The 56,819-nt window shown below is 38.5% G+C and overlaps 2 protein-coding genes and 4 pseudogenes across 7 annotated transcripts; 4 read left to right on the top strand and 2 right to left on the bottom strand.

Moving 5' to 3' along the window:
* Window positions 1-2,437: 2,437 nt before the first annotated feature.
* LOC114734350 (receptor-like protein kinase 7) lies at window positions 2,438-4,893 on the bottom strand (annotated as a pseudogene).
* A 16,544-nt stretch (window positions 4,894-21,437) lies between these two features.
* Window positions 21,438-30,612, top strand: LOC114734375 (sucrose transport protein SUC4). Of its 5 annotated transcripts, none has more exons than XM_028922019.1 (6): window positions 21,438-22,171; window positions 23,820-24,556; window positions 25,646-25,709; window positions 25,794-25,837; window positions 26,204-26,363; window positions 30,594-30,612. In XM_028922019.1, exons 1-5 carry the CDS (start codon window positions 21,667-21,669, stop codon window positions 26,360-26,362), a joined length of 1,509 nt encoding a protein of 502 aa, XP_028777852.1. In that variant the 5' UTR covers window positions 21,438-21,666; the 3' UTR covers window position 26,363; window positions 30,594-30,612. The 5 variants fall into 5 exon arrangements, with proteins under 5 accessions (XP_028777852.1, XP_028777853.1, XP_028777850.1 ...); XM_028922020.1 differs by lacking the exon at window positions 30,594-30,612 and adding an exon at window positions 29,019-29,430; XM_028922017.1 differs by lacking the exon at window positions 30,594-30,612 and adding an exon at window positions 27,748-27,814.
* LOC114734374 (protein DETOXIFICATION 48-like) lies at window positions 26,282-32,241 on the top strand. Of its 2 annotated transcripts, none has more exons than XM_028922015.1 (2): window positions 26,282-26,363; window positions 30,594-32,241. In XM_028922015.1, exon 2 carries the CDS (start codon window positions 30,606-30,608, stop codon window positions 32,082-32,084), a length of 1,479 nt encoding a protein of 492 aa, XP_028777848.1. In that variant the 5' UTR covers window positions 26,282-26,363; window positions 30,594-30,605; the 3' UTR covers window positions 32,085-32,241. The 2 variants fall into 2 exon arrangements, with proteins under 2 accessions (XP_028777848.1, XP_028777847.1); XM_028922014.1 differs by lacking the exon at window positions 26,282-26,363 and adding an exon at window positions 29,494-30,454.
* A 9,426-nt stretch (window positions 32,242-41,667) lies between these two features.
* Window positions 41,668-43,015, top strand: LOC114734376 (ubiquitin-fold modifier-conjugating enzyme 1-like; annotated as a pseudogene).
* A 2,531-nt stretch (window positions 43,016-45,546) lies between these two features.
* On the top strand, window positions 45,547-49,050 carry LOC114734373 (glutamyl-tRNA reductase 1, chloroplastic-like; annotated as a pseudogene).
* Window positions 49,051-50,949: 1,899 nt separating this feature from the next.
* Window positions 50,950-53,394, bottom strand: LOC114734361 (E3 ubiquitin-protein ligase WAV3-like; annotated as a pseudogene).
* Between the last annotated feature and the right edge of the window lie 3,425 nt (window positions 53,395-56,819).

The following is a 56,819-nucleotide window of genomic DNA, read 5'->3' as shown; positions in this document are numbered from 1 at the left end:
ACAACTTTTTCTTGTCAGTGCTCCGTGATATTTCACTAATAATGAAAATGGAGAATCCTACTATTTCCTCAAAACTGTTCTTGCTTGAAGCATATTGCTGTTCTTTAGATGTCATTGTGGGTAACGTTTTTCGTCTTGCTTGAATAATTCGCCCATTATTAAGTAACTTCAAAAGTAGAATTTCTTATATATATCCATTTGGTGGCAAAAAAATAAACTGAAATCATTAATCTTTGTTTTGTTTTTCCCTGGTAGCCTGGGATTACCTTAAAAGTTGTCAAGGGTAGCATGCTTTTTAAAACTTAAACACTTCTATCCCGATACGATCACTAACATTGGTCCTATGCCTTGCCAGGTTATTTTCAATTTACAAACATGCTTCAGGATAATCAGAGTATGCGAGACTGTGTTTTTATTCTTTACGATGTTAGTAAAACTATTGCTATAAATCATTTGAAATTTATACCTCAATGACGAAAATTCTTGTTGCAAATAGGCCTATTTAAAGGTGGAATGAAATTTTCCCGATATTATTTTCTGAAAGTCGATGCTTGAATTTAAAATTTCCTGGGGCCTTTCTAGTTGCATACATCGCCAGGTAATGCAATGTAAAAGTTCTTACATTAATATCGCAAGCACATTAACCGCCTTCCTCTTTTTAGGGCTCGGTTGTTTAGGAAGTGAGAGCTCTAATAAGTCCCCAGGCAAATTTTTTTTTTATTTTCCTAACTCCAACACGACTATCTTATTTTGGCATCACAAACCAATGGACCGAGCCCAACTCAATTGATTGTGAAGTTAAATACGGGCCCACATGAGCGGATGAGCCTTGAGTTGGGTTAAGGAGTTCGGCCATAATGGGTAAGGCCCAAATATGATGTCCAGATGTAGCCCATATTGATATGGACATGTGTCGCTCAAGGCAACTCATGTCAGGCCCGTAGTGAGATTTATTTGGGTACGCTAAATGAAGTCAGGCCCATATTGAAAGGCCACAGATATTGCTGTTCTTTAGATGTCATTGTGGGTAACGTTTTTCGTCTTGCTTGAATAATTCGCCCATTATTAAGTAACTTCAAAAGTAGAATTTCTTATATATATCCATTTGGTGGCAAAAAAATAAACTGAAATCATTAATCTTTGTTTTGTTTTTCCCTGGTAGCCTGGGATTACCTTAAAAGTTGTCAAGGGTAGCATGCTTTTTAAAACTTAAACACTTCTATCCCGATACGATCACTAACATTGGTCCTATGCCTTGCCAGGTTATTTTCAATTTACAAACATGCTTCAGGATAATCAGAGTATGCGAGACTGTGTTTTTATTCTTTACGATGTTAGTAAAACTATTGCTATAAATCATTTGAAATTTATACCTCAATGACGAAAATTCTTGTTGCAAATAGGCCTATTTAAAGGTGGAATGAAATTTTCCCGATATTATTTTCTGAAAGTCGATGCTTGAATTTAAAATTTCCTGGGGCCTTTCTAGTTGCATACATCGCCAGGTAATGCAATGTAAAAGTTCTTACATTAATATCGCAAGCACATTAACCGCCTTCCTCTTTTTAGGGCTCGGTTGTTTAGGAAGTGAGAGCTCTAATAAGTCCCCAGGCAAATTTTTTTTTTATTTTCCTAACTCCAACACGACTATCTTATTTTGGCATCACAAACCAATGGACCGAGCCCAACTCAATTGATTGTGAAGTTAAATACGGGCCCACATGAGCGGATGCTCAGCCTTGAGTTGGGTTAAGGAGTTCGGCCCATAATGAAGGGTCACAAGTCATTGGGTAAGGCCCAAATATGATGTCCAGATGTAGCCCATATTGATATGGACATGTGTCGCTCAAGGCAACTCATGTCAGGCCCGTAGTGAGATTTATTTGAGTACGCTAAATAGAAGTCAGGCCCATATTGAAAGGCCACAGATAATTGGGTTCGGGCCAGATGAATGTCTACATGTAGCCCATGTTGGTACGGACATAGGCAAGGCATGTCAGGCCCGTCTTGAGTTTCATTTTGGGTCACGGTAAATACAAGTCAGACCCATATTGAAAGTCCGCCTATTATTGGGCTCGGCCCAAATGCAACGCTACATGTAGCCCATATTGAAATGGACATAGGCAACGAATGCCCATATTGAGCTTCATTCTGGGTTACGGTAAATACAAGTCAGGCTCATATTAAAAGGGAAATATTTACATTTAAACGTTTTTCCAAAGTGGCGTTCCTTTGTCGGCGTTGCCATATATATCTAACTCGGTTAAAGTGGCGCTCTTTTATTGGCGTTACCATATATATCGGACTGGGTTAATCTTCAATGGTCGGCCTCTGTTTTTCAGCCGTGGCAGGAAACGATGAGATGTAAAAGTCGTTGAGACATAGAAAGACCCATGGGCCATGGCGGGTTGGATTCGTTAAAAGTGAATCAGGTCCGTAAACACCCAAACACACGTGGATTTAAGGCGGTAAACAAAAACGCTGAACAGAGAACTCCTACAGATCCAACAAGAGTATCAGGAAACTCAACACTGCCCAGTAATAGACTCATAGGAAGCTAATTCTGGGACAGACTAATTAAAACGCAATATTATTACAACACATACTCAATAGTTGAAACCCAATCTAGTTCGGAACCATTCTTCAGTACCTCTTATTATCAATACAAGTCCTGTTTTCTAATCCCGCCCTCCTGGGTTTCTCCATCGTCAAATATCTTACAATGATTCGTAGCCAATATTTTACAATGCTTCCCTCCTCTTACCCGACTCTGCATTATTATATTTTTCTGACCCAAAGCTCTTACGGAAGCTTTGCAGGCTCATGAGCCGGCACTTCCTTAGCAGAATCATCTTTGGCGACCACGATTCCCACCAACTTACAAGGCTCAACATCCTCCAGCATTTGAACCACACTTCTCATGCTGGGTCTTAGTGCTGCAACCCTGGCCGTGCACATAATAGCTATCCTCATAACCTTCATAGCCTCCTCCCTGTAAACCTGTGCGATTCTGGAATCTACCATTCCCATTATTTTCTCCCTGTTCTCTTGCTGCACTTTGCCGCAAACCCAGTTCACTATGTCCTCCTTCTCCCCAAATTCAGGTTCAATCGGCCTCTTCCCCGTCACCAGCTCCATTAACACAACCCCAAAGCTATACACATCGCTTCTCATTCACCTTGTACGTGTATCCATATTCTGTTGCACCAGAATTGTATTTTCAACACTATATATATCATAATCAAGAATAACGAAACAACCTTTTTCTGTGGTTAAGGCAACGACAGTTAAAAGTAAAACTTACCAGGAGCAATATAGCCATGAGTTCCAGCGACTAGATGAGTGGAATCCTTGCCAACGTTGGCTTGAACAATCTTAGCTAATCCAAAATCAGCAATCCTGGGCTTCAAAAACTCGTCCAACAGAATATTACTTGACTTGACGTCCCTGTGAATCACAGGCCTCTCGCACCCATGATGAAGGTACTCCAATCCTTTGGCTGCTCCCACGGCAATCTCGTACCTTGTCTCCCAATCGAGCTCCATCTTCCCGTTCGTGTGAAGCATATCCCACAGACTCCCATTTGGCAAATACTCGTACACCAACAAATTCGAGTCCTCGCTTGTTATGCTGCAATACAGCTTCACCACGTTCACGTGCCTTATTGAGCTCAATGCCTGAACTTCCGCGTCAAATTCCTTCGATTTTCCCCCACGTTTCCCGATCATCGGTGCACTGCTCCGGCTCCTCTTCCGACTGCCGGTGTCGGAGTTCCATATGTGCTTGACGGCGAGGTCTTTTCCGTTGGAGAGCGTGACTCTGTACACGTTCCCGGAGCCTCCTTTCCCTATAAGATTCTCTTGCTTGATCGAATCTAGAATCTCGTCCTCCGTGAAGCTTAGCACGTGGAAGGATTTTATATCCCAAGATTCTTCCTTAAGAGAACGTTCTCGATACTTCAACGAGATTATTCAAGAACCTCAATCAGAAAGATTGCCTCCCAGATTATTCATTGACGCATCAAAGTACTCTAGCCCTGTGAGGTTTCTTAACCCATATGGAAGCTTCCCAGTGAACGAGTTGTTGATACACCTCTAGCTGCCATAGTTTCTGAAGCTTCCCGATCTCTGAAGGAATCTCCCCAGATATAAAGTTGTCGGAAAATTCCAAGTTCATGAGCTCTGTGAGGTTGCCTATCCCCGTTGGTATTTTCCCACCAAGAGTGCAGTTTGACAGATATAGCCATTTCAAGTTCTTGAGCTTCACAACTTCGGTAGGAAAAGGAGTAAGGCCCAAAAGGGTTATCCTCCGACGCTTAACACCTCAAGACTCGCCATGTTTTGCAGCGACTTCCATGGGAAAGTCCCAGAAAAGCCGCTTTGATTTAAATACAGATACTGCAATTGAGTGAGAGTAGAGATGTCAGGGAATGGCCCCGAGAAAATATTATTGCCCAAGTCCAAGTACTTCAATTTGACGCAGTTCCTCAAATCCTTGGAGATGTTTCCATACAATGAATTGAACCCAAGTGAGAGCTTCTGGAGTGATTGAGCTGGCAAATGGAGTCGAAAGGAAGAAACCCCAGAAAGCATGTGATGGGAGAGATCGATTTCGGTCACCGAACCGCCATCGCACGTGATTCCGTCGAAGTTGCATACTGACTTAGAAGCGTCCACGAGTCAAACACGGGTGGATTTGATGTCTGAAGAGCTGCTTTAAGGTTTAGAAGAAAGTTGACGTTCTGATTCATCGGAGTTGACTCCGACGAGGAACAAGATGAAACAGAGGAGGGGGAGGAGGGAAGAAGAGACACGCTGGAAGTTGGAGGGAAGTAACATGACGAAGAATGCAAGGGGAATGAGAGACGACGTTTGGTCGGGTTGGCTTCACAAGTCGTAGCTCGTAACTACTCTTTTAAATAACAGTTTTTGCAACAGTTACTGTCATTTTCAATATTATTACAGCTTTTAGTGGCATCAGACCAAGAACAAATGTTTGTGGGACATAACCTTTTAACAAAGATTTTAACTTTTCACGAGTGAATAGAGATTTGAAATCGAAAAAAATGATATACTTTTAAATCAGTCTTGCTCTTCATTGCGAAATCATTGTGAAGTTGCTTCATCCTAACCAATGATTTAAATCCATGGCTGGGACGTGTAAACCCCAAAACCCGGGGGGCGCCAATGCCATCAGACACATGGGCATCCGTAGGAAAACGAGGTTCTGTCTTTAAAGCTTTTTTTTTTTTTTGGGGGGGGGGGGGTGGTCCGGACCTCATCATGTTGGATGTGTCTCATCAGAGTATTGTCCTGAACCTCAGGCACGAGCAGTAAAAAGAAACTCAAGTAGAATGTGAAGAAAGTTTATGAATTACGATATATAGAAAATACTAATATATTATTTTTAATTTTAATTATAAAATCTCATTTCTAATTAGGATAAGGGGCAGTATAATGAAAGATTCATCGGAGGTCTCATTGTTTCCGACTACGTAAGTGGAGATGGAAGTGCTGTGATGATGCGGGAGTTTATTTTCTTGGAAAAATAACGAGTGGCTGAGGCAGAGGCAGAGGCAGAGGCAGAGCCAGTGCAGTGAAGATGGGGAGTAAGGAGGGGACGGGGGAGGAAAGCCAGGAAAACACGGAACGAAGCCGCCAACATTGACTTTTTCTTAATTTTTATGAGGAACTACGTAATAGTGAAGCGCCACGTGTGAAAGGTGATGATACTTGACACCGACTGAAATTCGCAAGAATCATCATTCATCCTGCTCCTATGAGGCTATGCCCCTTCTTTGCTCTTGCATATATCCATTCCCAACCCCCAGATTTTACCATCCAATGGTCGTCCTTTTCTCTGCCCATCCAATGGTCTTCCTGCTTCCATAATTTATATTGCAATCTCAGATTATTGTCGCTAATAAACTCTGGACATCAAGCCCATGACTTTCCAAGTTTTATATCAATAGGGTTTGGAACTCAAATCTTTGCTCAGATATGGCTCTGTCCTTATCGCCAAAGTTAGCGTGGCGCATCAAGTTTGGTCCCTGTTTTCATCACACTTCATTGTGGCATAGACCCTATTACTTCTTCTGAGTCATACCATCAGTGCCCCCCCCAAAACTTTTTGCCATCTGTCGAGGTAAATGCCGACTCCCAAATCCGAAGAGGGTAAAAAAAGGCCAAAAAAAAAAAGTACATAATTCCTCTTTGCAGATGGCGAGATCTGATCGCATTCGTTTCGTCCCACAAAAAAATAAAAAAAAAAAAAAAAAATCTATCGTTCATTTTTCTTTGGGCCTGAGCACTGAAAGTCTGAAATTATCTTGAACCAGATGGAACACTAAAGCCATTGTCATTTGAAGAGACAACAAAAAGACATGAAAATAGCGAGGGGACCCATATTCTCGTGGGACCCCGCGAGTCCACTGAGGCGCTGACCACTCCACTATGCCCCGTTTGATCTGAAGAAGAGCAGCGTTCACCACATTCCTACTAGTAACGCGAAATCTCGCATCTGAACTTCGAGTGCGGCACTCGAAATCAGAAGGAGGTGAACGGGTGGTGGCCCAAAAAGTGCATCATTTATTGACAAGAGGGGGGCAATTCAGGGATGTGTGGTCAAAAGGGGTCAAACCAAACCATGCACAGAATTCCAATCCAATGCGCCCATGCCAAACAAAACCAATCGCCTCAATGCAAAAAGCACTTCTTCTCAGTGGCAGGGCACCACGTATGGTCAAGACAGTTTTGGTAACCCCGCAATGCATTATTGAATCAGATTCCCCGCTGATTGGTCATAACCCACAGAAATTACCCCAGCCTTCCAAGGCCTACATTTATAGGGCCTTCTATTTTGTTGGGATATTTAGCGCACTGGTGAATTTGGATCATTGCTGGGCCCACTTTGCTAATCTCGCTAAGTGACCGAACTTGGGTAAAATTACTTGTTTGTGCCCCAAAAAGATGAAAACCATGCGAGGGGGATTTTTTTCTGGATGGGGAGAAATAAGACAAAAATGTGGATGTGGATTTATATTGTGGAATCAATTTAATGACATAATTTCGTGACCATCGACCCCACCACTAATGGCAAATGCAAGACTGAGTATTTTAGATCCCTCCCCTTTCAGTCATTGAAAAAACGGAAATTTAATTGTATAATGGTATTTTTATGGGCAAAAGGAGACAGGATTACTCCATTATTAATAGTTGGGCAACATGTGACCTGCCGACCTCAGTGCTTCGGTCGCCATTTAAACAAATCTCTTGTCCTTTTGATATTTTGTCGTCTGTCTCCACTTCCCTTCACCTTTGTTTCTTTCTACTTTTCATTTCATTTTTTTCAGTTATTAAAATTAAAATTTAAACAGTCCAAATTTTATAAGAAAAATTCTATAAAAAATCATGAAATTATCATTTCCTAATTCAAAAGCCTAAGAGTTGAAAATAACAAAAAAAAAGAAGTAGTGTTTTATTAATATTTTGCAGATGTAATTAAGTGACTAAAATGTTTTTATATTAAATTTTTAAAAAATATCAAATTTGTCATTGCTGGTTCATAGCTTGTTAATAAATAACTCATCACTGTTAATATATTTTTTGTTATTTGTTGTTCAATACTTATCATTGTCTGTTCACAACTTATTAATAAAAATAACTTGCCACTGCTAATATACATTTTTATTATTTGTTATTCAATACTTGTTATATCAGTTCAGAACTTGTCAATAAACTTTTTGATATAAGGACATTTTAGTTATTTAACTATATTTCAAAAATACCAAATCAAGTATCAATTCTTTCTTTGTCACTTTCAACTCTTAGGTACTTGATTTGGAATATCAGCTTTTTTTATTTATCATTTTTTCAATTTTATATCATATATAATAATTTTATAAAATATTATTATTTTTTTAAATTTTTATAACTAAATTTAGTAATTTGATTTTAAGAAAAACTATCATTTTATTTATAATTTATAAAATATGAAATTTGAACCATTTAAATTACAGTCATTGAACGGAAGTGGAAGGAGATGCAGTTTTCTTGAACACAGTCCAGCCTTTTTATGGCCGACCTACCAAGAAAGCGCTTCGAGATGTTTTACAACAACATATCTTTATTTAAAGAAAATAGAGAGGGAGTGTGTGTGTGTCAAAAAAAAAAAATCTCCTTGTCAATACACCACCTCACATTTATTTGTTAGGTGCAGAGTACTTAAACTAATACGGAAAAATACAAACCCACGAAAAAAAAAAAAAAGACGATTAACGAATTTTAATACTTGAATTTCAATTTTAATTATGTAACTGAAAGCAATCAGTATACATCTTCTTCCCCCGGGCGAAACACTATATACTCTTCCGGTCTTTAATATAGGACCCAATTCTTGAGTGGTTTTGGTCCTAAATAAAAGACCTATTTCTTATATTTATCAATTTTCTTAAAATTACCCCTATAGATACTCTCTCACCCATAATCAAGTAGAAGAGGGGAGGGGGTTATTTAAGAAAGATGATTATGTTAGTATTTGGGAAAAATGTGTCACTTTTTATTATAATTAACTAATTTACCTAACTCTTTAATCTAAATCAAATTAGGATTATTAATGGGTCTATATTAAAGAGCGGAGGGGGTATCTAATTACTACACGCAAGCAAAACTTAAATGGACTGGATGTGTCATTTTCTTAACCAATTATAATTATCAGATTCCCTACTGATATATGTGTGTGCATGCTTGTCAAGATCTTCTAGACGATTGATCAGCAAAAAGCAGTCAAACATTCCACTTTCCAAACCCTTTATTGCCAAAATAATTACTCCTCTGGTCCTTATTATAAGACCCAATTTGACTTTTTTATTTGGTCCTAATTATAAGACCACAATCCATTTTCTCTCTATATTATGTATTTTTTTTTCCAAGATAATCCTTCTAATAATGATAGTTTTAGCTAATATACTTAATTAGTAAGGATATTTTCGGAAAAACAACACTTATTATTATAAATAACTAACTTAAACTTACTCTTCCTTAATCTCCTCAAATAAGTCAATTGGGTCTTATAATTAGGACCGGAGGAGTTATTTAATTTCGTCCTCATCACCCATTTGCGCAAACATTTCGTCCTCATCACCCATGCGCAAAACATCCCCCTCACTCGGTGTCCTCTGTCGTTCCAAAATGCCTTGCTCAGATTATTTAATTATGTTGGGGCAAAGCCTTCCTTAAACCACATTTACCTTTATAGTTCAAATCTACTATTACCCTCCTTTTCAATATCCGCACACGATCTTCAAAGTGAATATAGCTTATGAAACAAGATTAGATGCTCGGCATCATCTCAAAATTTAGGTTAAAGAAACAAAACAAAACCATGGACGACATTTATTAATATATTGAACATAATGTGGTGTGGGAAAGGCGAGGAAGAAGCTTCCATGGTATTTGCTGAGATGGAGGAAATTATTAAAAAAAGAAATATTGAGATCAGTAAACGTGACTATGTGAGATGCACAGGGAATAAGCCAGCCTGGCTGGAAAATTTATAAGACCGGATTAGAATCTGACGAAGAGGGACAGCATGGATATGATTCTAGTTTGGCGTCGTATATTATGCAAATTGTTCGAAGCCACGAAAAGGTGGACAGAGAGAGGGGCTAGATTAGATCAGATTAGATCTGTGGATTTAATGTTGCCCACGATCTGTGTGTTTAAGGCGGAACGCAACTCATTCTCACCTGGCGAATAGCGAGACACAAAAGTTGCAGCAGAGGCTTAGCACAAAAAAAAAAAAAAAACAGAGAGAGAAAGATATAAAACTTATTTGATTTCTTATTTTGAAAACAATTTTTTATTTTAAAAAACAAAAAATTTATTTGGTAAATTGTTTTTAGTTGATTGTTTTAAAAAAATAAAAAACAATTACATGTTTTTAAAAACTTAAAAAACCAAAACAACTTTTACATGTTTTTGTGTTTTTTATTTTTTGCTTTTAAAAGTTTTGAGAAATTTTCTTCTCTTCTCACTTATTATCCACCGTTTAGTATTATCAACAACAACTATCATCTCGCAAGTATAGTTCTATGGGTTCTTTAAAATTTTAAAATTATTATCCAAACAAATTCTTTTATTTTTTTTTCAAAACCTATTCTAAAAAATAATTTTATAAAATTGTTTTGAGAACAAAAAAATAAAAAACAAAAACAAACAAGTCCTTGTCTCTGAATCTGGAATTATGAGTGAAATGAAACCTGTAAACTTCTATTGATATGAAAATTTTTATACCATCAAGTTATTCGTCATTGGCTAATAAAGATTTTTCAAATTATGTGAACGGAAAAAATCATACTCGAACATGCAAGGAAAAAAAAAACTTTCGGTGTGCTCGCTGACATGCGGTGGGAGAGGAAACTGGTATAAAAAAAATGAAATACCATACGATGGTAGCCATCTTTCAACCCTTGCAATATTACTTCCGATCATAAATATAAAAACTAGTTGGCTAGTTTGAAAAGATTAAGCAAATAAGTCAAGTTAATTATTTGTAATAAATATGTATTATTTTTTTTAAAATATCCTTGCTAATTAAGTGTATTGGCTATAATTATCATTATAAGAAGGACTACTTTGGAAAAAATGTATAAATATGAGAGATAAAGTAATTGAGATTTTATACTTATGATCAAAATATAAGTTAAATAAGGTCTTATATTAAGGATTGGAGGTAGTATTTTTTAGTTGGTCCTAAGCATAGGGTATATTTCAGACTGCTAGATAACATTTGTGATATGTTACCAAAAATAACCTTATTTCATGTATAAAACAAAATGCTTAGAAACATAGAATCCTTCTGCTTTTTAATGGCTGTTTTAGGAAGATGGCTTTTCTTTTCTTTTTTTTCCACAGAGAAGTAGAAGATCGTTCACAAATTTTATATTTTCATCTGAGATCTTGTAACAGCATTAACGATTTGAGAGTGGAATTTGAATGATTTAGATTTAAAATTTTTAATTAATTATTTTAAAATAAAAAACTATTTTTTAAAAGAATGATAGTTAAGAGATTATCTTTATTTTAAATTTCATATATTAAAATAATCATTTAAAATAAAAAAAATAAAAAAATCAAATCTAGACTATTTGGATAAGATATGAATGATTTGGATTTTATGAATTTGGTTCTGAAAAAAAAAATGGTGTTTATTACTTTTTAGAAATTAAAAAAAAAAAAGAAGAAAGACGACGGAGGGAGAATTTATGAGCAATGGGGCATTGTATAAATGATCTGCACATTGTGCCCCTGCGAGCGCAGACCATCGTAGAATTTAGACCCATTAAACAAGAGACCGTAAGCATTATGGGGAGTGCTTGGGCCCACGCGGCACAGGCACGCTGCACTGGGATGGTGCGTGTCCCTTCACAAGGACCATATGTACTGACTCTGCCTCTATTATTTCTTCCACCCCCACTGCCTTCTCAGTTACCATTATTTTCCACCCTAACTCCCTTTCTATTTCCACTATCCCCTGATCCCGTTTAATTTCTTTCTATCTTCTTGTGATTCTCCTTTCACTTCCAGCCTTTTTGACCCTCTTCCACGGCCAAAAAAGAAACTCTTTTTGAGTCAATTGCACATGATAATCAAAAAAATACCAAAGACTCCAAATATGTCGTTTCAGCTGCTGAAGACAATTGCTTGTAAGTGCTAACTGATTGTGTAGGCAGATCGTAACAATTTACTCCTCTGATCTTAATATAAGGCTTATTAGATTAGATTGAGAAAGTTAAATAAATTAGTTAACCGTAAAAAATGTAACATGATTTTTCTAAAATACTATAATCATTTTTCTTAATATCCTCCCTCACTCTTTCAATTGATTATGACTGAGAGAGCATCTATAGCATAATTTAGAAAAAAATTAATAAATACGAGAAATAGGTTTTATATTTAGGATCAAAATCAATTCAACAATCATGTTTTATATTAAGAATCAGAGAAGTATTATGTTTTGGATATAATAACATCTGCTTTGCTCCTTTTATTTGGTCCCGTCCTTGGATGATAAAATTTATCAATGCATCTATTCTCACGCAGTTTTGGCAAATACTATCAACTCAAATCCTTAATATAAAAATTAGTTAACTAATTTAAGTATACTGAAACAATTTATTAAGTTAGTTATTTGTAATACTACCATTATTAGTAATCATGTTTGTTAGTTAAAACTATCATTTGATAGAACATTTAACATTTGTAACTACTATAAATGTTACTTTTAAAAAATAAATAAATATGAGAAATATAGTGGATTAAGGTCTTATATTTAGAATTAAATTAAATATCAAATTAACTCTTATATTAAAGACTGGAAATAATATTAAGGATCACCAACGGCCTCATGATCGGTTAATTTTCTTTTGCTGTTCAATTTTTTTAAGGGAAAATCCCAGAAAAAGCCCTTGAAATATGTCAAATCCTAGATTAGGCCCTTAAATTTCGAAAATGACAGATTGGGTCAATGACCCAATCTGTCATTTGTGAAATTCAGGCGAATTGACATTTTTGCCCCTGAGCAAAAGTGAGTAGTTATTCTCCAAACAAATCTAGGTAACACTTACACTGTTCTAGTGATTACAAGATTCGTTGTAGTTAATAATAAGATACCTGACAATAATAAGATACTTGACTATGAAAAAATGAGTAGTTATTCTCTATACAAATCTAGGTAATGCTTATATTGTTCTAGTGATTACAACATTAGTTGTAGTTAATAACAAGACACCTGACTATGAAAAAGTGAATAGTTATTCGCTATACGAATCTAGGTAACACCTAAACTCTTATAGTGATTCCTTGAATCATTGTAGTGAATGAATAAATGAGGGCAAAATTGTCAATTCGCCTGAATTTCACAAATGACAGATTGGGTCAATGACTCATTCTGTCATTTTCGAAATTTAAAGACCCAATCTGGTATTTCTCATATTTCAAGGACTTTTTTTGGGATTTTCCCTTTTTTTAATCATAAATCATGGCAGAAGTGAGGTTTTTCACTGAATATGTATAATTCTTGCTTACATGTTATGCTTTAATTTCTTTTTGCCCTTTACGTCATTCCCTCTCATCCTTTAATTTTCTCTTCTGGCTTAAGGCCTTCCCATCAAGAGAGTGACACGAAATAACGATCGGCCTTGGTTTAAGAGACATACTATTGCAGTCAAATATGATCATGCAATCAGCTTCTTTCATTTAACTATTTCCTTAGTTTTTTTTTTAATAAAAAAACAACGTGATTAGTTAAATCGAACTTGGCAGTCCTGATGTCGACTTGGCCGTTGACCAGCACTAATGTGTGCTCATCAAATGAGATTCTTTTTTTTTTGACCAAAGGCTCATCAAATGAGATGGATAGTGCGATCTCAGTGCCCGACAGCCACTTCCGTTACATCTTCCATCTAGTTGGGTGCTGCAGTGCTTGTAATTAATCCCCCGTTAAATTCTTCCCATAATTATAGAATCATACTCAGGAGACACAATGGCTTGGAAACTTTAATGTGAGTAGATCGGAAACAAATGTCCTGGTTTTGGTGAAAAAGAAGGTGTATTTGCTAGTGGATTGGGCATAAGACATGTTGGATGGAATTGGGATAAGTTGTTGCGCTCACACTTGAATATTATTACTCCTTCGTGTTGGGTTCATGTCTGGTGAGATAACACTTGTTTTTCGTCTTGTTCACACATAAATAGCTGGAATTATAGTTTCGGAGCACGCGCGACGTTTTCAGTGATGTGTACGGGGTGTTTGGCATTACACAAAATTACTTTTAAATAACACATTTTCACAAAACAAAATAAATCTATTCATATGTATATTTTATATATCGTAAAATTATTTTTAAAATTATGATTTGATTTTTATCAAATACCCCCTAGTTGATTACTTCAATTTCACGGCGAACTGAAAGTAAAGTGGTACTTTCTCCGATTTTTATTATAAGCTTTAAATAACCAATACACAGATAACGAATAATTAGTTAAAATCAGTTCAAACCAATAATGGATTAAAAATATACTTTTATTTTCAAATGTACTCTTATAACAACTAAGAAAAATAACGAAGCTGATGTCCAAGAAAATGTGACAAGAAAGAAATAATTAAAGACAATATTGAAAAAAATGCACTAGATGTTAAAACAAACCCAAATTAAAGCTTATAAAATGGATCACATCTCTTTTTAAATTTGAATATTATAAATAGAGCAGGAGGATTATATATAATTGAATTTAGTAAAAAACAAAAGAAAAAAAAAAAGATTTGTTTCATAAATGAGCTGAACCTGAAAAACTGTGAAGCCGCAGATAGATGTACAAGAGGGAACTCAGCGTTTGGATTTTATAAGCCAATATTGGCATTTGACGGGCCCCCTGACTGCAGATTCTGCAATTGAGAATAAGGCACTGGGTCACTTAAAGCAATAGAGCCCATGGGCCATGATGGGCCTTGACTCCCACACCGTTTCTCTACCACTAAAGCCCAACAACTGCAGCGCCCATAAAAACCCGGATGGGTGGGGCGATATTTCAAAATTTCAAATAATCACCGTGGGCAATAGTCATGTGCATAAAGAGTGTTTATTTTCTTTTACTTTCGGGACATTTTCCTTGTTTTGTTGGCTCTTTCTGCACTGGTTATTTTTATTTTACAGCATTAGCCTTTCTTTTCTTCCCCTCGTGCAGCAGCTACTTTTTTTTTTTTTTTTGGTGCGGGGGGAATCAAATGGTGCATTCTAGAACAAAATTTCCACGACCGATTATGAGTCTTGAAATGACATCTCGAAAAAATGACACCACGCAACAAAATCGCATCGCTGATATTTGTCTATTACAGCTTCGTCGTGTTACCTTACCTGTGAAAACAAGAAAGAAAAAGGCATTGTCCCTCGAATAAGGATTTGACTAGAGACATAAAGGTTTTACACAGCTTCTGAAGTGATCGAAAGATTAAAACTCTTAGTCAAGCGGACGATTTAAAAAATCTGTTTTTTTCCTAAAAAGAATCGGAGCTGTATATTGGTCCCTCCTCCTAAACTCAGGACCTTTTTTTTTTTTTAATTGAATCTTGTGAATTAAAAAAGATGGTAGTTAACAGCCTTGATTTTTTTTTTTAAATATTTTTTTTATAAGTATAGCCCTATTTATATTTATTGAAAAGGTGAGACAATAGATGTACTCTATCTCCTCACTTACTTTTACATAAATTGAATAAGGATAAATCTGATCATAATTAATATTTTGTAAAGGATCGTATAAGTCGTAATCGAGAAAAATAATGAAAATATCTAAAGAAGTACAATGTTGATTGTACTGCAGATGAAGTTTAAAACAGGCGGTTATTGCAAATTTCATTTTGTAAAATAACCTTGTGGATGACAGCGTGAACAGCGAAGAATTGGAGAGGCAGGGCACAGGGCAAAGGCGTGAGCGTCAGTGAAAAATAAAACTGTTTTTTTCTATAAAAAAATTGCGCAAGGGAGAGGTCGAAGCTTCAAGAAGGCGAAAGACGTGGCATTCCACGGGGATGATTGGAAACGACATTTACTTACTCAGTTCAGAATATGTTCCCCACTGTCCCAATTTTTTCACAAGGCCTCATAAACTCTTTTTATTTTTTATTTTTTTTATTGCAGTTCACTTTTAACGAAGAGATACGTGGTCAAGTTGGTGAGATATTATTTTTTTAATATCACTTTTATCTGAAGTTATTAAGTATTATAAGAGAGTGTAATACAGATCTTTGTTCATTTTAATATATGCAAAATTGGAAGAGAAAATTTATTTTATTTTTTAAAAAAATTTAATCACCAAACAATCACTTTTTACGTTCTGATAAAAAAAAAAAATTTCGTCTCTTGTTACTTTCAGTGGATTGGCTAGCGATATTTTATACTTAGGTTTCAAATTACAAAAATTAGTTGAAGTTAGTTTAATATTAAAAATTTTATAAGTTTCTGGATTCACCTTTGATGGACATAACTCAATGGTAATTAGCTATAAATGTTTTGTTAAATTTTGTAGAGTGTTCAATAATAAAGGATTAGAGGGTAGATTTTTATAATTAAGACAAGAGAAAAGAAATAGAAGACGCGAAAGAAAAAAATCAAGTGAATGTCAAACAGGAATAAAATAAGGGAGAATGACATTGAGGTCCCACAGAAGCCAAAATACAGCAAAAAGGTCCCCTGAAATGTCATAATTTTTCTGAAATCCCAAAGGGACTTAGATGCAATTTTCAGAATCTGTAAATTACTCTCTTGCCCTGCCCTAAGCCATCAGAAACGAAGAAGCAGAATTTCATTTGGGTGAGAGTTCCCACGCAATATGCTTGAGAAAGAAGACATTGGGAAAGAGGGAAGGAGCCATTGATGATGAAATATCCTTTCTATTACCATTAGTGAACTCCAAAGAGCTTCCATGTGAATCTCCACAAACTTTCAGGTGTGAAACTTTCTTTCCTCTTCTCTCCTACTTTTCTTGACAGATTGTGCTTTTGTTTGGAAATGGGAAATCAAAAAATCGTTTTTGTGTTTTTGGGTTGCTTGTGGGTGGTTTTGGAAATGGGATTCAGAAGTTAATGAATAGAAAAGCTGTGTTTTCGGTTGGTGTGTGTTGTGATTTAAGTTGGGTGTGTAGAATGATAATGGGTGCTCTGTTTTTGGATTGTTTTTGGGTGGTTTTCCTCTATTCTGACGTTAGTTTAGTGGCAAAGGAAGAAAAAGATGAAGGTTAGTGAGGGTAGAAACCCTTAGCACGAAATGGGATTGTGTTGTCAATCAGGCCGCGATTATTGTCAATGTGTGCCGCTACACTTGTCAATGTAGCCCCTTAAGTTGTCAATGACAGTTGCGTGCTGGTTGATGCAGGTTTAAGTTACTGATGGTATTTCAAAGCTTTTGTTTTTGGTTTAGGATTCAGAAGTTAATGAATAGAAAAGCTGTGTTTTTGGTTGATGTGTGTTGTGATTTAAGTTGGGTGTGTAGAATGATAATGGGTGCTCTGTTTTTGGGTGGTTTTCCTCTGTTCTGATGTTAGTTTAGTGGCAAAGGAAGAAAAAGATGAAGGTTAGTGAGGGTAAAAACCCTTAGCATGAAATGGGATTGTGTTGTCAATCAGGCCGCGATTGTTGTCAATGTGTGCCGCTACACTTGTCAATGTAGCTCCTTAAGTTGTCAATGACAGTTGCGTGCTGGTTGATGCAGGTTTAAGTTACTGATGGCGACTACGTCTGGAAAACATCTAAAATAAGAAGGTTTATCATTGTGGAAGATGCAAAGAGCCTGGACACACTGCCAAGACATGCAAGAACCCAAATCCCACCTAAGAACATAATGAAATCAGCTAAGGGTGTGAGCCATGAGTGGCAATAGCTTAATGGTCAATAGATCCTTTTGTAACAAACTGATCAAATTATGTTTATAATATTATTATCTTTGTTATCAGATGTTATGATACCAATTTCTTGGGGACAACTCACGTTTTTATTTTTGTTGTTTTATATCTTTATTGATATCGACAAATTTATGTAATATTAATAAGTAATATAACATGAGTTAATGACAAGTGATATAACAATTTCATAACAAATGAATATGTGGATATTAACAATTGATATTCAAAATTTTTACAACTGAAGGTGTTATTTATTTATAATGTTAAGTAATATTTATATTAAAATATAATTAATCAGAAGGTATTACTCAGAGTTATGTTCAATTAACAAGTCACTTTGCTCTATTGGCAAGTTACAGTGCTACCAGTGACAAGTCACAGTGCTCCATTGACAAGTCACAGTGCCACCATTGATAAGTCACGGTGTGACGATTGACAAGTCATCTTGCCACCAATGACAAGTCCGTGTGCCACCAACGACAAGTCAGTGTGCCACCATTAGCAAGTCACAGTGCCACCATTGACAAGTTACATTGCCACCAATGACAAGTCCGTGTGCCACCATTGACAAGTCATGGTGCTACCAACGACAAGTCAGTGTGCCACCATTGGCAAGTCACAATGCCACCATTGACAAGTCACATTGCCACCAACGACAAGTCAGTGTGCCACCATTGACACTTCATTAATAATGATTATATATGACAAATAACCAAAAATATAATATGACAGAGTGATTGAAAATATCATATGTTACTAAAACAAGTTATGTAACTTGAATTCATATTGTTGACAACTTACATCAGCAAATTAATTGACAAGTGACAGTGCTCTATTGACAAGTCATAACAGGTCTAATGACAATACATGGTGCAGGTAATGACAACTAAAATGAAAGCAGAATCTAACATGCCAATTCATAGTCAACTTTCATTTACACCTTCATATACATGAAACTACACCTATTTCACAACCCATCCTAAAAAAACACAGGGGTTGCATGTAATTACGAGAAACTAACTATTGGTGTGTATCCATTTATAAAAAATTCCCTTCACACCCATTTACAAAATATTCCCTTCACATTCATATACAAAAAATAGCTGATTTCATTATGTTCTCAGGTGGGATTTGGGTTCTTGCATGTCTTGGCAGTGTGTCCAGGCTCTTTGCATCTTCCACAATGATAAACCTTCTTATTTTGGATGTTTTCCAGACGTACTCGCCATCAGTAACTTAAACCTGCATCAAGAAGCACGCAACTGTCATTGACAACTTAAGGAGCTATATTGACAACTGTCGCGGCACGCTTTGACAACTATCGCAGCGTGATTGACAACACAATCTCATTTTGTGCTAAGGGTTTCTAACCTCACTAACCTTCATCTTTTTCTTCCTTTGCTACTAAACTAACATCAGAACAGAGGAAAACCACCCAAAAACAACCCAAAAACAGAGCACCCATTATCATTCTACACACCCAACTTAAATCACAACACACACCATCCGAAAACACAGTTTTTTTATTGATTAACTTCTGAATCCCATTTCCAAAACCACTCACAAGCAACCCAAAAACACAAAAACGATTTTTTGATTTCCCATTTCCAAACAAAAGCACAACCTGTCAAGAAAGGTAGGAGAGAAGAGGAAAGAAAGTTTCACACCTGAAAGTTTGTGGAGATTCACATGGAAGCTCTTTGGAGTTCACTAATGGTAATAGAGAGGATATTTCATCATCAATAGCTCCTTCCCTCTTTCCCAATGTCTTCTTTCTCAAGTATATTGCGTGGGAACTCTCACCCAAATGAAATTCTGCTTCTCCGTTTCTGATGGCTTAGGGCAGGGCAAGAGAGTAATTTACAGATTCTGAAAATTGCATCTAAGTCCCTTTGGGACTTCAGAAAAATTATGACATTTCAGGGGACCTTTTTGCTGTATTTTGGCTTCTGTGGGACCTCAATGTCATTCTCCCATAAAATAATATCTCGGCTGTTTATTTATGTCTGGCCACACATGCACAATCTTTTCTAGTTTGACCTTTGCAGTATTAATTATTAATGTTCAGCGCGACGTGGACGTCACAGCCACATGAGCAACGGACAATTAAGGGCCTGTTTGGGTGCACCAAAACTATGGTTTGAGAGATAGAACCATTGTTTAGGTGGGGTGTCACCCAAACAGTATCAATTTTGAAGAAATAATTCGAAACCATGGTTTAAGCCAACATCATAGTTTTGAAACCCAAAACCATGGTTTCAGGAGAAGTGAATTCATTCTGCTTCTAATCCAAATTAGAGAGTATAATTGTGCCTGTTAGAGTAGATCTCAATAATAATATGATTTTAACACACCTCAATTATTTTTTATAAACATATTTAATCTTATATCTTATAAATATATACACACATATTAATTATTTATTAATTATATTATCTTATGTATTATTAATTATGTTGGTAAAAAATATACTATTAACAATTTTATTTCTTCAAATTAAAATATATTATAAAATCTATCTTTTATATAATTATCACATTAATTTATGTCTTTTTTAATAATTTGTATATATAAAAAGTGCTTTTGATAACAACTATTCAAATATTCTCACTTTTCAGAATTACTTTTTCACAAAATTTATTCTTTCTAAAATCTAATTTTTAAAAGCTATTTTCTAAACTATGATTTAGTTTCATCCAAACATTCTCTAAACAGGAGAGGAGGCCAGCTACGGTGGGGAGGTCCCCATGTAGCCAAACGCGGATCGCCCTGCCCTTGCGCCGGGCTGCGCTCTGCCGACCCAATCACAGGATGTCGGGATGGGGCCATGGAGGACCCCACTCAATATGGAGTTTGTATGCATTTATTGAGTAACCTGGCCCCACAGGCATATTATTAATGCTTTGATTCCCTCCAAAGCAAACGGCACATTGCCCAACAAACTATAGGCTTCATTCAATTTCAAATATACACTTTCATGTCACATGAATCTGAAAATTTCCGGTCAGTGTTTATGTTAAGAAATACCGCTGGTTAATAATATAGATGCAGTTTCAGAGATTATCATCACATAATAATATACGGAGGCACGTTTTGTGCAGAAGTAGTTTCTTTTCTTTTATTTTTATTTTTCTGGGTAAAATGTTCTGAAAGATGAAAAAGATAGGGGGTGCACCTCATCAATGCGCTTGGATCAGGGAAGCGTTGCTCACGTAGGCCACCACATTAAGCTGCGAGCTTATAGAAGGTTTGTTTAAAACTTTGTTCAAGACGGATTTTTAAGTAAATTTATATAAGTTGAGACAAATTTTTTTTTAATATTTTTATTTTATATTCTGTAAATTACTTTTAAAAATCTACTAATAAGTCAATTTAAATAAGCGCAGAGTTTTCAAAAAGGCTCGCCGACCTTTGCGAACCAAGCCCACGTCCTTCATCAACGTATTGCCTCCTTTTCTTTTTGCCAAATCATCCCCGCATTACTTAACACGCAGCAAGCCATCCCAGCTGTCCTTATTAGGCCATAACATAATCCAATTAAAAATCTCTTTACATCTAATCCCCTTGTCGTTTTTATTATCTCCCTCAGCCTCGACTTTGCCAGGATACTTCTGTCATTTGCCGCACCAAGTACCTTTCCATCAAGGACTTATTCGCAAACAGACATCTCAGTCGATCGCGAAAGAGGGGCAGAGGGGATGCAAACTGCCTCTTTTCAACGCGCACGTATCTACCCGGTTCTCCGGACAAAAGATATATACCATAAAAATCTAGTACACATCTGCATAATTTTTTTTAAAGTTATGAATAATAATAATAATAAAAGGCTCATTTTCTAGTCACGGGTAATTAATTTAGACACCTGGTCATACGTAAACAGTTATTTGGACTGGGCGGCAGTTAAAAGTGAAAACGGTGGAGGACACATAAATGCTAATAATTGAGGCATTAAGAGTAGTTGCTTTTATAAGATATACTTTGCTTTTATGTCAAAGCTAACCAAATTCCTCCTTGTCTGCTTCATAGTTGGATAGTCGACACCTGAAACCAGTGCGGCTTAGCATAACCGCCACCTCCCTCTGCGTCTATTCTTTGTCTTCCTATTCGTCCGCGTCACCAGGTGGAATCGGTCTCGCCCAGATTGGATCGACCTTCAGAGTGAGTGTGTGTGTGGGAGGTTGATTGGGACTGTGACGATACGTCACCGCACCCAATGATGACCAATCCGGAGTCTAGCCGCCACCAGCGGTCCAGAGCTCGGCCGTCTGCGGCGCGGACGCCAGCTCGGCCCAGGGTTCCGCTCAGGCAATTGCTTCGAGTGGCTTCTGTGGCTGGTGGTATTCAGTTTGGCTGGGCTCTGCAGCTCTCTCTTCTCACGCCATATGTACAGCAGCTCGGGATTTCTCACGCTTGGTCCAGTATCATATGGCTCTGTGGCCCTCTCTCTGGTCTCTTCGTTCAGCCTTTGGTTGGGCTCATGAGTGATCGCTGCACCAGCCGGTTCGGCCGCCGGAGACCGTTTATCTTGGCGGGAACATTGTCGATCGTTGCCGCGGTTCTGATCATTGGTTTCGCTGCTGACATTGGTTGGTTGCTCGGTGACACGGAGAATTCAAGGCCGCGAGCTGTGGCCTTTTTTGTGTTTGGCTTTTGGATTCTGGACATGGCCAACAACATAACTCAAGGTCCTTGTAGAGCTTTGCTTGCTGATCTCACTGGTAAAGTCTTCTTCCTATTTTCTCGGTCCCTCTCATTGAATTTGCAATCGTTTGAGGGATTGAACATTCTAGTGCCTAATCGATTAGGATTTAGCGCAGACATCCAATCAGGAAACTCAGAAGCGTCCGTGTAAATCACAGCAGCTCCTTTTAAATCCAAGTCAACTCGATTTTTTTAAATCGCATTTGGCTTATTCTGCACCCCTAATGTTAAGCTGTACATCATTGCAATTTGTGTCAGTGACTAATGCACTTCCAAAAAGATCGAGCTCCTTGATGTTGTGTTGGCATTCATCTGCAAACTTCATTTATGTTCAACACATATTTGACTCGGATGGCCTCTGATGAATTTGACCTGTTATAGCTTGAATTGCGTATATGTGTCGATGAGCTTAACTATTGAATGAGAACTATCATAATTAGTATTGAAGTTACCTGCGACCACGATTTTTCATATGTACTTTGGTGATTAGGCCTTGAGAACGGTATTTTACAACATGGTAGATATGGACCATTTAAAGGATATCTTCCCGTGTTTGAAACAGAGGTTCTCTCTTTATCTCATTTTCCCTATCTCTGGGTGTGGAGTTCCTTGCAAATACTTCTATTCAGAGTAGCGTAAATAAGCATGCCCAGGAAGGTGAGAGAATGCCTTTTGATCAGCACTTCTGAACTATGGGTAAACCTAGATCCCCTTACCTGGCCTTGGTTAATTGATCATCACTCGCTAATGAGAACCGGAAAAGGCTTACTGACATTTTATCTATAAGTTGGATCCAAGTTATTGATTTCATCTCACAAATCCCCTGGAGAGCATATAGTATTGACGATAAGCTGGGATATAGGGCTGAAATGTTTTCTGAATGCAACTTAGCAATAGTATGTGCTTGTTTCCGGATTATTTTGCTCGTAACAGAAGAGAAGGTGATATTGTCTAATTAAATACTATATGTTCATGCATTTAAAGAATGACAAGTGGGAAACAAACTTTTTGTTTAGTACTAACTTGAATGAGGTTATCATGTCCTAAAGATTCTCTTTGCAATTTTATAGAAAATCTAAGAACTCTTTTATTTGGTCTCTGATTGTTTTGAGCTTTTCACTGGCACACTTGTTCTAAATTTGGTGGGAGAAGACATCCAATGCTAGATTTTGAAGAGACTTGGTGAACTTGATTGGAAAAGATTTTTGGAGGATTTGAACAACTTAAAAGGGTTCTTGATATTCAAGCTTTGATTCTTCGAAGCTTGTTTCTTCTGAAGATGAATTGGGTAATGTGAAATGGAGCTCCTTATATGTTTAGAATTTTGAGTGGAATCCACCCCTTCTGTTTGTGTGTGTGTGTTTTAGGAAATAGAAGTAGGTGGGAACTATTTGATGAGTCCAGGCGGAATGCCAGGTGCTTTGGATTATTGTGTCATTACTTTAAGTTACGGTCATCAGAGTAATTTATATCATTGATGTCTCTATCTGGTGTCATATTTTGTGCTCTGTCAACAAACTACCATTGATAAAGAAATATCTCATTCCTCCCCCCCAGGGGGATAAAGAACCGTGCGGGTTTTGCTTTGCTTGGGATGGATATTCAATACATTGATATCCCCTTTTTTTCTTCATTTTATTTATCTTTGTATTCTTTGAACGTCAGGCAAGGATCATCGAAGGACACGTGTGGCAAATGCTTATTACTCTTTGTTTATGGCTATCGGTAACATTCTTGGCTATGCTACTGGATCATACAGTGGCTGGTTCAGAATTTTCTCTTTTACCTATACTCCTGCGTGCAATGTCAGTTGTGCAAATCTCAAGTCTGCTTTCTTTTTGGACATTATTTTCATTGTTGTCACCACGTATATCAGCATTAGTGCTGCTCATGAAGTGCCTTTAAGTTCAAACGGTGCACCTCATTCTGAAGAAGCAGGAGAGTCAGGTGGTGCAGGAGAAGCTTTCATGTGGGAGCTATTTGGGACATTCAGATATTTTTCGGCCCCTATATGGATAATTTTGTCTGTTACTGCTTTGACTTGGATTGGATGGTTTCCATTTATTCTCTTTGATACTGATTGGATGGGCCGAGAGATTTATGGGGGTGATCCAAATGAAGGCCCTAAGTATGATGCTGGAGTTAGAATGGGAGCACTTGGTTTATTGCTAAATTCAGTTGTTCTTGGAATAACATCATTGCTCATGGAGAGGCTTTGCCGGAAGCGAGGGGCTGGCTTTGTATGGGGAATTTCAAACATTCTAATGGCTATCTGCTTTATAGGAATGCTTGTGGTGACCTATGTAGCAAAAAGCATCGGTTATCTGGGCAAAGATCAACCACCAACTGGCATTGTGATTGTGTCTTTGATCATTTTTACAATTCTTGGGTTTCCTCTGTCGGTAAGTTGCTCACGATAATCTACTGCAAGAAGCATATTGATATTCTTTCTTCCTAAGGTCTACATTGACGCTGGGATGGATCTAACAATTCAGTGTAGAATGATAAACAGTATAGAAAACCCTTAAAACTTTATATTAAACTTTTCCTTTGTTGTATATTGTGCACAACAGACAATAAAGCACTTCTTTAAGGTTGTTTTTAAATTGAGGAGATTGGAAAAGAAGGAAGTGGCATTGAAATTTTAAATTTAACATTTTCTTCAATTTAGACTCATACAAACGTTCTTGTTCTCTCCTTCTTGTCCATTCTCTGGTATTTAAACATATTTTAAGATTAAAAAAATTGTATTTAATTCTAAATCAAGGAAAATGTCAAAATTGAAATTTCACTTTCCTCCCCTTTCTTTCAATTTTTCTCAATCCAAGCATACCCTAAGACTCCAAATTCCTGATATTTGTTAATTTACGAGATCAAAAGCATGTCTTCTTTTGCTTATGTTTTATTTTGTGATTATATAATGCTGCATGGTCATTCTTTACAGTCTGTTAATGATTAGCAGCCTTAAAGTTCGTTTGGGTAGATTCCTTTTAAAATAAATTTTAGGTAAGCCAAAATGGAGGGTCCACAGTGAAATTTGAAATTTTAGGAATGAGCTATTAAGAGCGGAGTGCTTACAGTGTCAGCTAACCGCTGGGAGTGGAGGATTCGTTTACACTAAGACTGGGATGCTGAAATCACCGGTTGCTTTGGATCTCATGTGGCCAAGGGTCTTAATTGACTTGACTTGGCTACATTCTCTTCAGTACATTCTTCAACTATTCAAGGACTTTGAAATCATCATCCTTGATTGGCCCCATGCATCTTCTGACTTAGCTCTACCTCTTGCTAATACCTTTTAAATTGAGTACCTTCATTTGTCAGAATTGCATAGTAAGAGTCCTGTAAATGATGAATATGTTGAAAGTTTACATTATTTTTGGATTTTTAACTTGAAATTTGTTATCTCAATAGTGTATTAGCTGAAGATGTAAATCTTATTTGAGGGTTCTAGGTTCGATTTGATTGACTTAACGGAATAATTGTTGCAGATCACTTACAGTGTTCCATACGCGTTGATTTCCTCACACATTGAGTCTCTAGGACTTGGCCAAGGTAGCTTCCTATTTTATGGCCTTACTTGTTCTTTCTTGGAGATGAGACTGTATGATTTTTAAGATTGATTATTGGTCCTTACAGGGTTATCAATGGGTGTCCTAAATTTGGCGATAGTGATCCCTCAGGTATTACAGCTTTTGGTTTGATCTAAGTATATAAATAAAATGAAACATGCTTGCGTATGTAAATCTTCAAAGAATTAAAACATAGCATCCGGAGTTGAAGTGATGCTCTCTGCTTCATGTTCCTTGGAAAATTGTATCATATAAATGTGTTATAATTAAATAATTTGGGTTCAATGCATGTTATGTCATGAATACTGCATCCAGTAAAAGATTAGAACTTTTGATCCTGTGTTATACGTTTGCCTTAATTAAAGCGGGGTATTCTTACATCCCAGGAGTGATTTTTATATGTTTCATCAATGTTGCTTTGAGGAGGTTTTCTTGTTTAGTAGTTACCTGAGCTATACATTTGTCATGTTTGAACAGATAGTGGTGTCCCTCGGAAGTGGACCTTGGGATCAGCTATTCGGTGGAGGGAATGCCCCAGCCTTTGCTGTGGCAGCTATTGCTGCACTAGTTAGTGGACTCATTGCAGTCTTGGCTATTCCTCGATCCGGTGGTCAAAAGCCCAGAACCCAAACATGAGGTACCGCATTTTTTATGCTTTTGCTTCTGATTTCTTTCTGAGGGGGATGGTGAAAAATGAACAGGTTGAAAGAATTTGCGAATAGATTTTTCTTTGTTATCTTTTTCCTGAGCTTTCTTTCATGAAGATTCTCCTTCCCTGTCTCTTCTAACGAATAATTCAATGCTTGGGGGTTTATTTCTGTCATATTGGTCTCTAATTAAAGCCAATGAACTGAATTTTGAGTGCGTTCATTTTCTGGATCGAATTTTTGGTAACTCACCTTTTTATTTTTATTTTTTAAGTTTTTGTGATCCTAATTATTGAATGGTATATTTTAAAACAGCGAGAATTGTTTGGCAGTTTATACTATGAGGGACCCTCCGCAGGTTTTAGTAAAGGATGAATACTCTGCCCGTCTAAGGAACAACGTAAAACAAGCAATTCATATAGCATTACTTTTCCTGACATCCTGGCAACTCAAATCTAATGATAAATACCGTCTCCAAGTATTGAATGAGTTGGAGATTATCTGCAGTAGGTGGAGAATTTCACTGCAAATCGGTCCCTCTTGGGGAAGAGTTGCTTTATGGCTATGTGCCGTGGGAAATTGTTGCAGCATTTTCTATTGATTCCAAAGTTACTATGAGGCATCATTTCCAACAAAGATGAGTTGCTGCTGGTTGGGAGTTATTCCTTCTGAAAATTCTTTAATTCTGAGGTGTTGTTCATTATGCGATGGTGGTGGTTCTATCACAACGAATTGGAATCCAATACATTTTGATATTATATAATATATATGTGCATGCTGCTGTGGTGAGTATGCCTAGTGGTAAACAGTGAATATGCGATTTGAATTGTGCTGATGGATGGGAACCTTGATGGAGACAGAGTCCAACAGTCCCTTTTTTTCAAAAAAAAAGAAAAGAAAAAAGTTCGTGAGTGACGCATTTCTTTTAAATGTCATAAATTGTGTACATGACTCTCTCTCTATTCTTTTGCATTCCCATCAGCCGTGGAATAAATTCTTGTGTTTATTAAGACACTTCCGATGCTCACTGTAGTCTGATTTGGTTTCAATTCTTCCGTACAATGCCTCGTTACAAACGCTTCAAGAACATTTAAAAATGTCAACACGAGCACTTAGGTTATCACTTGTTGAAAGTTGAAACTATTAATTGTCCAATCTTTGAATCACGTGGCAACTGCACAAAGGGAATTTACCTCTGGACAGCCTGCTAAAATCGATATTTTCCTATCTAGTGCTTTGATTTGTATGTGAGATGTCTGGGGCGAGGAAGTGGTAAATGTTGGGCGAACGTATTATCTTGTCAGATTATATAAACAGGCCATCTTTTAGTTACGCGAACTGCATTAATATCATTGCTGGGCTGTATCTGTGCAGAATTTAATTAGACAGTGTACCATTGTACTTGAGAAGGAACGTAGAGTTCACCTCTATTCGTAGGTACGTTTCCTGGATCCTCTTCATGTAAATTGTGGTACGCATTAATTCCTGCTCTGCGGTGGACTCGAATGTTACGATTTTTACCCACTGTAGACTCCATTAAACGATAAAGAATGATGAAAATTGACTACTGCTTGGAGCCCCAGGGAGTAGCTGCCTCTTTTAGCCGGGAAGAAGTTTGGTTAGAGTTAAGATGGATACACCGAGCTAATCTGTTCTGGCTTCTAAAGTCACATGACCATTATTATTGTCTAAGTTTTAAACGTGTATGTCTCGTCATGCTCTTCTAGGGTGGTGGGGGGATTCTGTTTGATCTCCACTAAAAAAACTTTGTTTCTAGACGTCTTCTTTGATTGATGGCAATACTTTCATCACGGTATCTATGCTGTGAATCTGCCACTTATGCAGCATCCCTTGCCCATTCCACTAGGATGCCAATGGTAAAAGGGAATTCCAATTTAATTATCATATTATTTCTTTGGATGACGCTGATTTCTGGCCTTTCTTTTTCCCCTCCTGTTGGATTGTTGATTTCTGAGCATTGGTTCTGTCGCGTGATCCATATCTTTGGTTCACAGCAACTGGTTGAGCTAGAGGCAGTTGGAATCTGACATGGGATGGTCATGGTTGTGTATAGGCAGTATTGATATCCAATAGAACAAAATAAGACTGAGCGTAGAAGATTCTGAAACTGTGAGGGGGAAAAAATTAAAAAAATAAAAAAGGGAAAAGAAGTTTATCTGCAATCTCGTCTGTGTTTGTGGTTGGTGATGACAGGGGGTGTTGTTGTCCCAGAAGGAGATAGCCAGTGTTCACTTGTATATGCAGAGTCAGGGTGAGAGTGATCCCCTTTATGATGCAAATTAAATGGTTGTAAGTGGAGCACGTTATTCTCTCCAGTGCTTCCCATCTCCCATCTGCCTCCTCTCCATCTGGCCATCTGCCCATTGACCCCCCTGTGGTCCCATCCATGTCATCAAACACCTCCCCGCATGTTACTATTATATACCCTTGAAGATAAACCTCCGTTTGTAAAAAGCCTCATTTCAAGTTTATTATATATTATATATATCCTCTAGATTTGACCCTTATCTTCTGCTGCAACAAGTTTCATCATAACAAGCAAACTGCTTGTGATTGATTAATATGAGTGCATGAAGTCAGTAAATCAACTCTAATTTGCATTGTTGTGTTCATGTTCTATACAGTAAATCCTTCATTCTTGGCAACATGCCCGGAAACTGCGGGGCCTAAGAAAGGATTCTGGAGAGAAGTTGCTTCAACTCTATTAGGGCAAGTATCTTGAGATGGGTGTATGTAGACGCGAGAATTGTGTGGAGGATGGGATTCATCAGTTTTGGTAGGGGAAGAATGAAACATGCATGGCTGCCTCAGAACATGCAAGGCACTTAAGATTACGAACCAGCTGGCCACAGTCGGAAAAGGCTTGTTTGTTCGAATTTTATATTGGCACAAATATTCGCAACCACATAAATACTTGACAATTACTCAACCTTACCTGATAAACTAAAGTGAAAGAAGACGAACGAGAAATAATAAAATGGGTTGGTTTTACAAGAAGCAGAATTGGCTTCTCCACCACCTCCATTCCACCTGTCATTCCCATTTTGAGGATAAAATTCTTTTTGTTGCCATACACAGAAATCCAAGCCCAAACGTGGTGATTTAAAAGATTATCCACTTACCATTAATAAACCCCAAGCGAGTTAAAGCCACTGGTAGCCCCATCCATCATTATCACACAAACAAATCATAGGTTTGACGGCTAAGAAACCATTAAACCGAATAAATCCACTTCCTCCTTTTTTTTGCCCTGTGCAGTTTCACCACCGTCCTCTATATAGGATAAGACCAAGCTTGTTTCCTCTCCGCACTCAACGCTACCCCCTTTAGCTTTGTTCCTCTTTCTTCAGATGCCGCACCCCATATTCTTTTTCTCACCTTCCTCATTTAAAGAAACATATTATGCTTGTTCTCTACAAAAGCATATAGAGGAGCTACCGCATCTTCAAATAGGATTCTCAGTAATCAAGCAATGGTTCGGCAGTCATGTGTTTGAAAAGACAGATATAAATAAATAAAACCGTCTTTTCCATTTTTCACTCATTTCTACTCGTTTTTCTAGTCATTTCTTTAAGCCTGTTATATATAATGAATTTACACAACAATACTAACAAGCATTTCTTCCGTTCAAGCTTTCTCCTTCTCTTTAGCACCCCCCTTTTTTTTGTGCCAATTTTAGTATTTTCCTTCATGACATCTCCAAGCATTGGTGGGGCCCAAGCTTTCATGCATATAAACCCAGTCCCTCACCTCCCTTCCCATAGGCAAACACCATCATCTTCTCCCTGACACAATACAAACAAAACGCACAGCCAATACTAGGCTAAGCTAGCAACTTGGGGTTCTTGTATTCTCCAACCTCTTAATATCTCTTTATCCTTTCCATTTTCATTTCCCTTTTATCCACAACTACGCTTAGCAAGTCGTCATGTGCAATCCCAAGCAGCCATCTTGTTCGAGTCCAACACAAACCCATAATCTCATAACTTGCCACAAAGTCATGGGTCCTCCCGAGGATCATCATAAAGATGAGCTTCACAGATGGCCAACTCCTAATGAGGTGATGACACATTAGTGTTAATGTGTTAACTATAGCTAAAGTAGCTAGTTCAAGTCTGTGTCTGAGCTGGGAAGTTGTTGTTAACATATTTACTCATCATTAACTAACATGCTCTTTGATTTCCGTTTTCTGCATTCAGGTTGTATCAGAAATGAAAGCCATAGGAAGGATATCAGGCCCAACGGCCATAACTGGGTTGCTCATGTACTCGAGAGCCATGATATCTATGCTTTTCCTGGGCTATCTGGGCGAGATGGAGCTTGCGGGAGGCTCTCTCTCTATTGGCTTCGCCAACATCACAGGCTACTCCGTGCTCTCTGGTTTAGCAATGGGAATGGAGCCCATTTGTGGACAGGCTCACGGCGCTAAGCAAGGCAAGCTTCTTGGCCTCACCCTCCAGAGAACCGTCCTCCTCCTTCTCTCCACTTCCATACCTATCTCCTTCATGTGGCTCAACATGAAGACCATCCTCTTATGGTGTGGTCAAGACCAGGCCATATCCTCAATCGCACAAACTTTCATTTCTTTCTCCATTCCTGACCTCTTCTTTCTTTCTCTTCTTCACCCTCTCCGTGTCTTTCTCAGAACTCAAAGCATCACTTTGCCCTTAGCTTATTGCTCAGCCATCTCTGTTCTCCTCCATGTCCCGTTAAATTTCCTTCTGGTTGTTCACTTCAAGATGGGTATTGCTGGTGTGGCCATAGCCATGGTTTGGACCAACCTCAACCTCTTCCTCTTCCTCTGTTCCTTTGTCTACTTCTCCGATGTATGTAAGGACTCGTGGGTCCCTCTTAGCATTGACTGTCTCAAGGGCTGGTCTTCTCTTCTTGCTCTTGCGATTCCAACCTGCGTCTCTGTGTGCCTCGAGTGGTGGTGGTACGAGCTCATGATAATGCTATGCGGCCTTCTGGGTAATCCCAAAGCCACCATTGCATCAATGGGGATTCTGATTCAAACAACCTCACTCGTCTATGTCTTCCCATCATCCTTAAGTCTTGGCGTTTCCACGAGAGTGGGGAACGAACTAGGCGCCAACCGCCCAGGAAAAGCGCGCATTTCCATGATCGTCTCACTCTTCTGTGCCGTCGGCTTGGGCCTGGGGGCTATGGGCTTCACCACCGTAATGAGGCATCAGTGGGGCAGATTCTTCACCGGCGATGAAGAAATCCTCAAGCTAACGGCCATCGCATTGCCTATCGCCGGCCTGTGTGAGCTCGGGAACTGCCCACAGACCACCGGGTGCGGGGTTCTGAGAGGCAGTGCTAGACCCAACATCGGAGCCAACATCAATCTTGGTTCGTTTTACTTAGTGGGCATGCCGGTGGCGATGGTCCTAGGATTCATCGCAAAACTGGGTTTTGCTGGGCTCTGGCTAGGGTTGCTTGCTGCTCAAGCCTCGTGTGCTTGCCTCATGCTGTTTGTTCTGTGCAGAACAGATTGGAATGTGCTGGCAGAAAGAGCGAGAGCGCTAACTTCAGCTGACGTTGCTTCTGCTAATTCTGGTTCATTACCCACATTCAGAAAAACAGAGCGTAACAAGAAGGATTCGCTTAAAGACATAGTGATCACTGATCCAGCCTCTCTTGAAACAGAACCCCTCATCATACCCATTACCCATCCTTCCACATAGAGTGACTTGATTACTTTAGTTAAGCATTGCTCTTTCACCCCAACGTCATTCTATTTCCACGGCTGGGATTGAAATGAGCTTATTAATTTATTGGATTGTACTGTAAAATATAATTATTTTCTTCTTCATCTTGTCACCATGATCCTTCAATTTATTTTTTATTGATCAGACTGGCTTAGAGTTCACAAATATGATTTTTTTTTCCCAATTTAAAATAGATATACATATAAACATATACTCCTCCGGTCCTAAATGTAAGACCCTTATACTAGTATGTATAAGGGCCTTATATTTAGGACCGGAGGAGTACTTCATCAGTTCATTGGTAAAGAAACAGAGATGTAATTTGAAGAATATATTTAATTAAAAAGGGGCATGAAATTTTGTGTTGTGTAATAATAGATTAGTCCTGACACTTCATAGGTAGTGCGGTACTGATAACTAATACTTTTTTTATTCTAAATATAAAATTTATTTTGTAATAAATTTTATATTTAGAAGACAAAGAGTAGCAAAAATAGCGTATGGGACAAGGAGGGAGAGAGAGTGAGAAGGGTGGCAGATTCCTTTTAGAGAATTACAATAAGATCCCAAGTAAAGAAAATAATTAAAAAATAAGTCTTCAAAATTGTCATTTTTATTATAAAACTTGTCATTATAGATTATTGAGGTTGTTATTAGAATTTTTTAGTAATTACTTTTATTTTATGAAATTTGATTGTAATTCCTTTTTTTTTTGGGAGCGTTGAGCTGAGAAGATACTGTTCTTTTATAACTTGCGGGGGGCGTTCATTGCTATAATTGGCAAATTCTGCACATTGCCCCAAAACGGAAAATTAACCGATAATACCTCCTCCCCTCTTAAGCTTGCCAAAATCCCTCTTTCGTAATCCTACTTTCTTGTTCTTTCTCTTCCAACCATCTTGTTCTTCTTCCTTAAACAACATTAATGCATGCACATATGACATATCACATACCACTGTCCCTTTTTTGCGACGGCCTTGGGACAAATTTTAAAATTTCCTTGGTTTAACTAATTACTTTGTTGTAAGAGGTAAAAAAAAAAGTAATTCTGTTGTTTGAAAAGTTTAACTTTTCTCTTGAGCCAATGTCAATAATAAAAATGACCCATGACAGGATTTTATCAGAGAGCTGGATTTAACAAAATAAATGGACCTAAATTTAAAAAATATATATGTATTTGTATTAATAAAAAGGATTTTAAGAAATCATATGCCGTCTTCAATGTGAAAATTGGTTAGTGGGTAATTTATAAATATCTTCGTGAGCTGCAAAACCAATCAAGATGAGTTTGAAGACTCAACTCATTTGAACCTCTTTGCTACAATAAAGACATCAAAACTCACTTATATACGGAATGAAAAAATAGAATAAGGGAATAGAAGTCAAAGATGAAGAAAAAAGCCGGATATGAGGAATGGAACAACAGTGGTGGAGCAGAGAAAGGGCGGAAAAAACAAAAGAAATGGGGAGGGGGCGGTGCTGTTGGTAATGGCCAATGGGGAGCGTACGAAATGGAAAGCAGAGAAGAAAAAATGCAGAAAAAGCCAAACAGCAGAAAAGAATAACGGGAAATGGAAAGCGGAATTAGGAGAGAAGTAAAAGTAAAAGGTGTTTGGATGCATTACATGAGAGGGGCCTGTTTGAATCTGCAGAAACAAAATCCTGCCTTTCATTATTGCCTCTGTCTACTTCTCAGATGACAGCAATTTTTGGAGCTCCACTTCCCCAGCAACACCATCTCTATTTTTTTTCCTTTTTCATTTTTTTAAAATAATTATGATTCCTCTCTCTCTCTCTCTCTCATCTTGTAGAGTATATGCTTCTCGCTTGCTGCCCCTTTTGTCGTCTTCTTCATCTCCTTATCTTGTTCTTTTTTTTCCTTTTTTCCAAGTCTGTACATATATCTTCATGTATATCTATCCTCATATTGATCCGTGTGCTTCGCTTTCTGCACTTTGTGGCCAACAATGGCTGCTGCTGCAGCATGCATATATATATATATATATATATATCTCTATATATATATTTTTATTTATTGCTCAGATTTCCTACAGGGTTTCCGCGTATTCTAATTCTTTTCCATAACTTGCAAAAGCAAGACATGCTATATATGCTTGTCGGAATCAATGGCGCACTTTAATTTGTTCGATTTGGAAATGACCATAAATATATAATTAATTAGCTATATGCACCATCCTATATAATAGAACAACTTGTAATTTTGCATAATTATGTTACAACAACACATTATTAAAGTTATATATATATAAAATACGGTAGCTTTCGATAATTTTTTGGTTGTTGGTGTAATGAGCTGTGTGTGTGTGTGTGTGTATGCGCATTCAAATGAGAGACAGAGTTAAAAATTGATGAGAAGGGATTGACATGATGGAGGTGCAGAGAAGTGAAAGCTGTGTGTACGCCCACCATATATATTCCGTATATATCTAACTTCACATCTCAATCATACATTCATTCTCTCCAATGCCTAAATTAAACATTTCGGAATCCAGCCAACTTAACACATACTGATGCAACTTTGATTATTAACGCTTAACAGCACTGAAATTTATCTTCGAGACACATCAAGTTTTCCCCTATGGTGGTGGCGATTCGTAATTAATTTACAGCTTAAAGCACACAAAATTAATTAATTAGTAGTACGTAGTTGGTAACTTGGTAATGCACCAAAAAGATTTAAACAATTAACTAGTATGAATCTGATTCTGATTCCCTTTTTTCCACCGTAATTGCTCCTTTATCTGCTCTTTTCTTATTTACTCCGGTCTGAACGTGAGGGAGTGGATTGGAGGGGAGAAGAGTTTATAGTTCTTTTCTTAACTATGTGCTACATATGTTTCTTTCCCCTATTTTAATGGGAACTCGTATTCAGGCCAAAAAAGAAAAACATGTTTATATTATCTCACACTATAATAATCTCTTAATCAAGCACTGCATCCGTATCTTTATCCATGTGAACGCATGCTACAGAGCTTTCTTGTATTTACATATAATCTCATATATATCTAATCGCGTATAGTTAAATCAGATTTACTCTCACTTGGTCCTATTAGAGACCGAAAAGTATTTTTTTTTTTTTAGTATGACTAGACTGTTTTTTTTAAAAAAAACACTTTAACCTAAATTAATATGAAGTTAATCATAGCCGGTCATGAACTTGAATTTCGCCTGCTGTTTAATTGGTTACTGATAGCAGTTATTAGTAAATGCATCAGATTCTCATCTAAAAGTCTCTTGGAAGAAAACATATGAAGAGTTCAATGCCTTTTTAAGAGGAAAGGTTAAGAGGAGCTAGCATTATGTATGTGTGTGTGTGTGTGTATAAATATATGTAGCCTGCCGATTTAATATAATAAGCACTTTTCATCACAGAAAGATGAAAAGACGTAAAGGAGGAAGAGCAGCTGAATTGAAGCCGCCCCATTTGGCCAAGGTGCTTTCACATGCTATCCAAAAAGAACTCACCTAAAAACAACAAGGGATAAGCCATGCACATGTATATAAAAATCAAGTGAGGTATAATCAAACAAAAAGACTAAAGAATCAGTTCAACGTGCTCTTTTTTCCCCCCCCTCTTTGCGAGGTTGGTAATGCACTTGGAAGTCAAACACTCCTATGTACATCAATTAATTGCCTCTACCTCTGGCTATTGGTATATATGCCGACGTCTTGTCACTCACCGAACCCAGCACACGCACATAAATATCCACCTCATACTTACCAGCATAATTTAATACTTCTATTATTTTGCTTAATTTATAATATATGAATCGATATCCTAGTTAGACCAGTCCACTTATATATAATCAAGAGATCCAAGTGCTGCTTTTGGGTACTTATGTTGGTGAGGTTGAAAAGATAGATAGACGAGAGATATGCCGGCAATAAAAAAGTAAGATAGCCCCCACAATTATATATGTGTGAAGAGCAAAGGTTTTGGTCCTACTTATTTAATGATGACAAGGCCCTGCTAAAGGTTGTCACTGAAATGTGTTCATTTCTGGTCTAACATTCGTGTGTGGCTACTTCGTAATAATATTGTTCGCTTCACAGATACCACAATATTAATCAATTCCCGTCTCCATCTCTGCTTTTCACTCGTTCTTCTTCCATTATTATATATAATTCCACACTCTCCAGTACGTACTCTCCCCACCCCCCCTTCTTTTTCCCTTAATTTACTACACATATCTTTTCCTAATTCCAAAGTAGGTTTATATAAACCACAGACTCTGTGGTTTTAATTATAATGCAGCTAGCCGCCCATTGACACAGTCACAGATAGGTTTGGAAGATATGTTAGTTTAAGAGAAGGAGTAGCATCCCACTATGAAAATGGGGGGAAAAAGAGTGAATCGAGGCAGTATCAAGTTGGCACGGAAAAGATGGTATATTGCTATCAACCATACATTTAATGCCAAAATAATCATAGCTTTCTGCTACCCTTCATCAATGGCTCCCTATAATGACCACTTTCCCTCATTTATATATATACACCCTCACTCTCCCTCCCTCTCTAATAACATTCTCAATTCAACACACATATATGATATAATATCACTACAGAAACCCCACTTCTATAGCTCGCACCAACCTCAGTCCATAATCATAATATCAGTACATTCTCACTACTTAAAATCAAAGTTTGTGTGGTGTATCATGGATGGACATTAGAGAGAATATATATATATATATCTAATTTAAGTTATTATATATTCCCAAAGTTTATACTGACACTTAGGAGATGGGAGGTCCCTGAATATTTGTCGCGTACAATAATAATTTTGCATGGGCTATTTGACCGTTTATGCCATTCAATTCATTAAAGCACTGACACTTAGCCAGGAAAGCTAATGTGAGTATGGCAGTACCCTAGTGAGGGAACACGTATTGTCATTTGTAGGGCACAAGGGTTCCATCTTTAGGGCTATTTCATCCCCACCCCTACTGCCCCTTTTCGCGACCCTTGTGTATACATAATATACTGTGCCTCCCTCTTTCATCTTGGCATGTCTCAACAACAGCATTTAATTCCCCTCAAAACCCAAGAAGACCATAAACGAACAAAGTTTTTTGGGCCCACCCCCTCTCTGTGTGTGTGTGCACTAATTTTTAAAATGGGTCGATGCAAAAAGTCAACATTCAAAGCCGTGATAGGAACCCACCATGGCACTTCTAGGACGAGGCACTACCAAAGAAAAAGAATGTTATAATTTAACTGCCAAAAGAATAAGCAGCAGCTAGCTAGAGTACAAATTAGATACAGATCTTTATGCAAAACACGTGGATATATATGTTTTTGCTATCAAACTATATATATATATACACACCACTATATATCAAAAAGAAGATGCCTTGACCAAATGAATTACTTGTGTAGTGGCGGAGAGTGGAGGGGTTTGACATTTTCATTTTTAATTTCTATTGTACGATCAGTTTCCCATTTGTGGTGTTGCTATTGACTATATGGTCCGTCACCTTCTGAAGCTGCACTACCAAAATAATTTATTAGTGTTTATCAAACGACCGACTCACGAGTCGGAAAGGAAAAGTGAAAAGAAGGAAAAAGACAGAGTCCTCCAAGAAGCTCTATATAGAGTAAGCACCACCAATCAATGCGATGTTCAAACATAGTGCAACTAATCTCCAATATTCAAAAAGCACACAAAAGAACAAAACACAAACACATTCTAAGAAATTTGCCGTGCCACCACTTATCTCTCTCTTTCTCTGTCCCTCTGTGAGTGGGGCTCACTCCTATACATGGAGACACATGAATGAGAGAGTCAAAGGGGCAATGTGATGCACAGTTATCTGTTCAAAAACGCCATCCCACAACAGTGACACAACACACCAATATCACTATGCACTATGAAACATGAAATGTAATTCTTGCTTCCTATTAGCCACAACACCATCATTATATGCTTGCCTGGCTAGCAATTTGTGTCACGGAATCGCAGCACCGAATCAATTCAATTGCTGCACAAATTCAAGTTTGAATGGTAACAGCCAAACACTATCAAAGTTTGTGACTTTCGAATGGACAGCCAGACAGCCAGCAACCTGGAACTTGGATGGATGATTCTTAATCAGCTGCCTAGAATTCAGCTAATCATCTTCAATTCGTTTTTTCTACTTTGACATGGAATAATCAACGAGGCTAGCTGACCTAATTATTGTGACAAGTGTTGGAAATAAGTGATACGGAAGCACACACAGAATCATCAGCATATATACTGCGTCTCAACTATTCCAACTCGAGTCTTGGAAGCCCAGAATTATAAGCTGCGTCGGCATTCAATTCCATAACGGAAACATTGTACATCACACGTATCGATAGTTTCATTGTTGTTAGAATGAATAAGGAACAAAGATCGGCCAATTGAGGAACACCTTTCCAAGGGATCAAAGAGAAACCCTTCCCTTCTTTGGGACCAAGCGAGAAAAGATATCACGTGTGTGATAGATACTGATCCCAAACTGGTGACTGTTGACCAGAGTTTTGCAATTGTACGGCCTACATGGATTATCTCTGGATATCCGTCTGAGCTGAAGGAAGGGGATAAGAAATCGGCTTTAGATTCATCAGTTAAGTTTACTGGCCCATCTAAGTTATTTGGGCCAAGAGGGGGTTGTTTTGGGCTTAACGAAGGAGGCCTTGCAGTATGCTTCACAGTTCGTGCGTCTTTACTCTGGGATACCCAGTGAATCAGTTCAGATGTCCTCATATTTGGTCAGATCACAGTTTTATACTCTAAGCCTAATATTATCTTCAATTGTTGGAAGATGAGAGTGAGACGGAAGGTCTGCCTGCTGGCTGTTCTGAAATGATGAACTGGCATCTCCATTTGGAAGCTTATCCCAAGGATTGGCTGCTTCTGAAAAATCCAGATGCTGCCATTTCCATGATGAGCATGTGAGAGATATAATTTGATTGATTTTGGAACGATGCAGCATATTATTGACTGACCCTATGGAATTCTCGAGCGAGTGCATTCCATTGGGCAATATCACTTCTCAGTGCAAGCCAAACAGGTTATTGTTTTTCAGTTGCACACAGTTCTATTTTGTTGTCGTCAAGTATGATACTTTATTTCTTTTGTGGCCAGACTTGATGGCAGTATTTCATTAAATATGGACTTAAACTTCATCATTGGAAGGTCCAACAACAGCTAAGTTCATGTGTCCTCGTTGACATGTGATAGCACTTAATTGCAGCAACAAGTTAAACGAGTTTCTACAGTGCTGCGAAATTTCAGTTTCACTAACGTCTCCTAAGACAAAATCGGATCAGATGACTCCGACTCTGCGCCGTTATATACTTTAGGAAGAGACCTGGAAAAGCCAGATTACGTCCATAACTTCAGGAAGCCAAAACAAACTGCGGAGCAACTATTTCTCTTCCTACTTCACTCAGCTTACCCTTCATTCTTCAACCACGATCCCCTGTTCTGGTTTTAAGACTTGAGTTGATTAGACCGTATTGATATAAAAACACGAGTAAGTATTTGTAAAAGAAATTCTTATTTATGACTTCATAACATGATTACTTGATGATAACGGAATACAATTGACTCTTTAAATAGATAAAATTTCTAATCCTAATGAGACTTCAAAGTTTAAAAAATATGTCAAGAATAAGATGCCATTACTTAAATTCAAATCGAGAATATAATAAGATATTATCATTAATCCTATTTGACAACTCATGTTTCTAAAATAATTTTTTTTAACCAGAACGTTTCTAAAATAATAAATCATAATATAAAAATAATATAAACTGCTAATGAATTTAAAAGACTCCTAGGATATTTCAAAATATCAAAAACATCTGTTAAATCTTCCTAATAATATACTAAATTAATACAGAACCACTATGTCATGCATGATATTTAATAGAATTACTCTCTGGTGAGTGGCTTGTAATAGACCAGTATGTAATGTGAAGTGCTTGGCCAGAAGGGGAAAAAAGAAGAAGAAGAAATTAGAACAAAAGACCTAAAAGAAATAATATTTACTGTGGATGATCTTAGAACTCCTAATTACTTAGGAAGACACAAAAACTAAAATACAAATGTACTAATACTAAACTACCCCAAATAAACCTCCTTATACTCCCTCGCAAGGAACTAGGATCGGATGAAGGACTGGTCCCTGGGGGAAAGTAGCAGGGCATCCCATATAAATGAATGATACTAGGAATTCTGAGTGGGTTTATGATTCTAGGCAACTACATCTCAATTACTTGACAATTAGTAGCTAAAATAATAATTATTTTTTATTCAATCTACTATTTAATTATATATAATAACTGTTTATTGTGGAGTATACATTATAAAAATTGTACAATATAATTATATATAATAATATTTACTTAAATTTGATCACTAAAATTTAATAATACGTGTTCTAATTTCCTTTTCCAAAAAGTTAAATTTTATATATGAATCTAATTTTATTTTTCTATAACATTAAATTAGAAGCAGTGTTTTAAAAGAAATTATATTAAATGAATTTAAAATTTTTATAAAAATTTATGCATGTTGAAATATGTTATGAAAAATAATTTTTATTTTGATTTTGATTAAAACATAAAAATAATTTATTATTAATTATTTTGCAAATTTTATACTCCATTAATCCTATTTATAAGGCGTTTCCAACATATTTCACATAGACAGAAAAACTTTAAACTGTATTAATTCTTTATTAAAACATAACAACTTTTCAACTTTATCTTTGTTTAATACATACATTTTTTTAAAAAAAACTATTTACACTATAATAAATGAAGGACAATATAGCACGTTCATAATAAAAATTTAATGAAGTGACTCATAAATAGGATTAAAAAAAATCTTATCTCTCTATCCTATAAATAGGACTAGAGGAGTATATCTTTGTCTGTCTATATAATCAACGTTTTTGCTCATTTACTATATATGACTATTTTTTAGAAATTACTTAATATAATTTTTAAAAGTAATTAAATATATAGTCTTTTATTATAATATATTTAATGGGACGAACTGGGTTGAGAAAAGGTGGAGATGAAGAATTTGCCCTCGTCTTATTTGCTAATGAAAACTTTATTTTTGGTTAAAAATTTTGAGTACGTTTTATTCCTGATAAATAAAAATAGTGTAGATATCAATAGCAACTGTCAAATATTTAAAGCATAGTTAGTGGAAATATAGGTGATTAAGAAGAATTTGGCGTCTGCATATTTATATTTTTATTTATGGTATTTTTAAATAATTATAATTTTTAAGATTCATAATAAATATAGATTTTTTTGGTCCTTCTCTCTAATTTTTTCAAAAAAAAAACTCCCATATAAATGCCAATGTAAGGTAACAAACATCATTCCCATGTATCCTAAAATTTATATATTTACTTACGCTTTTGTTTACAAAAAAAATTAAAACTTTTTTAGGGTTTTTGGCTTTTCGGTGGAAAGATCAAAGCCTTGAAGGGAGGAGAAATTCGAAAATCGAAATCGATCCCCGAAAACCAGAAAGCTGCGCGTGAGGAGGAAGCGAGGAAGAGAATGGAGGGTTGGGACCCCAACACAAGTCGACACTGACTCAAATCCCTCTCCTTACAACGAAGGCGGGTCCAAGAGACGGTGCGGCATGGACGCAGAGACTGAAGGAGGAATACAAGGCTCTGATAGCTTACACCCAGATGAACAAGTCCAACGACAACGATTGGTTTCGGATCTCCGCCGCCAATCCTGAAGGAACACGTTGGACCGGCAAATGCTGGTATGTCTACAACCTCCTCAAGTATGAATTCGACCTCCAATTTGATATCCCCATCACCTATCCTTCCACCGCACCAGAACTCGAGCTTCCTCAGCTTGATGGCAAGACCCAGAAGGTTTATTTTGGTTTCTCCCTTGTTAGATCTTTTCCCCAAAAAATTTGCCGCCCGTTTTTTTTTTTTTTTTTCCAATTCAATGACACGGATCTTTTGGATGGGCGTTTCAGATGTATAGAGGAGGGAAGATTTGCTTGACCGTGCACTTCAAGCCCCTCTGGGCCAAAAACTGGTAATTTCATCTTACCTTTTCGTTTCATGCCCAGCCGGTGCTTGCTGTGGGAGTGATTAGATCTTCTACTCGCATTACTTTATTTCGATCACAAAAAAATTCATTCAATGGAAAAGTTGGAAGATTGATAACTTGGTATTGTTTCTTGGCGGAACATGTCCGAGCTCTTGATGCAAGGGCATAGAAAGATAGGTTGATTTGAATTTTGATACATGATCTATTTTATCATAATTCTATAGTGAACCTCACTATCTCAATCCCTGTGTTGCGATCCAATGGTGATTTGAGATTGTATCAATCATTAGTTGAAGTGCAATGATATTTTCCTGATAATGACCTTAGGTGTGATGTGTGAGTGAGAGAGAGAGGGTCCTTTGAGATGCGTCTTCTACCTGTCATGATCAAATTGCGACTTTTAAATGGAGATTACCTTGGCAGTTGGAACCATTTCATTGTCTATTTTACTAAAAGCAATAATCTGAAGTATTTCTATTCTCACCTTCTGCAGCCCTAGATTTGGCATAGCACATGCCCTTTGCTTGGGGCTTGCCCCATGGCTCGCCGCAGAGGTTCCTATTCTTGTGGATTCTGGTATGATCAAGCACAAAGATGATGCGACTACATCAACAGAATCTTAGCAGTTCGGTGTTGCAAAAGCTGAAAATGTAACGCCCAGGTTTTAGAGTCATTAGATATGTCAGTGAAAATAAAATGAGGACTATGCTCACGAACAAATTTACAGGGTTATCGTTGTGAAAATGTACATGTATTTGATAGAAAGACATGAGACCCGTACAGATGATTGGGGTATATGTATTTTATGTTGATATTGCATATGCGTAATGGCTAGGGATGTTTAACTCTATCAAATCATGAGCAGGAAAATGGAGCTTCTATTTATGTTGACATATGATACTGTTTTTAAGTTGTTGCTGGTGTTGTACTTGATTGAAGGGGGCTGACGAATGACGGTCATGTTCATCTGTGTCGGATTTATTGTTCCGGAAATTTCAGTCTGTGGCTTCCTTCAACTAAAATATTTCCTGTTCTTATTCTTTGTTGGGATGCGTCATCATAAATGCAGCTCCAAAACATGCAGAGAATCAATGTCACCTGAGGCTCCATCTCTATCACGCGGGTGTTGAATGAAATGGAAGGTTATGTGAATACCAGGGTCCAAGGCAGTGTAGCCACCCATAAAATGCATCACATTCTTGGGATGAGTAGTAACATTAGGAATGTGTGCAATAGCAATCACAGAAACTGATACTTCCTTTCTTCTTATCTAAAGCTATGAGCTATCTGATCCACGGGTATCAGCAAGTTCAAAGGTTCACAAGATCGGAATCATAATGGTTCAAGAACCAAAAAAGTTAAAATTAAAGTGCGTGCACAGTCCACGCACCGTCTAGTGTTTTAATGCTGCATCACAAGAATTGAGACTTGAATGCAAGCTATGATTAGCAGCAGGGAGAGATTGCAGAGAACGTGTGTGAATTTGGGAGCACTATCACTGACATCAAACTCCAAACGTCTGCGTTTGATGAACGTGTCTCTCTGCCTTTCACTATCTTTGGCCCCGTCTCTGGTCAAAACCAAGTGCTATAGCATTTTATTAACGTGATGAAATGATAATGGGTTACTATATGTATGGACCTGATATGTTCAGGTGTGTCGCTGGAAGCGAAGAGTCAGTTTGGGGGGGGGGGGGTGATAGGAACGCTCTTTTCAAGAGAATGCAGCTCTTCAATGGTCTCAGCTCTCACCAGCGTTGTGCCATGCATCTCTGCCCTCTGCCTTGGGATTATCACGGCCAACCCATTACGACCGCCACTTCCACTGCCGATGAATTTCATACTTGTGCATTTCTTTACCCAATTTAATAATCGAGAATCTTTGAACCAAAAAAAGAACATAGAAAGTCTTGCCATCATGCATCCACCAACTTACACAATTATTTTTGTGGGCGTGGAGACCAAAACCCAAAGGGCTAATAAAATGTGAAGCCCCGATAGTTGGATTTGATAACTACCCAACAACAGCAATTTAGGTTCCATCTACTTATTGTTTTTGTTACCAAAAAGGGCAATAGGCTTTAGAAAAGTGGGCGTGGCCCAGTGAGTGAGCTGTCCGAGGACAAGACATCCTTTTAAGTTTGACAATGCCTTAACTACTTAATCGATTCTCTTCTATGCTTTTCTTTTTTTTTTTTAATAGGCACAGGGATCCTCTTACTAAATTTTAAAAGCAATTCTATTCAAGATATTATAAGACACTATATGTGAGTACCTCTTTTAATAAAAATTTGAATCTTGATTTATCATATTATAAATGACTAACTCCGTCTATTAGATCCAATTCTGTTGATTTTTTTTTTTTGGGGGTTATCAAAGGAATTCTCTTGTAAGTTGATAGAAAAGATAATCCGTTTATTATATTTCAATGACCCCACCCAGTCCGCGACTTTATCATGCTTGTGGCGAACACGAGGCCATGAAATCCTAGAAGGCAATCTGCACCACATGTTCACTTCACGAGCAACTCTCACCCAATCTATTCCTCCGTTGAATGATTTCATGCGCCTTTTATTATTTTAAATATTAGCTTAATGGTTTTCGACTCCTTGTGATATCATAACATTATTTTAACCTTTACCCCTCCGTCTTATCGGAAGAACGTTCACCCTCTCTTTTTTGTTTGTGATTTTTTTATATGCCAAATGAGAAACACCAACAATTTCCAACAACTAAACAGCAAGCTCTGTAACCATACTACGTGTCGTCCATACTAGTTTCATTATTTCTCCCATTGAAATTCTTACTTCTATTACTAGCACATTTCATTACTATCGGTCGTTTTGCTTGGAAATTACTGACATTGTTGGAGACTAACCAATATATTAATATTAGGCTAACCATTATAACGTTATTATCTTACAAACACACACACACACACACAAACAAGCCTAACTTACGACCAAAAAAGAACACAGGCTATCAATCATTTTCAAAAATATCATTTAACATAACGATATTTGATTGCATGCATTTTTTTTCTTTTTTTTGCGCAAAAAAATTGTAACTGGAGGCTGAAAATGTAGAGCCTGAAATCTTCGATTTGAGGGAGAACGGGGTCCACAAGAGATCGGGAGCAGCTTGTAAGGGATAGACAAGAAGGGTCAGATTGGGAGTGTGGATAAAAGGCATGCTCGTTGGCCAATCAGAATTCAGAGAAATCACAACGTGTCCCTCGGCCCAATAATGCGGCGTGTGGCATTTCCGTAAGACCCAAGTTCAAGGCACAATCTTTACTTCGTTTGGCACCAACCCCTCCACGCGTTTCTCGATCTACCTTTCATTAGTTTAGCCTCACATCCGAACAGCTCCTTGGGAATTCGTTCAACACAACAACTACCAAAACGATTCCTTGCTGAGACATTTTCGCCTCTTGCCTTCGTCTTTCAGTTTCCCATTATTCCTCTCTGCAATCTTGGGTTAGGGTTTGACGCAGTCTCAATGGCTGTTTCAACCAGCTTCTCTGGTGCCAAATTGGAGGCCTTGTTGCTGAAATCTTCTTCCCCTGCGTCGAGGGCTTCCTCTGCTACCCGTTTTTCGGAATTTGGCAAACCCGGTTCAATTAAAAAGACCCTGATTCAGAGAGGAATAATTCGCTGCGACGCTGTTCCTGAGGTGTTGATCAAGGCCGATGATCCGAGTAATGGCACCAGCGTCTCTGCTCTTGAGCAGCTCAAGACTTCTGCTGCTGACAGTAAGTCTTGTTCTTGATTTTCAGTTAATGTTACGATGACAAGGCCCATTGGATAGTTTCTTTTTTTTTTTTCCCTGAACTGATAATTTGTTTCCGCAACTCAGTTACTAGATTGCAATAGTTTGGTACTTTGAGATTTTTAATTTGAATCCAAATTGAGGTTTGATTCTTTCCAATCGTTTACATTACTAGTTCCCAGTTACAAAATGAAGAGTGTTATAAGATGAGAGCGAATGCTCTTATTTGTCTTCTGTAACGATTCTCGTTTATAATCTTAGTTGTTAGAGCCAAGAACAGCTCATCATGCACGGAGAAAGAATGAAAAATTTTAGGCTGGAAAGTAGTGTACCGTTCGCCTTAAGGAAAACGTTCACTTTGCTCTTGACAACTGCATAAAAAGCTGGACTTACATTTTTTTTAATGTTAATTTTGTTTAGCAGTAATGTCAACCACGGGCATTGGTCTGGCTCTTCTGATTTGATTTCGGGCAGTTGACTATAAGACATCGCTGAGAATATCTTTGCATTATGCCCTTTTAATCCACAAAATCTAAAATTGTATCACTAGTTGGAAGATTATGTTTTTTGTAAATCATTACAATTGGATTGGGATTTATGGTTGTGTTTAAGGTTTGAAATTTTTAACTCAAACACAGTAGCTCCGCGATTCACCCGGAAATATATAAATGTCATCCATACAATTATACCATCGTAAAAGAGGAACAAATTCTTCTTGGGTCCTCGCTTGTACTTTCATTCTTGCTCAAAATCTTTACATCTTAAATTATGGAACTCCTCAAGAAGACCTTTTTTTTTTATATATTTTTCTGACGGCTTTTTCACATTGTTTTTCAAATTTGTTGTGCAGTGTTGCTATTTATTACCCCCTTTTTATGACGTAAAAAGATCACAAAGTGAATATTCAATTATACAGGCTTTTCTTCATCATTATTGCCATACATCCATCGGTTTTTCTCTGAGAGGATTATGGCGAAATCCAAAGTCCTGTGACAAATTTTACTACAAACCATGATTACATAGAGTTTTTAAATGAAACCCACACATGAGAAACACGAGGCTATCATCCATCATCAAATAAACAGTTCTTTTCCCAGATAGTCACGAGAAGGCTACAGTGTTTAAATATTTTACACAATTAACCTTATCAGGATATACAAAGGAAAGAAGCAGCATTGTGGTCATTGGGCTCAGTGTGCAGTACACCTGTGGAAATGCGAGAAAAGCTTGCCATTCCAGAAGCAGAATGGCCTCAAGCCATTGGAGAGCTGTGTGGTCTGAATCATATTGAAGAAGCAGCTGTGCTGAGCACCTGCAACAGAATGGAGATATATGTCGTTGCTTTGTCCCAGCACCGTGGTGTCAAAGAGGTCACTGAATGGATGTCAAAGGTAAGTCCCGAGTTCGCATTTGGTAATATATTAATATCCAATTGCAATAATCATGTTGAATAATTCTGTTATTTGCAGAAAAGTGGGGTCCCTGTTTCTGAGCTTTGCCAGCATCGATTCTTGCTTTACAACAAAGATGCTACAGAGCATCTTTTGAAGTATCTGCAGGCCTTGACTCTCTTGTATTGGGAGAAGGTCAAATCCTTGCGCAGGTCAAGCAGGTAGTTAAAGTTGGGCAGGGCATTAATGGCTTTGGGAGAAACATCAGTGGGCTGTTCAACATGCAATTACTGTGGGGAAGAGGGTTAGAACTGAAACTAATATTGCTGCTGGTGCAGTTTCTGTAAGCTCAGCTGCTGTTGAGTTGGCCTTGATGAAACTACCAGAAGCCTCACATGATAAGGCCAGGATGTTGGTTATTGGAGCTGGCAAGATGGGAAAGCTTGTAATCAAACATTTGGTGGCGAAAGGTTGCACTAAGATGGTGGTTGTTAATAGAACTGAGGAGAGAGTTGCAGCGATCCGTGAAGAAATGAAGGGTGTTGAAATTGTATATCAACCCCTTTCAGAAATGCTCTCCTGTGCTGGTCAAGCAGATGTCGTTTTTACCAGCACTGCATCAGAAAGCCCCTGTTCTTGAAAGATCATGTGCAGGACCTTCCTTCTGCAAGTCAAGATGTTGGGGGGCTTCGTCTTTTATTGATATCTCTGTTCCTCGCAATGTAGGTTCTTGTGTCTCAGATGTGGATTCTGTGCGAGTTTACAATGTCGATGACCTCAAAGAGGTTGTGGCTGCTAATAAAGAAGATCGGCTGAGAAAAGCAATGGAGGCTCAGGCAATCATTGTCGAGGAATCAAAACAATTCGAAGCTTGGAGGGACTCTCTGGAAACTGTTCCTACCATCAAGAAGTTGAGGGCTTATGCTGAAAGAATCAGGGCTGCTGAGCTTGAGAAATGCCTAAGTAAGATGGGAGATGATATCCCAAAGAAGACAAGGAGAGCTGTGGATGACCTTAGCCGGGGCATAGTGAATAAGCTGCTCCATGGTCCAATGCAACACCTGAGATGTGATGGGAGTGACAGTCGGACTCTTAGTGAGACCCTTGAGAACATGCATGCTTTGAATAGAATGTTCAGTCTTGAGACAGAAGTATCAATTTTGGAGCAGAAGATTCGAGCCAAGGTGGAACAAAGTCAGAAGTAATATCTGACTCCAATTATGCTGATCACACTTATTGATTTCCTCTATTCAAAAATGGGGGAACACTCTCGCCCTTTTAGGAATGAGAATCTTCAGTTGCATAGTTGAAACAGGAGAAGCCTCCCCGGGGAACCTAAACCCATATTTGCTCTCTAGTGTCTGCTTGGCGTAGCTTGTTTGGGGTTTTGGGTTTTTCTCATTTGTGCAATGTTATTCCGTTGCCATTTTGATTGTACTATACCACATAAAGGAGTTGTGTTGGCGAGAGATGCTTCCCCTTGTATTGAGGGTCCTAATTGTAATTTAGCGAGGTCACATACTGAGATGAGACTGGTTTTTGAGCGTCTTTCTTGACGCTGGTTCTCCGCTCTGGTTGTTCAAATAAAGTTTTTATGCTTTCTCAAGATCGTGTAATTTAAACAATATTGCAGCTGACCATTCGATCAATATCAATACATGGATGTGGGCGGGTTTCCTGTATGTTTCGGATGAGTTTTGAGAAGGCTAATCATGTTCCACCTTTGACGGGGAATTAGGTGAATCTCACATTGTAGCCCGAATGATCAATGCATCAAATTGATCCCTGGAATCCGAAACTTGCAAAATCCCAGCAAATGGGATTGGCTATGCCATCTCTCTGGAGTCCGGACGCTTTCTGTGGTAGTTGGGGGGAAGGGTACCTCTGAACCAAAGCAAAGATCAGGGAAGAAGAATCTGTGTTTGTTCATTTCTTTTGGAGTGAGGGCGTGTGGTGGTGAAAGAATCCGTGGACATGAAGCGTGGATGCTTCAGGCACCCTACAATCGGAAACTCAGAGGGAATAATAACGTGGAGGACCATGGCACTGTCTAGAGATGAATGGTCCCTCAGCACCACGTCACATGAATTGAGCCACCAATCAAATCCATTTGTTTGTTTGATCTTTTCGTGGAATAACACTGATTGACAACACAGGCGATGTGCTGCATTTTCACACTACGGTCTCTTTCATTTTAATTCTTATGTTAACAACGAACAAGAATACAAAAGTTATAAACAACATCAAATACATATCATGTAAAACAAAATTTCATATTTATGCCTTCACTTTCTCTCCTTTTTTTCTTTTGCTACTTTCATTTCCAGCATCTAACCAAACAGAGCTTATAGAGGCTATTGGGAACACACGCCTAAAGACAAAGGACAGCGTAATTTAGGGGACAAGTGACACAGATGCTGGAATCCATCATCGGTTAGCAGTTACATTAATGATCACCAAACGATATAAATGGAGTATCGATGTTTAATGTTGACAATGAATTCGTATCGTATGTACAAATGCGTACCAAGAAATTAGCTGGAAATTGTTGTCAAAACTGGGGCAAGTAGCTGCAGCCGAAAGAGACAGTTCGAAGCAGTAACTCATTGAATTGTCAATTATAAGAAAGGAGCTTTCAGTGCCCTCCTATTGCACGTTGTTTGATGCAGCGTCCAAGCTTCAGAGGTAGCAAATGTCAATATTTAAATTGAAAGTTTTAAGAATTTCTTACGCTGCAAATTAAATGCCACATCTCGAACCAAGCTTGATCGTTCAGAAGAAGCTTAGATCAGGCATGTCGAGAATTACTACAAATTTTCCTGTGGTATTTGCCTGTTTCGCTCATTTAAAGCATCGCATCGGGTGGAGACCTTTTAACGCAGCACAGCATCTAGTTAAAAATTAAATTGTAAGTGACTTGGTAGTGTTTGTTCTTGTAGAGAAGACGCGGTGGTGGGATAAAGAAACACAAAGATGGGCCCCAAATCTGTTATTGTAGTCTGTGGTGAGTTGTAACAAGAGGGGACCACCTCCTTTATTTATTTTTTTAAAAAGGTTTCAGCGTTAATAACAACAAAGCGATCCAAGGCATCAAACTGCGAGATGGAATCTAATCATTTGTCCATTATTATTGCTGCAAGCCAGCCACCCGCCGTCTTAACTTCTTCCTCCCCATTTATTTTCCATTTAAATAGGGGCAAGAATCTTCATTATTCGACCCACCCGTCTGGTTAATTAAAAATTAGCAAAACAAATAAAAGCGTTGATATGTTATGCCAGGATATAATCCCAAGGAGGTTACCGTTTGAGAAGCGTACAGATAGTGTTTGGAATCAGGTGGTGAATTTTCATTTTCTCATCCTCTCAGTTCCCACACACACCAATGAAAATCCCAAAGCAATCATTTAATCCCACAAAAACCTCTCATCGCATCATATCTTCATCATTTACACACACGCCCCCCCACCCATTCCTCCTCTCACACCCCATCACTAAATGTTTCTTTTTTTTTTTTTTTCACTCTCTCTCTCTCTCTCTCTACTTCTGCAATTTTATACTTTATTTTCCAGATAATATTTTTAAAAAGAAAGAGAAAAGAGAACTAAGCCTTTGTTTTGTGGGAAAAAAATTAAAACCTAGCGTTTTCGAAGCCGTGCAAGTCGCTGACTCTGTTCAATGACTTCTTCATGATGGCCACCTTAGCCAGCTTCTCAGCAGCTCTCCAAGCCGACGTCGGCGTGAGCGGCTCACCATTATCATCCACCAAGCTCGTCATCTCCCTCTCGCTCCCTCGCCTGCGTTCCTGCGTCATCATCTGCTGCTCCGTCGTGTTCTGAGTGCGCCAATGAAGCTCTGCCAGCTCAGCTTCCAACGCACGCACGTGCTCCTCAGCCGAGCTCGACTTGGCCTGCATCAAGAGCGCACGAGCCGAAGCCAGTAAATGATGAGCGCTGGTGAAGTCGTTGTAGTCCACGAGCCGGCGAGACTCGGCTATGGCTCGAGTGGATATGAAGAAATTCCTCAAGCGTTCGCTTCGCGTGCCCTGAGGTGGCGGAACCAGTAGGGCCTGTCCCTACTCGATACGATCTCCTGAGAAGCGGGGTCCTTATACAAGCACCGTACCCTCATCACGTGGTGGGTCCCCAGTGCCGACGTTGGAACTCTCAGCTCCACCAGTAACTCCCTCTCCTCCTCCGCGTACAAGTCGCCGAGCCGTACGCTGCCTGAGCTCATTGCTGTTGTTCGACCGCCGCATAAATAGATGCCGCTGATTTCAGCCGCCGATGAGCCCGACTGGAAGCCGAGCTGAATTCTCAAGTCCTGTACAACAACACTCAACAGCCCACCGACGCACTTGGCAAATGCATCCTCGGCCGGCTCGTGGCTGAAGCCACTCTTTTTTCCGAACCCGAAAGCATGAACCGGAATCTCAATGTGGGCGAATCGGGTCGAGGACGCGTGGTTCGAGGATTTCCGTTGGTTGTTGACGTTACTGCTGTGAACTCGTTCGTCCTGACCGTCCGATAGGAGCATCACGCTGGCAACCGGGTTTCTCCCCTCCGGTCCTCCAGCACTTTTGCGGCTTTTCTCAGAGCATCGCCCACACAAGTGCCATGGCCAGGGACAAGCCGATCGATTATGCGCCGAGCCACGCGCTGTCCTTGAGCCGTCATTCTTCTCAAGGGTAAGAGCCGCTTGGAAGTGGCCGAGAAAGCCACTATGGAGAGCCTGTCGGCTGGACTGAGTGAGGAAATGACCAAACGCATCGCGCGCTTAAGCATGTGCAGCTTCGCGCCTGTCATGCTCGCACCAACGTCAAGAACCGTTACGAGATCTATGGGAGCTCGCTGCGACTGACCAAGACGCGGCGTCATACTGTTATTGCCACTGCGCGCTGCAGGAGGAGGCGGAGGAGCCTTCACTTTCAAAACCAAAGCGTAAGTCTCGTGGGTCCGGGAGACTGACACTACGGCACACTCGGGGATCAACTTCACCTGAACGTTCCTGGAATCTTTGTCGCTTATTTGCAGGTCATCAGAGTAAGATTTGATTGAGGATGAAGATTTTGCATTGGCAAAAAATCCCTGAAATTCTTCAACGTCGTCTTCGCCTTCTTCGGCGTTTTCGTCGGCTTCAGGTATTGGAATGATGCGACCACCGGATGTGGGAGACAGAAGCGGCTCGTCATCGTCGTAGGACCTGTAACAATCAAATTGCTTTGGGTGCTTCTGTGGTAATTGTTGGGGCGGTTCAACAAGCTGGGTTCTGAAAACTGAGGATGAGTTTTCTGTAGTCTTCTGGGTGGCATTTGGTTTTACGACGTTCTTGTCAACCACGATGTCGTTCTTTTCGGCGGATTCTGTGGCGTGGTTCTTGTGTGCGGCTAGCAGAGGCACGTCTTTCCAGGTAGCGTTGCAGACGGGGCAGACGAGGCTTCCATGTTTGCGTACATAATCGGCGATACAGGGAAAGTGAAAGGCATGAGTACATTCTGCAGTGTAAATGGCCGTTCCCTGACCGGTTTTTACGCTATTCAAGCAGATTCCACAACTACTCTGCAGGATAGGAAACCAGAAAAGACAAAACAAATCCATTAAGCCAATAGATCTCACCCCATTGATGCAATTGAAGAAAACCATAGCACTCAGAATCAGGAATAACTTACCCGGAATTTGAAGCTGTTTCTGAAGAGAGATAACTTCAAAGGAGAACGCGGCGATGCGGGATTTGAGGTTGAACTGGTTTTGGGGGACTTGGTTGCCCTGGGAGTATTTTGCTTTGAAATCTGGGGCTGTCATTCACGTTTGCTGCTTCTGAAAGTGTCCGGCAACGCAAGCTCGGACTAGACACGGCTTGAGATTGCTGCTGCAAGCGCGGGGTGGAAGGATTGCCCCCGCCGGAGAGAAAACCCAATCGAACACAGCTTCTGGGGCTGGGGCTTGGACTCGTGCCCCTGTGCTGCTTATCGGATATGGCAGATTCCGGGTCACGAGTGCAAAAGGCTCTTCTCCATCCAGTTCCCATTTTCCCCCTCACAAACCGAAAACAATGAGAATTCTGCAGTACTCGCTCAGCTGAACCTTTTCCTTTAGCACGAAGTTACGAAACCTTTATTCGCTTCTATCTCTATCTATGCCTTTTTATTCATGCTTACCAGAGGGGAAGAAGGAAAAGGAAGTTTTGTTTTGTTCTATTTTTGATCGATCTGAAGATGCCGCACGGGACAACAAAAGGGCAAGATCGAATTTAGTGATATAAGGCTTGGGATCAGACGAAGATAAAAGCCAAAGAGACAAGGCTAAAGCGATTCTACGATATCTAACTCCAGGCCTAAACACACAGGTTTTTGGTCTCACTTTTTGCCTCCTCGCTTTCGCACTTAATGAAAAAGGCTGAGAAAATCTGAGCAAATAAATGCCTAGAGAGGGAAAGAGAGAGAGCGAGAAAGGAGAGATGCGTCCTCCTCGCTCGAAAAATTGAAATGCACACAACAAAAATGAAGAAGGCCACGTTACCTCGCATCTTTATATGTAGGGCATCATTTTCCAATCGAGCAAAGATAATGCAATCCATCATATCCAAATCACGGATTAATTTCCATAATACTAATGATTTACCCAAAAAAAGATAAAACGACTTTACCCACAGTACTGGCACGTGTTGGTTAGGTCGCCAAGTATCCTGTCAACGTCCTCCTCTCTCTCTCTCTCTCTCTCTTTCCAGAACCAATTCATTACAGTTAATCACCGACCTGTGAGGTTGCAAAAATAACTAAAACTGAAGTGATCGCGCCTACATGCCTCATGCTGCGGATTCCTCCACGAGGACACGTGCCCTGCAGTTTCTGTATTGCGATCCCCAGCTCTGTGTAGGATTATCAATTGTCCTGTCCACGGTTAACTTCATCAGCCCCGGCTGAAAGCCCCTCCATACTCCCTCGCTCGTCGAAATCCAGTGGTCGTTCATTAACTGCCGTTGGATTTGTCACGGGTCCTCCTGATCCTAACTACTTTCCACCGTCGGATCCCGTTGAGCGCGCCCCAGCCTGCTCCAAATTCCCACCCAATTATTACTACAATCAACCATTGACTGTGACAATGCATGCATGCAGAGCACTGCCCCCTCGTGGACTCTCGAGGTTTCGCCCCTCTATAAGTATTTTCACGCAACTGCTCTTGCTCCTCTGTCCATTCATGTTTCCGCCTTATGAAGTATTGGTACTGGTAACTTGGAACTCCGTTTCAACTCCATTTGGGGTGTGTTTGGATTAGCCGTGAAGAAGTAATTTTTTTGCAATCTAACTTTTACAGACGTTAGGTTAGATAAAAACAGCTTTTTTGAGCTTATTGTATAAGTCCGTTTCAGTGACAAAAGTCAGATTACAAAAATGTGATTCCAAACACATCCTAAATCAAAAAAGCTCCTTTTACCGGTAGAGAAGTCAATTTGAAGGTTCAGATGTGATTCCAAACACACCCTTCTTTGAATTATGCCAATTCAAGACAATTGTGCAAAAATAAATTTATTATGTTTTATAAACATATAAACATGTACTAGTACAATAACAACTAGGACGTCCTAAAATGCATATGCTGGGAGTAAAGTACTCATATAATAAGTTGAACAAAATAACCCATATAAAAGATGCATGAAATACTCTCTCCTTTTGATGTGAGGAAAAATATCGGGTACAAGGAGCATTAATTAGCGTAGGGGAGCAGAGAAGGTGTGCATAAAAATCAGAAACAAACAAAATTGGATCGCAGATGAGTCGTCCCGCAACATAGCCCAGCCCTTTCAGTGCGTGTCAGTGGTTCGGAGACCTACGTGCCCGGAGCCTCACCTACAACCGTTCCCGTCCCTCTTTTTACATTTAGTCTTTTTTTTTTTGGGCTGGATATTCCGCTCTTTAAATTTGAACGACAGGGATCATTGAACGCTACTAATAGTGGTTGAAGCCGGACTTGGGAAGCCGAAGGGGGCCTGGTCAGTAACAAATGGGAGGCACCAGATCGAAGCATTCCTTTGAAAGTGGGTTTCTTCTTCAAAACCGAGGAGGTGGGGGAGGGTGGTAGTACCTTCCCCAAAAGGACAGTGTGACCCCCAGCAGCTGATTTGACTGCAATGTCATCAATTAGTCAATTATTCCGACGACACCCTATTGAACGCCGTTTTGAGCTTCTGATTGCTGACGTTTCGGCCTCCTTGGAAAATGGAAAACCCGCATTTGTCAATTGTCAACTCGTCGCCCCGAATACATTAAACTATTAGTACTTATATACTTTAGACCTAATCTTTGAATTTATTCGCCTTTTCCTTCATGCTGTGATTATTTTAACCGAGTTAGGCAGCTCCCGGCCACTTTTGAAGATTGTTTTTCACTTTTTCAAGCCTTCTCGAACAACGTTTCCGTCGAGGGTGAGAATTTCACCCAGTCACATGATGGCATGACAGGAGATGTTTTGCATTTTTTTTATGGGAAATATTTTAGATTAAAACTAAATCATAATTTAAAAAATAATTTTATAGTATACAAAATAAATATATAAAAAATTTGTTTTGGTTTGCAAAAAAATTTTTAAAGTGTTCCAAACACCCTAAATAAAAAACCAAACCATCCGACGTGGTTGCGACTAGGGGTATTATTTTGCTTGTTTTGTATATGCATCTCTGTCTGCCTTGGAATTTTATTGGGGACCGTGGGATAAATATTATTTTGAGAATCGCAGCGAGAATTATCCATGTACAGAAGTGGAAGCATTCCGTTGATGAAAAACCTTGACTAGGAAACAAGCGGAAATGGAGTGGCCGTTAGGTTCCAATCAAATAAAAGATGAATTAACCGAGTGGATGGTCGAGTCCGGTACGGTGTTCAATAATTGGACCGACCAGATCAAAATCTGACCCTAAAAGCTCAACTTCATAGATAAGAAATGAACAAAGGAAGTGCATGTTAGCAGATAACCAGTGGACCTGCATGCATATAAACACATACACACACACATATATTATTATTATTATTATTAAGAAGGTCAACAAATGACAATGAATGCGATTCCAACAGTTACCATATTGCAAGTACCCAGGCATTTTGTGAGTCTGCTCATATCTATATGCACCGGATTTGGCTTCCCCCGTCAATCACCATTTAATATTAATTAATTATTTTTAAATTTCGCAACGATCACGTGACAAATTGATCATTGATCAGCCTGCTATGACTTCAGCTCCCCACTAACTAAATGCTACTCCGTCTTCTGTCCTTATTGTAAATTATTTTGTAGGGAACATTTTTTTATCCTGAATATAAATCTCTTACATGATATTTAGGATGATTTTTTAATTTTACCTCATTTAAATATAGTTGGAAATAAAACAAGGAGGCAGGGATATGACGGTCATCAATGGAGAGGTAAAAGAAATTTAATAAGAAATATTTAAAATTTTATCAATTTAA

This window comes from Neltuma alba, unplaced genomic scaffold (genome assembly GCF_004799145.2).
Source record: "Neltuma alba isolate B1F8T4 unplaced genomic scaffold, ASM479914v2 tig00013086_pilon, whole genome shotgun sequence".
NCBI classification, from domain to species: Eukaryota; Viridiplantae; Streptophyta; class Magnoliopsida; order Fabales; family Fabaceae; genus Neltuma; species Neltuma alba.
This window is presented reverse-complemented; position numbering and strand designations above follow the sequence as displayed.

Excerpts from the sequence above, each read along its gene's own strand:
- LOC114734375 (XM_028922019.1), top strand. The coding sequence starts at position 21,667 with ATGATGACCAATCCGGAGTCTAGCCGCCACCAGCGGTCCAGAGCTCGG. Across the intron at positions 24,557-25,645 it reads TTCTTGGGTTTCCTCTGTCG|ATCACTTACAGTGTTCCATA; the intron begins GTAAGTTGCTCA and ends TAATTGTTGCAG. Across the intron at positions 25,838-26,203 it reads TGGCGATAGTGATCCCTCAG|ATAGTGGTGTCCCTCGGAAG; the intron begins GTATTACAGCTT and ends ATGTTTGAACAG.
- LOC114734374 (XM_028922014.1), top strand. The coding sequence starts at position 30,323 with ATGTGCAATCCCAAGCAGCCATCTTGTTCGAGTCCAACACAAACCCAT. Across the intron at positions 30,455-30,593 it reads GATGGCCAACTCCTAATGAG|GTTGTATCAGAAATGAAAGC; the intron begins GTGATGACACAT and ends TTCTGCATTCAG.